The sequence below is a fragment of the Ptychodera flava genome, chromosome 5 (genome assembly GCF_041260155.1).
Source record: "Ptychodera flava strain L36383 chromosome 5, AS_Pfla_20210202, whole genome shotgun sequence".
NCBI lineage: Eukaryota > Metazoa > Hemichordata > Enteropneusta > Ptychoderidae > Ptychodera > Ptychodera flava.
The window spans coordinates 35405532-35477620 of NC_091932.1; the positions used below are offsets into that span (position 1 = coordinate 35405532).

Here is a 72089-nt window from a genome sequence, read left to right on the forward strand (position 1 = left end):
ATCGTGTGATCAATGAGATCAAACGCTCTGCTCAGGTCTAAAAATGCTGAGCCAACGAACGATATTTCCACGATCGATTTCTTTGTATAGGATAAAGCCCGAGTACGAGGGCTCTTCTGGTATATAAAGTTCAACCCAGCGATAAAATGTCGAGGGCCGCAGGCCGAGACAGTTTATCGAAGGGTTGGACTTTATATACAGAAGAGCCGAGTACGAGGGTTTTATCCGACTTAAAAACTATCGCCCCTATTTGATATATTTTTCGTTTTCAATGTGTTTACGTCAACCGTCCCCTTTGTAAGTGTAACATGTTTAGGATATGAATTAAAACTTTTATTTGTGAAATAGCCTTCCAATATAATGGAACATCCTATAAATGCCTAGGGCACATTATATAAATGCCCTAGGGCACAGCAGATTTTGTGTTGCAGCTGGTTTCCGCTGTGTTACCAAATTTTAATATTAAAACGTACCAGATGTCTACAGAATATGACATGTTCACTTTTGATTGGACAGTACTTTACTACGGCGCTGTCATTCGTTTCTGGAATTGGTGACCAAGGCTTTATGAGTAAATAAAACACCCTGAATTGAGCACTCTGATTGGTCAATCAACAGTAGATAGTTTTTAAAGTCCATGAGTTGACCAGACCAACAAGAGTACTTGCACGTGAGTGTCTGGCGCGAAATCAAAATTGGTTAGAATAGAAGAGATTGTGTGTTTCCATGAATTTTACAAGGTGATTGTGAATATGGCGCTCAATAAGTTTGGAAAGTACAGGAAGTACATTTATTGGCCTGTAGTTACCAGGTTCATCTATTGGACCTTTTTATAGATTGGACTAACATGAGCCAATTTCCAAAAAGATGGAAACTGACCTTTGATAATGCAGCAGTTAAATGCATACGTGATTAAGAATTTAGATGGTAATCAATCTGAACCGGGAGATTTCTTACAATTTAGAGATTTGAGTTGGGAGAGAACAAAATAAAAGACATGGGTTGGATGTCGAAAATTGAAAGAGGGTTATTTTGTATACCGACGAAATCATAAAATTTGTCAAGATTGACTGAGCTACTGTTACATTTGGAAGACAGCTTGTTGATGGTGTTGATAAAGTATTCATTGAATGTATTTGAAATTTGTTTAAGACCGGTGAATATTTTACCTGATCTAAGTTTGGTGGGCGTACTTGACAATTTTGATGGAGCAAGTTCGCGAAATGATTTCCAGTACTTCGATACATTCATGTCACGAGATGATAGGAGGTTGCAGTACTGTGATTTGGATTTAAAAATAAGACTTTTTGCTCTGTTTCTTAATTTTCTATAGTCTGAGAAGCAAGATGTCCTTTTGGCTGTTTCACGTAGTTTGATTAATTTTGTAAGTAGTTTATTTCAATACACTAGGCCACCGGCCTTTCGTTACATGTTACAGATCACAAAGTGTAGTTCGAGGTAAAAGGTCACATCTCAAAAGGATTTTTTACACATAAAACTTGTCTCACTCAAGAGGTCTGTCTGCAATCTGTCTCTTTTAATACCATTATGGATGTACTTAGCCAGACTAAAAATCACGTAATTTTGGTTGTTTTTCATAAACTCAATAAATTTAACATAAGAAACATTTTCACGGTAGTATACAGGTAAGTATTCACTTCTTAAATCTTGAGTAAATTTACAAATCAACAGAAAATGGTATTCATCGTCTACAACATCGTCTTCACAATATCTGGACAATCTCATTTGTCTTTCTATGTTGAGCTCCCTTCCTTTTACAATTTCCAGTTTGCTTTCCGCCGCACATCTGATTCTAGCTATCGCTGATATCAGATGTCTTTCTGGTAAGATATCAATGTATCTTTCGGGTTCTAACTCTACTTTGAAATGAACATAATTAAAAAAGTGAATTTTCATTATTTATGTTAATATACCATGTTTGGATACAAACTTCGACCACTCTTGAAATAAATAATTGCAAAAAATATTCAGGATTTCCTATTTCGTGTGCCAGTCATGCATAATTAAAACCAAAATTTTGAAGTACAACACGCACTTGACTTGCCCAGGTTGTTTTCCCGTCTTCATCTAGTCTTTTGAGCATTTGATAAGATCTAAATGGAAGTCGGTGTCTATCCATGTGAATTACTTTCAACCAGTATTTAATAACTTTCTTAACACCTAAAACATACATTGGCAGTCTGCCACATTCACCTAATACTGCATTTCCTGACGTATTTGATCTTACAGCCAGTATGTTTTTGCAAAATCTGGCCTGCACCTGATATCCCTTCGTTCCACCAATCAGGACGACGCAGGTGACGTATGCGTTTTTGTTTTATAGGAGCATGCTTGTCAAGAACAGACATGAATAAGTGAGTCCATATTTCAATGACGTCATCAGGGTCATCAAAACATTCGATAATGTTCCAGGGGACTTGTTGTAAGTCTGAGAAAAGTCATCTAGGATCAATTGTTTCATACAGCGATAAGTGATAGTGTCATGTGCATTCTTTTTGTGCTGTAACGATAATTTACGTGTGACACAAATTGGAAAATGGTCACTGATACTATACTTTGGTACAAAAGCGTGAGTTATATTCTCGGTATGAGACACAAAAATGTGGTCTATCATAGGCTTGATGGTAGGAGTAATTCTAGTTGGTTCATTTACCAGTTGGGTAAAGCCATAGTGGTGTTACACGCTCGACGGCCATATGATAATGTGTCAGTTGCGCGGTCACGATTAGGCAAACTGATAAGTGTGAGCATAGTACGAGCCGGTCTAGATGTTTGAGTCATGTCAAAACGCCATGACGGAGGCTTCGAAGAAAATATGGCTAGTGTTCGAGGACAATGTAAGAATAGAAAACTCCTCTGCAACGTTGATTTTGCGGACTCTGTGGTTTAAAGGGTGGTGTGTTAACACCAGAGAATTCGATCGCATTGGAAAGGGGTGATTGACATTAACGCCTTATCTTGTGTTAGTGGTTTGACGCGCTGTTTGGCTCGGTCCACTACAGAGCGGAGATAAGCCCGAACCGAGAACCAAGTACTTATGGTGTCGAACTGTCAAGCGTACGTGTACCGCGGCCTTGTCGTGTTCTTTGTCACAGAGAATGATCCGACACCTGACATTCTACACTGAGACTTAATGATCTATATTGGCTGGAAGATTTGTGATTGTTGTATGACCTGTATGGAATGGAGACCAGTATACATACGGTAAAAACCGATGCTCAACCAAGAATTGTGAACACCATATGCATGACTACCTTTGCATTTCAGACTGCAACACTGGATCATGGTTTGATGGAAGTATCATTTGCATTTCCTATTTTCTCGGCGCTACTTTCTGTACTTTCAGGTATTAAGTGACATTTTCTTTCTCTGCTTCACCGATTAATGGTTTTCGTCATAGGCGGATCTCTTCTTGCCATTGACGTGTACACTGGATAACATTTACATCGAGTTGTTTATTAAAAGCAATACAATGAAAAATGATTACATTTACATATTACTAAGACTATCCAATGGAAAAAGGGGTCGACAATAGTTGTACGGCAAATAACTTTGTCTGTTAGACATATTACTAAACAGAGAACAAGTACATAAACTGAGCTTGATACTGTTTATTCGCATTATAGTTTCATTTCCGATGTAAATTTCATTGTATCATTTCAGGTATGAACTTTTTCCGATTCATCCAAAGAGCCTCCGTCTACCTGTTGATTGGCACAGAATACCATTTAATGAAACCCAGACACGCAAAACACGCTATGGCGATTCACATAAAATGATCTGATCGCATTCCAAGGGTTTCCTATTCGAAGGTTTAGCATCTTATGTAACCCTCTTTAGAGTTGCCAAGGAACTTGACAGCATGTATATTAAACATTATTCCGCTCTGTTTTGAAAGTTAACAGCTAAACATGTATTTTTCTGGTACATGGTCAAGCACCTTGAAGTCGATGACCTCATATGTGAAAGGCAATGGCTGTAAATAGACAAATATTAAATAAGAAAAGTGACTGAAGGAAAATACATGAAACAACTTACATGTACGTTACTATCAAGATTAAAACTTTAAAATAATAATCAATATTCTTGAAATGAAAAAAAATACATTAAGCCACCATCGATCTGTTTTCAATCCGTCTAATAATGCATCACTGCCGTTTAACTGTACATCTTCATTCAAAATGACAAAAAACCGGCCTAAGTATCAACATAATTTACCGTAATGTAATGACTTCTCTTCTACAGGAGATTTAACCCTGGCGCTATCCTGAATATTAGTGGTCGCTGATCACTTGCTATATTTCGGGTCTCCGTATTGTGATATACATGTCCTGAGGTATTTAATTATGTATGACAAAATAAAACAAACAATTTTATAGAAGACTGCGTAAATGCAGGGTTCATATTAAATGCCTTAATCATAACACTCATGTCAAAAAAAGTTACGTTTTTGATAACTCAGTGACATATTTTTAAGGTCACTGGGTGGATAATTTTTGAGGTAAATTTCCATTGTTATAAAATGATATTTCTACCAAGTCCAGTTCGGCAAAATAATGTTGTTCGAGTAGACATATTGAACTCTGGCTGTGGAAGACATGAAAGATAATTCATGCTCAAATGGTTTAATTTCTCTTTAGCTTTTCATAGTCGTGTGTTCTGAGTTAAGTATCGTCAGTGAGCTCAGTGTGACCATGATCAGATGCCTGTTCTAAGGCCTGTTCTAATCTAAGGCTTTGGTATGGTGCAACAGGTATATCTCTTAATTCTGTGTATGAGTCCTCTGATTGGTGATTGTCGTCATGAGGCCCATAGCCCCCTTGAGTGAGACTCTGGTAGGCATGCTCAGGAAGGCGATTACCTTGTGACAGATCTGTATACCCAGACTGGTCTACTGAAATATCTACTGAAGAAACACTTCCCGTCTCAGTTTGGTATTGCCTTACCGGTAAGGGGGTGGCGTATTCATGCCCTAGTTTTTTCCTGTAAATGAACGCAATAAAGACAGTCAATAGCAGCGAAATTTGTTGAAATTGCTCTAAATGTTGCGTAATGTGACTTTAACATTTGTCCTTTCCTCATGCATCGCGTTTCTGACATCAACATGATGAGGTCACTCCTTCTGTTTGAACCATCGTCATCATCCTTCCATACTTAAGCTGTAAAAGTATACAGGTGCTCATTGTAAGAAACCGATGTCTTGTTTCGTCAGAACGAAACGCAAGGCTTGTAGATACAAAGTAAATGGTTTCCGCTGGCTTGCCATTGTCATGAAAAGTAAGGCATTTCTTTCAAGTTGCCGTTTGTGTTCGATTTGAAAATTGATCTCTTGTTTATCTTGCCCGATCTTATATAATCTTGTTCTCTTGTTTATCTCGGACATTCTTATATCAGTGAAGAACGAAATAAGGCAGTCAGTCTGAAAGAGAGAAAGAAAATGTAAATGCTTTTTAATTTTTAAGCGTTTGTTGAATTTGACGATTGATCTATAATATCTTAGAGACACGACTACTACGGCAGGACAAAGATCGATGTATTCCACTGAGACAAGTTCTTACGAAAACAAAGGTTGAAAGCTGGCTGTCATACCTTGCTCTTCGTGACGTTAATTACAAATTATCGTTGAAGGCTCTATGATGAGAGATAGATACTTTTTACTCTTAAGGTAGAATGCGCCTCGGCGGCAGATTGTTTGACTCTCAAACCTTAAATCCTATTCTGGTAAATTTTATTTTTCTTCATAGAGTTATTACTAGGGATGGCGGCCATTTTGAATTTCAAATATCCTATGTTATTTGTTACTTAGGTACTAAAATTTGCACGGTGACACCCACTTTTATACTTAATTTTAATAGAGAATGGTTAAACGATTTCTCAAGAACAGTTTGAGCAAAAGTTTCATTCTTCCACGTTCGAGGAGCATATTCTTGGATTGCATTGGGAAGGGGATGATTCCTCAACAATAATGTGAGCTCACTCGTCAAATAATTATGGTTTATGTTTGTGACCGAATTTCTACGTAGCATCTTAAGTATAATTTATGTAATCTGTATTTGTAGTAGCCAATCACGATGTTTGCTTAAGTAGCCAAGCAAAGGGGTGCGCTGCCGATTGCGGAGTGAATTCCTTTCGCGTAAAGTGTTGCTGACACATATACACATTGCGATTGAGTTACGAATTCTGATATTTATTTTGTGGCATATCATTTGGCGGTAAATCGAGATCGGTATAAATCTGTATCGTCGAAGAATTCATAGCCTTGATTAATATTCAACGATTCTTACCTCCTGCACCAAAGAAAAACCACTGATGCAATTAAGGCCACTATCAATAAAGCCAGTCCACCAACCACAGACATAACGACTAGGAAGATAAAATAAATGTAATGTAAAACTATCATTGATCTATTTCTCGAATTTCGTTTTAGGGTCATGTTTTGCCATTATTAACCTTTTCACCTTCGCTTTGAATATTTTCTGGTTTCTCCGCAAGCAAAATACCTAAATCTTTCTTTTAAAATTTGTTGTCTCATCGTCTTGTCGTTATCGAAACTCGCAAAATGTACATTTTGAATTATGTCCTACAGTTATAAAACAAAGAAGACTTGCTTATCATGTGACTAGTTTTATTTCATCTAACATGAAGAAATATTTGCACATTCACAGTACAAGAGAAATTGTCGAACATTAATGGCGTGAAAAGTGTATGCTCACCTATGCTGTGCCCAGTCGAACTTTGTTCGGTTACTGCTGGTGTTTCTAACTTCTTCGAAGTGAGAATGAAAGTCGTTGACGTCGACAATGTTAATTGTGTAGCTCCGTGTTTTGACACATCAGTCTTCAATGTGCTGACACTTGTAGTTCTATTGACCTCCAGTAAACTACTGGTGGAGGATTGAAGTATCGAAGCCGTTGTTGATGGGTGAGGTTGTTGCGTTGTCGAGGGATTTTTCTTTTTTACTATTATAGAAAATAAAGGCAAAAATAAGCATTTTTCTATGACATAATATTTGTGCATTGACAAAACTTTGACATATGCTAACGATGCTTTATATTAGATGTCTTATTTACAATTTGCAAGTTCTGATGAAAATTCTTCAGTGGAATTTACATTAAGACCACTGTGCTTAATGGCGCCGTGCAAAGATTTACAAAAGCTAATTGTGAAGCAGCATGGCATTTGTATTTTAAGAAATATTTTTCCAGGATTGTGTTACTTATTATGTTAAATGGTAATTGATATTAACAGATGTAGGAGGCATAAGTGCAAATGAAATCCTTTGTGCGAACTATACAAAAATACTTTGACAACAGGTAGCAGATTTTGCTCCTTTCCACAATAGTATTACCCTGGTACGTCGAACTAGGTTTTGCTAAGTATAGTCCTACGGAAGATCGAACACGAAACTAACGGCAACATAGTTATATCAATAATATAGATATTTTAAGAATATGACCGTTTTGTCACACTGGATACTTCATTTTTTCAACAATCCTTAACCTTCAAATTAATGTTGGTCTGATTAATCCTGTCCGAAACAAAAGTATGGGGCAGTTGAAGTGGTAGACTGTTCATGTTCATGATCCTTTGTGTCTGTCGGTCTATGACGGGATTTAATTTCATAACCAAAGTTTGTATTAAGAAAACATTGCATACTTGCCTGCTCAGCATGTAAAACATTTAGTCTCTATTGTATTTGGTATTGATTATGTGTAAAGAAAACTAATTCTACAAATATACAAAACAATGGACTGTATCAATAACAAACCAATCTTTTAGTGCAAGAAAATGATTCGGGATGATCAAGAAATAACAGTGGGGATTTCTTGTGTCTTTTAACAGAAATGTAAATTTAATGTCTATACTCAAGTTTTGTTTTCCTTGTTTTATTTTCCCCATGTCGTCTCTACGTAAATTTTGGCAATCTCTTGATAAAGACAATATTGCACAAACAAAGTTTTGATACAAAAAAGTAACCACTTTTAACAAAACAACAAACGTGAACTTTATTAAACTAGGGAAAAGCTGCAAGTAGGTGCAACTACCAGCAATACTGATTATGAAACAGTAATTAGTGGCGACGGGAATGGTAGTTGTTTATGTACTCAGCGACTAATGTGACTGTTGTTATGAAAATGGACTGTCTCAATAACAATCTTTTAGTGCAAGAAACAGTCATTTCAAACAATTATGACCACAGATGAAAGAGAGCTTTGTCATTTTGAAATGCTTTCATCAGGTACTATTATGAGTGCACAGGACTCTAGGACAAAATTTAACTGTTGTGATTCATTCTTTATTATTATTGATTGACTCAAGTTCAATAACTATTTTGACATTTAACCATACCATTACATAATATCAATTAAAATTAAATAATACGATATGGTTGGGTAGAGGTTATACGGTAAGCTTTGATATCTTTTGGGGGGTCATGAACAAATTTCAAGTTTTGGTTTTCAACAGTCATGAGATAACTGGTGATAATCTAGCAGGGTTAACCGGGATTTGAAAGGTCTTTACTATTCCTGTATTTTTGTAAATTTAACAAATATATGTATTAATATTTAACTTACTAAGTTGGTGGGGAGGGGTCAACAAATTTTTTCTGTTAGAGAGGACGTTACTCAAATACATTATGGTTTACAGAGGGGTTACTTGCAAATTTTGGTGTTTCTAATGTTATTTCTTCGACCTTGGGCCGTATATAATGACGACTTCCTTACCACACAGTTTTCTGATATTTAATTTGCATATTCCTCCATGTAAGGCACACCCCGATGGATCGTGCCCTAATGTAGTTCTTTTCCTCCAAGGTTTTGGAACGACTGGTGCCGTTTGAATATTAGGTGGTGACAACCGTACAGGAAGTGTACAGCTACAATTGAGGATCATTCTCGACGTCGGTTTGAGTGTTGAGCTACATAGATCTGTCACTCTAACCTGTGGGTGGAAAAATAATTTCAGTTTTATTGAATCTTTGACACTAAAGGACACTTTAACCTGTCAATCATGATTAATTGTCGCATTTTAGGGGCCAAAACCTATTGGTTTTACCGGGGTCCAACTTTCAGTTTCTCCTCTTCTTCTTCCGTAACTCTTTTTCATGAGAAAAACCCAAAAACCCTTAGCACAAACTCTGATGCTAAATACTCATTACAATGACAATACAGAATATGACATTAAACTGGTCCAATAATCATTAGCAGTGTAGACAATATTTTCTATTGAATAAACACACCGTGTTTGTAAATAAACAAGCGTGTTTACAAACTTACACAGAGGGAGTGGTAACAGCCAGAGTAACTTTACGATGATAATAAGAGTGCACTTAATCAGGTGTGAAATTGTCGGTCTGGCTACTGTTGCAGTGTTGGTACACATGCCCCCTGACTTTTATGGAAGTTTCGTTGAAGAGGTTTATTTCCTAGGTCAAGAAATCACTCGAATTTGCTATAATTTTATCTCTTATGGGGCTATTTCTTACTTATATGATATATATATATATATATATATATATATATATATATATATATATATATATATATATATATATATATATATATATATATATATATATATATATATATATATATATATATATATATATATATATATATATATATATATATATATATATATATATATATATATATATATATATATATATATATACCCACCCGCCAACTATCATTACATACATACCTGACACAATAAGCAAACGCATCTCAATGATAGCCAGTGATAAGGAAATCTTTGATAAACAAAAAGGTCAATACGATGCAGCGTTAAAGTCAAGCGGGTACACAGAATTGAATATGTCAAGACCAACTAATAAGCGAGGAGAAACAATAACAGGAAGAGATGAGATGAGGGACAATGGCGGACACCCACTTATCTGGTAGGGTCCGCCATTGTAGACTGTGGAGGCACCAAGGAAACGATTGTTGACCGTGTATTACAGTCTTGAAGTCCCGTTGTAAGCAATAGGCACAGGGAAGTTATATCGGGTGTGGCAAAACAGAAAAAGTATAGCTAACTATCATACTCAGAAAATAAGACAGAATTCAACATACCTAATTTATTGTGGCTGAGTCGGCAAATTCCGTCCTTTGGCTGGTAGTGAGTAGTTCAAATGTGTCGAGAGATGTCCATGCAGCGTTCACTTTTCTAGGTGAAAGAACAAGTCGTCACAGAGGAATGAATTGTAAGAGGCAGCAACTTGTCATCAAGTAAGGGCAAAGGTCAGAGGGTATCAACCATTTTATTGCAGGGAATCCCAGTGAGAACAAAATAATGTATCTCGGCAAAGAGTCTCTGTTAGAATGTTATAACTGTTATTAACTAAAACATAGTGCTATTGTGCTGATTTTCAGTTGTGTTGTTTTTTTAAATATACAATGCCTTTTTAGACATAAAACTCATTGTCTTTGATTCATCTACCCTAATTGTGAAGTACTACTGGACGTAAGTGTTCAACGAAAGTTCATATAAGGTCATTTCGCAAGCATTGTGCCTGAGTTTTACGTGTTGCACCAAAACATCTTTACAAATGTTAAACATTAGAAAAGCCACCAAGTTCAGGAATAGTATCATCCAAGTGGAAGTAAAACTATGGAAACACATCAACTGATTTCATAATCTTGAAGTTTATGAGGAATTTTCACCTAAGAGCCCATACACAATTTTGATCCAAATCTTTTTCCACTCGTTGCGTTTAAGTCTAATTCATATGCAAAATGTGACACAGATGTTTTATAAACAGGTCTTCTCTGTCTGACCAGATACAAAGTATTCAATTGGTACTATATCAAATGATTGCATTGCGGATCGGTGAAACACCTTCCTTTCGTACCCGGGCCCGACCATACAACTTAGTACCAACTTGGGGTCGTTTTGTTTGGTCAGGGATCATGGTTGGGGATAGTTGTGGAAACGCAGCTATCTGTTGGCCGTGAGTTGCTATGCGTGTCATCAAAAGGTCAACCTTGCCACTATACTGTATAACGAGGGAATCGCTGGCCGCCGGCGCACCAAGGGGAACATGAGTGTTAGGCGGCCCTGTACTATGCAGCAATGGGACTGTCGACGCGCCACAACGGGAATACATGGAGCCTCGCTATGAGCTGGGCCCACTGGCGGTTAGGGTTAGGGTTATAAGGATTAGCTTTCAAAAGCTAAAACGGTTAGCTTTAACGGGTTACATGAGAGGAAATGCCAAGAGGATTTGACCGGTTAAGAAGGGCTTGACAACGCGATTTCTGCGTAGTAAAGATTCATTACGTATTCATAGTAACCCTTGGCCAGCTGTCAATATCTTTGGGGGCTTTTGTCTTTTGGCTTGGTTTGCATATGACGTCGTTGGACACGACCTGCTAATCACCCAGCCAGGTAGTCAATTAAACTAGTAATTGACTGTTTACCGACCCAGTTAACACTATCCAGCAGTATCAGTCATATTTTAACCACGTGGCCCGCGTGGGCACAACGTAGGAACGCGTGTATTTCTATGTGTACGTTTCACTTGCGGTGTTGTTTGTACCATCGTGCGTTTGAAGTCCTCGTTTAAAGTACAGTATTACCTTCGAGGTGACAGGCTTACTATTAATGTTCAGTATCATGGCACCGAGTTCTGCCCACACGTGCACCGTGAAAACTACCAGTTTTGCCCACTAATTACTGCCCGTCGCTGCCCGTCCTCAATATAGCCTATCTATAGCTACAGTAATCAGTGTCAATCTATAATACCCGCGCCTTATAGTTTTTATATAAACTTGTAAAATCATAGTCCGAGCTGCAAAATTGTTGACTTTCGATCCGATATACAGGCTGATCGTTGAATCGCAACGGCGCATCCATGTTTACTTGCCCCATAAGCTAGCGCTTACTACTCTGCAAAGGGTGGGTAGATGGAATTCCTGGGTCAAAAATGAACACCGGGGCGAAACTTTTTGTGAATCCATGTGAAAACATATATCATTTCTCAGTTTTGATATATACTCCTAAATTGTAAGTTTGATCAAAATCGAGACCACATTCGAGGGCTATGCAGACTGTCCATGTACGCACACACAGGCAACCACCGGTGAATATCAGCGTCAGCGGCATAACTATCGGGTCATTAATCAGAGGTTTTGGGGGCCTGGACTGTGATTTTATAAGTTTATATCACAAGTAAATGTTGTGGAATATTAAGATATCGACCTATTACTGTATTGAATAGGCCAATTTCTTGACGGGCACTGCTAGAAGAATGACAGGCAGGGACAGGCAGTAATTAGTAATTAGTTTCTTTGAATACTGTTCGATATTAAGTGATTGTCAAACTTTTGGATGGTGCGCGTGACCGGCGGCACTGACACAAAATGGGTTGACAAGTAGATAATTTAGGTTTTCGTTCAGTATTGTTACCATTTATCCATTGTGGAAAACATTGACTGAAAATCAGAGAAAACGGCCCCGCTCTGAGAACAGCCCCGAGACGGTGACGGCCACACTTGTGGTGTTGTTTGTACCATCGTGCGTTTGAAGTCCTCGTGTCACTTACACTATTACCTTCAAGGTGACAGGCTTACTATTAAAGTTCATTATCATGGCACCGAGTGTGTTACATTTCATGATGTAAACCACGCAATGTTTTTTTATATCGCAAGGATTAATTTTCGCTTTTTGGGCCCTCGCGAAGTTTGCGAAAATTTCTCGCTAGGTGAGATGACGTTACCTAGGCGACGGTAATCCGCACACTTATCACCATCGGGAAGGTACTCTTCCCCTATACCACAGGTGATCCCGCCCTCAAGCCACTGCGTCATTCGACCAAGCATTGTTATTGTAATTTCCTGCATAAAATTAACAGCGAGGTTAACCGGTCAAATCCTCTTGGCATTTCCTGGCATGTAGCTTTAAAAAAGTTAAAAACGGCATTTGCAAGATTCTTATGTCGATCGTATCAGGAGAGATTTTATATAATCTTTGTTGTGATTTTCAGAGGGTTTTAGTCCGTTTTATTTTATCTTTCGGAAGTGCTTGTTTTACTCTCTGTGGTCGGTTTTCTTGCAATGTACTAGTATTTTTTCATTCTTTTGTTGGTCTTTTGTCAATATGGACCACGGTGGAAATAAGTCTTTAGACTTTTGTGTGTAATCCATACACAATTTTGTTCATTTTATGGTTTTTTTATGTATCATTTTGTGCAAAATAATTAAATTAATAAATGAATAAAAAACTGGCGGTCAGGGTTATAGCGCCTACTAACCACCACGAGTGTTTTGTCAGCTTGTAAAGGACTGTTTAATGTAGAATGGGAAGTTTCGTTAATTTTGACGTCCATGAGATGATGTAGAAGACAAGAAGCTTAGAGTTATCGCCGCAATACTCCAAGTATCTCGTCCAACATCGGAGTACGATTATATAATTCCCAGGTATTATGTTGTAAGAAATTCATCAATTGAAGAAGTATGTATGTGAACCATGAGAACCGTTGAGAATTATTTAATTTTGCAAGTTGGGCTTTCAGTTTCTTGTACAGTGCTTTCTTTTCGTAGTTCATTTTTTTCTTTTTTCCGTTTTTTTTTTTAGTTCAGGTCGCGTGTTTAAGTAGAGGATGCCTATTGGCACTTTTATCTAGCACCATCACAGTCGAATTTTCAATTCTAATTTTCTCTCTTTTCACACTGAAACTGGACATTGTTTCACTTTTAAATGGTTTGTGATATATATTTTCGAGTAGTAGTATTGTTTTTTTTTGTATTTAATTATGCTTTATAGTGTTTTTTGTGCATGCACTGTTGTGTTTGATTATTATTTTCTCTTTTGTGAAATCAGAACTCATTAAATTTTTGTGAAAAAACGTACATACGAATTTTCAAATAAGTATGTGTGTATGATTTTCTAAGTTGTCGAAACTTAGGCTTAATTCTGTTATGCCTTTCTATTTAATTCCTTAATGAATCTAATTGTACTAAATTACACCATTTTCTGTATTTTAATTAGATATTTTTTGCACGCAATCTTTATATATACACCAATACATTATACTCTCCATAGATATTAAGATAAATGCTATTTTTATGAAATGTTACATAAATGAAATGAGATCTTATGTACAAGAAATATTTCTTGTATTATACGCATTTAAGAATTAATTTAGAAAAAAAATTGAGGCTTTATATTTTTGAAACATTTGGCGCGCCGAAGATGTACCAAAGGAAACAAACATATTACTGCATGAACATGCTTGAGCCAGATGTGGTGTTTGTATAGTTACTTCATTATTAGATATCGGCATATATGGTTTTTGATAATCAGGCAGCTTTAAAGCATTGAATACCAGGAGAGGTCAGGAGAGATTGTCTATAATCATAGCAGTAGGTGTAGCTTGTAACTGGTTTTTACGCTAAGAGCAACAAGCAACAGCTGCTTAAAACATTAAAGGCCCACCAGATCACTAATACTGAACAGTGAAGCTACATCTCTACGCAATTACTACTTTATGTCATCGGTTAAAGTGTGCTTACCGTGACATGTAACATTTGCGGCTATGATTCAATAAAGAGGACTGAGGGGCACAGGGAACATTTACTAGCTGCATGCCTCTGTACGTGTTAATATTTGCTACGGTCTAAAATATGGAGTAATGATTCAACACCAAATTCCGCTACCACTGTCAGCATAGTCTCTGCTATAATCTATTCTGTTTGAATATTACATACCTACTCCATTGTTTTCATCCCCAGAAAAAATAGTACATCTCTGAACGATGTGGTTCTTTTCCTAGATTGGATTTATTATCTCACTTCTACAGTGCTCATGTTGACCCTGAGTTTGAGAGTAAAATGGCTTGATGAACTCGGTCATGATCTTTTGATGCTTGATTGTTGATTCGGCATGTGCTATATACAACTGTTTGTACTTCAAATGAGGGCAAGACGTGTACGCTTTTCTTAACCGTATGTGTATATCGTCACGGTCGAAAAGCAACACAAACAATCAATCTAGACAACGAATATTCGTACAGGGTTTCTGGAACATTAAAATACTTCCTTTGATTAGAAATCATGATATTAGTGTTTGTTTGCTGCTTACAATAATTCATTTCAATGTGTCGTCTATCGTCTCCATGTTTGGCAGAGTCATGCTAGCAGCATGAGGCCAAGGCGGAGCGTTATTTCTCAGTAGTCTGGTCATGATCCCAAACGGGGCAATGCGTGATAAGTCGAAGACTAACCAATCATCATTTACAGTTAACGTTCGTTGATAGATTTTAAAGATTTCATTCTAAAGGTTAGGACTCTGTGATACAACTGTTACTCGCTTTGCTGAGTGTGACAGTTTCACAGCAAGGGGTTACAGACAGAGTGCGGCTGGCTTCTATTCAGCTTGCATTTATGGTAAACCTGAAGTTGCCTCCATTTTGATTGCTACTGTTGCGTGCTGCAAAGATAAAACTATATAACTTTATTAATCTATGTCGAGAATGGGAAGTCAATGGAACATAACAACTACATTATAGTGTACGTGAATGTAGAATGCTATTCGGTGACAAGTATATGGATATTTTTTGTGAAAATAAAATAATCTGAAGAGTTAGCACAAGCATGGTGATCATCTTAAATTTCCGATGTAGTTACGGTATTTTGCCTCTGTGATATCAACATTTGCACAGTGAACTCTGACTTCTATCCTCTGGTTCTGAAAGAGAATGGTCGGAGATTACCATGAGGGAAGTATTGCGACCTGATATAAAACGCGTCTAGTTGCGTCATCGTCAATCGGTACTTTCAACACGAAATAGTCAGCTACTACACAGAATTATACTAACCTTTATTTTTTATGAAACATGCAGATGCATTGCCAAGGTTAAAAGGACAATGACATATTTGTTTTTGCACAAATTGTGACGCGGTATTAAAAAGCCAAGCTTAGATGCCATTGATAATTAAACTGGTGTCGCCCATAAAGCTGCATGGGTAAATTAACCCAAGAGATATGATAGGGACATGACTTTCTGGCAAATAAAGACAGTATCAACATAATACAATTCGTTCGTTTGTTCGTTCGTTCGTACAGTTTAGTACAGATGTCACAATGGACGACAAACACCAAGTTCTGTGGCCGGTACATAAGTCCGTGGACATAAATCGTGGTCATTTTGAAACAAGACTATTAAAACTTTATACACTTCACATGTCACTCGGAAGTTTTGCTGTTTGGCCAGGTACCAGGCAAGATACCAGTGGTGGTAGTGTGATGCAAGGCAGGACTTTAAGGACCCTACTTTATATTAAAGTTGAGATAGCGGACCGGTCTCTCAATCCCTGGTTCTCGCATTAGCGCAGATGTAAAGTGTTCGACTACACTGTGTCAATAAATCGATAGATTTTTTCTATCTATTCTGTATATTTCCTGTTAATCGTGAGGGACGTTTCAAAAATAGTCATTTTCCTTGTCAGTTTACTTTACAATCACTCTCACTATATGGATCTTTTGGATGAAAGAGGCATTTTGTACTCAATGTCAGTCAATATTTTCAGACTCTGACTCTTGAGATATCTTCTTCAAAAGAGAAATTCATTCAGCTTTAACATTCATAAACATGTCTTGAAATCATGAACTATGGAAAATATAATGTACCCCAAACGTACCTTTCAAAATGTAGGTAGCAAACCGACCTTCATCTTCATCTTTTAACTCAACACATTAGAAAAGGAAGAAGTGTGGAAAAACATACCATAAATTCGGCGGCCGCTGTGTCCTGCCCCGAATGAAATTAGGGCCGAAAAAACAAACATAAACTGCTTTTTCTGGTATAAAATGTCGGTCAATACAATAGACTTCTGAATCCCTACCATCATGCACATCACAAGATGAATCTTTGAAAGAAAAAAGTGACAATATTATATTTCAGTATGCAAACAACCTTGAGACAAAAGCACTCGGGTCCGATGTAATTCGTCTACAGTTCAAAAATGGACACGGCAAGACTTAAACATTTAAGACAGCATGCTGTCAATCATTAGCTGATTACCTGGCAAAGGGCTAAAGAAACACAGCTGTTGAATCTAGAATCAGGAACTTTCTGAAGATCACATTAAAACTCAATCATTACATGATGGCGAAGTGCCAACAGTATCACGATAGACCGTCAAGCGAGATATTGTGACAAAACAGCAACACCCAAATGTTTCGCGCCTAATTTTGATACATTTATGGAAAGTTTCTCTTTATTTAATATTTATTTTTTCAACGAGAAAATTGCAGACCAGTGCCCGATTTTCCCTTGCTACACGGCCCCTCCACAAACTGCTTGCCACCTTTTCGCTCCTGGACATTGACTCAAACATATGTAGGCACGATGCAAGACGTTCGGTGACCGTTGTACCATAGACGCGCGAACAAATAAGACATTCAAAGTGCAGTTATTTACCCTGAATTACAGTTAGAATCGGGTGTATTCAGTCATTGACACATTGTCCATCGCTGGCCGTGTACCCGTACACTTTGGCTGACGTTACGACGAATTACCACTTTTCGTTTGCCGGTGTCGAAGTTGCTTTGCTAGCTGAAATCCAGAAATTTCGATTGACTACATACGTGTGAGAAAATGATCATTGCATAAAGCACTGTATGGTTTTGGCATAGAGAGTAGAAGAGAGTCTCGCTTCTACTGTATGTGGTTTTGGCCACCTGCAATTTGACCGTGTCAGAGGGGTGGCTTTTGACCCTATGCACTTACAGTGCTGAGTTTTGGACGAATATATGTTCAATGTTGCTACCTAAGTATGTCTGAGCAAAACGCCGAGCATGCAACGCCTGTCCTCTATATTTTAACTACTGACTATTGTTTTGCGGAAAGAGTGGCTATTATAAATACTACCTGAAGCTCGGTACTTTCATATTGATGCTATAAAGGGATTTTGTAAATGTGTACAGTACTCAAAGATTCGGTGATCTTTGCAAGAGGCGAAAAAATGTCGACATCAGACTTTAAAAAGTACACGTCTCGCATATTTACCTGTCGAGTTTCTCACTGAAGCAGTCAATAAGTGAATGCTGCAATTGTTCCGTTATGTTTCCTCTTGAAGATAGTGAGGTCGCCCTTGTACGGAGACTGACGACCTTAACGTAGAATGCGCATCGGGGACAGAGATTTGGACTCCCAAACTTGTACAATATTACTTTAGCCTACGACTTGCGGGGACTCATTTTGAAGCTCCTGAATGAAGTAAATTAAGTTTTAAGTTTTAGGAAAATAAAATAAAACGCAAAATAAAAATAAACAACAAAATCCGTTTACATGTGAGCGATGACTGTTTTATTTTTAAAGTCTTTGTCACTCGACGACCAGACAAGTAGAATCTTCCAAAAATATATTTTCGTTGGTACTCTTTTTTTGAGCACGGAAGTACATGTGTTAGCTTAGATTTTTAAAGATTGTTATTTTTGGAATGCCAAACAAAAATACTAAGTTTCTCTGGGCCTCTTACGGTTTTCAGTAACTTTATGAAAATGAACGTATTTGTGACACAGAAATTTCTGAATTTGAACTCCCCCTAGAATTTTCCAGGGAAAGTTTTCAACACGGCACAACATCGCTGATGATGTTAAGGTACTTTTAATGCCAAACTTAATTAGAGGTTATAAACGGCAAGCGAGGGTATTTGGTTGCGGATATAAGACCTCTGGGGTGAAAATTAGCATATTTGGCGGGAAATAATCACCGAGCGAAGCGAGGTGATTATTTCACCCAAATATGCTAATTTTCACCCCAGAGGTCTTATATCCGCAACTAAATACCCGAGCGCACCGTTTATAACCTCATTATAATATGCTAAAGTTAAAAACAAGGGGACAATTTCGTTATTTAGGGCCGAAGTTGGAACGAGAGTTCAGGATCGCGGAGCGCCCAGCCTCATACAAACTCGAAAAAAGAACGTTTCAGAACGCGCGCGCGTGCACATTTGAATTCATAAAATACGGTTACGCGACGCATCGATATCGCGATTAGACATCGAACTTGAATAATTTTACTCCAAAACCGCTCATAAAACTTTAAAAAATTATGTTGTTGTTACATAGCCTCCGCTGCTTACAGAAACTCTTCATATGTTGGTTCGTCAAGCTGCACTAGGCTAAATTTTAACAATCAAAATCAATCTGAAGCCATAGACTTGTTCGACATTATGGCGCGTTGAGATCTCAAGTTGGCGTTCGAAATTTGCGCGAGCTCAAAAATGTTACGCGGTGCGCAGGTCTTCTTGTTGAGAATATAAACCCCGGCTCTAGCCAATCAGATTGCCGGATTCCAGACAAGCATATTATAATGATGAGTCTTTCATTTTGTTTCTACTTCTTGAGAAAAATCAGCTTTCTTGACATAGGCAGGCAAGCAAATATCTAGAACACATTCCAAGGAAGTGCATTACCTCATTAACGTCTTGTTTGACCCAAAGATGATAATGATCGAGGCCGTACAAATATGGTGGTGACGGTCAAAAATAGTGAAATCGAATTCGACCGTAAAACCAGGGAACCGAATTAAATTTTTCAAGGAAAGTTCACACATATTGAAATGATTGACTTTTTATGTTGATTTACGTGACATTACGTTTTCTCGGGCAGTCTCGGCAGTGATTAAACCTAAAAGGACTGGAATTATTTTATTACGTCACCTTCCATGACTGTGACAGAGATCAACACTTGATCTTTTAACGGTTGTTCTACTTAGGGCAGGGTAACCGTGATCTTGTGATGCACTAAAGTTTTGTTAAAACTCAGACAACTACCACAAGTTGTCTCAAGTTATATTAAAAGTAAAATGTGTTATACTTTATTATTATACTAGCCTCTCCATAGGGCGCCGTGTATGACCTTCGGGCCACAAGTGGGCGCGTTCAACACGTCTCTCAAAATCCACTTTGAACGACCAATGACGTTGCCAAAATGGCGTTCGATGTAGGGGAAGGTATATGATTCGTCGACTGCATTCCGGTTCTGAAATCACTACGGCAGCGGATTCAGAGGGTGATCTTGATGGCGGAGATAGAGCAAGCAGAATTTACGGCGATAGGATGTTTCACGCAAGGTCACTCTTTATTTTGATGAAGTTTACATCGGTGCAGGAAACTTATTGACATGATGGACGCAGTCATTGAGCATTTAATGGATATAATACGATTTACGGTAAGTTGAATGTTTGTTGTTACCGAACGATAGCAAACACCCGCCAAATAATATTCCCAAACGATAGCAAAAACCCGCCATAAATATTTGTTTGATCATGACCGTCGGCGGAACGTCTTTTGTAGTTTGCAGTGAGTTTGTAAGGCAACTTTTTCGACCCACCCTCTCAGTAACTAAAAGTATGGATTTCCAGGACGCATTACAGAAATCAATACACTGCTTTTCCCCATCATCGAAGCTACGGGAAAAAACAGGTGGAGGCCTTAAAAAGCATTTATGATGGTCGTGATGCTATGGTTGTGTTGCCGACGGGTTACGGGTAATCTGTAATATACCAGCTCTTGCCATATCTCTTGTCATGCAAGCAATTTGGTCACTGTGACACTTTGAGAACAGTGTTGGTGATTTCACCACTAAATGCTCTGATTTTGGAGCAAGTGCAAAAATTGCGAGCAACTGGTATGAAAGCAGCTTCCCTTGACGTGAAGACCAAAGCGTGTAGCGAAGATAGTTCAGAAGTTGAGTTAGAAGAAACAGATGATCTGAAGCTAATCGAAACAGGAGATATCCATGTTTTATTTGCCCACCCTGAAGCAATTGTGTCTAACAAAGATGGGAGAAGTTTATTGATCTCAAGAAAATACCGGGAAAATCTAGTTGCTGTAGCTGTGGATGAAGCTCATTGTTGTATTGACTGGTGAGTAAAATCATGCTCCTTGTGTAAAAATAATACTAGGTATATGAGAGAACCTTGCCCCACAGTGAACTGGGCCAGAGGAGGCGTACATTTTAGATACTAAATTACTATTTTTGTTTACAACTGGTCAGTGCACACTGTAATTGTTCGTCCATTGTGTACAATGTCTTTTAAAGTACCAAGCAGACAGCTGTGTAATAGTTTCCTCATCAGTGCCTCTAGAATTAATCTGAGAAAACATTCCCCCATTTTCAGATGTTACCACTGTTGACGGTCTTAACTAAAAACCGATTTGTTTATTTCTGTTTTCCACCTTTCAGCATGTGCTGTAGGATGTGTGCTTATACTAGTTTTCCTGCATTGTCATTTGATTGTGGTGTCACTTTTATCTGCTGTTGCTTTGTATAGTCACAACAGTCTCTCCACACAAATGTAGGAAAATATAAATGACAAACAACAAAGATAAAAAGTGTACTATAGCACATAGTATATCTCATTTGTTCATCTAATAAATAAATAAATAAATAAATAAATAAATAAATAAGTAAATAAATTGAACCTGACCACTCAGCTTGAAGAACAGAACAGAGAAAAGCAAAGCAACAATTTTTATATTGTCACATGAACATGTCTTAAGGGACAGTGTCAATACTTCAATGTCTGATAAAAAAAACCAAATTCTTTAAGTTCCCCCCCCCCATGAAACTTAATTGTTGAATATTGATCAGCGCTTCCCATTATTTCCTTACTGTGACAACTCCATTCATACCTAAAACACAACGAAGATAGAAATGTACAACACTATCACACTTGTAAGATATCGATATATAATGTATCAACAATATTTCAATAAAAACACATTTATTTCTGTTTATTTCTGAGTTTATTTCAGGTCTCGATCGATTTTTTCTGCAAATGAAAAAAAAATATGCAATTTAAAGAATTCTCAACCAACTCAAAATCATATCATTTTTGACGTGGTTCTTAATTTTGGGTTAATACATTGAATAAATTTCAGATTTATGCTGAGTCATGAATTGTGTACCAGTAGATAATTGCTGCAGGTTTATTTGCACTATTAATTCATAACATTTATTTTTATTTTTTTATTACAGGGGATATGACTTTCGCCCAGATTACTCTCGCCTCTGTGTTCTTGCGTCTTTGTTTCCAAATATTCCCCACCTGGCACTGACAGCTACTGCAACAAAAAAGTATGAAGAGGCCATAGTGTCATCCTTGTGTCTTCAAAATCCTGTGAGGATAAGGGAAAACCCAAACCGCCCCAATATCATCTACGAAAAGTACCTGCGTCTACCAAGCCAAAGCGGAAAAGAAAGTTATAGTACAATTTTAGAACCCCTAGCTGAAGATTTGAAGAAGAGAAAGTTAGATTTCCGTTGACATTTATCTATCTCCCATTAGAATGGTGCGGATATGCATATATCTTGTTTGAACACATTCTTGGCAATGATCAGTTTCAGCCTGCCAATGCTCCATGTCTTCCTAAATACAGACTATTCAACCAATATCACGCCCCACAAACAGCAGCAATGAAATCAGAAATTCTTTCTTCTCTCATGAATTCTTCTCTTCTCTGCGAGTCGTTTTTGCCACTGTAGCTCTTGGGATGGGTCTTGATTGTCAGCGGGTGAGGCAAGTGATCCATATTGGGGTACCAAAGACCATTGAGTTTTACTTTCAAGAAACAGGTAGGGCAGGGAGGGATGGTAGTTTAGCTAGGGCAATCTTATATTATAATAAATCAGACATAGCTTTAATCAGAAATGTATCTACATCAATGCGTAAATATTGCCTAAGTTCAGTTGAATGTTTGCGGGAAATTCTCTTAAACCATTTTGATTTGCAAAGCCTTTAGATGATTCACCAAAACATTTATATTGTTCAGTATGTAAAATTTCATGTACATGCATATCATGTTCCCCAGGTGAAGATATTGAAATGGAAGTGGTCTAACCCTTTCACCCGCACTTCCCTGTGTACAGGATTTACCTTAGAAAACAATGGATTTGGGACAAATCATGGTAGTGAAAGGGTTAGAGGGACAAAGTCTCTCATTTCCCGCCAAAGTATAAGCTATATCTTAGTAAACTTATCATATGTTACATAGACTTTGATTCAGCCACTGCCACTTCAACTTCAACTTGACTGGCGTTCATGCACCCTACTAGCCTTGAGATTGATTCAGAGCACACCGCTCATCTCTCTACAAATCTCTCCACTTTCACTCACTGGTGACCTTCTTTACTGTAGCAATAGTTTAAGTAGTTGTAGTAATAAATGTATAGAAACAAAACTGACGTCACCGGGTCATAGTAGATTAAGTTTCCGTATACGCCCCAAACAATATCACACGTTTCTTTTGAATATTGATGTTGTTCTCTTCACAGAATTATACTTAATCACCAGTTGTTACAGTTCAATTCTTACTCTGTGCATGGTTTTAACACGCAAGTTCTTCTATTAACAATTTTTGGTACATGTCAAAAATTAAATGATGGAAGTAATCATGCATTATGCTCAGGTACAGGGTTTGAGTTGAGCTGTTAATGTTGTAACCAGTGATTGAGCTCATTTCAATGAGTAGAACAATACAAATAATATTTCACGAGAAACTTAAGGCCAAACAAAATTTAGCATATCTTATGAATACTGAACAGTACATCTTTTAAAGGGTATCCAGACTGAATATTTACGAGAAGTTTTCAACTTGCAGATTTAGTATTTACTCATAGATCAAATGTGTGTGAATAGTGTGTCATTGATTTTGTTTTTTTATGTCTTTTTCTACAATTTAAAATATGTTCACAACCATGTAAATATTGTCTATATAATACTTCATGTGTCACTGAACCTTATGTAAATAATTTAACCCTGAAATAAAAAAACACCTGTAGTCCTTGATCTTGAAATAAATGAAATTTATTCTTTTGAATTTGGACACCAGCAAAACTCATCATACATCACAAGTTTAAATACTACATTGCCTTGACAAAATTATATACTTGACAAAACCTTTTTAAAGATTTAGTAAAAAAGTGGCAACCAATAGATACATCTGTGACAATTTCATATAAACACACTGAGCATTCTAGATCTGTATTGTTGAAATGGCCAGTATTCATATTGTCACCGTAGTGTGTACTGCATAAATTTAACGTTGTTTTTGATAGTTTGGTCTCATATCAGTGCAGTACTAGGCTGTTACATCACATCAGATAACAAAAGGCTTTCAAATGGGCGCCATGGCGCTATCAGTAAGTGAAAGTTAGTAACAAAGATGGATTTTACACCAGTTTTTCATAGATTTCATAGACCTTCCCTTTAACAATTAAGTGAACTTCTTGAAATAAAAAGATTTGTCATAAGCATTCCCAATTTATAGCAAAAATGAAGTGGATCACTGATACACAACCAAAGATTACATCTGTAATTTTCTTGAGTCAAGTAAACATATACCTTGGAATCTGCTTTACCAGCACTCAAAATCACAGTATTAATCCTCTGAAGTAAACTCAGTTCTCGATGTCTTTGCTGCATTAGAATACCATAGACTGTACTGATCGGGTACATTCGCGCATCTCCACACCGGCTTGAGTTAGTAGCCTCTCTATGCACAGGGACTGCAACACCAACCAAAATATCCAACAAGTATGGGACTTCATCCTTCATTTCTCTCAGGATGCCATGCCATTTAAATTCCTTCATATCAGAAGGTGTCTTGCTTCTGTGTGACAAGAAAAATGTGTAGGATTCTGGTCAGTAATCCTGTCTAAGGTAAACAGTTATCTATGAAAATTTAGCCACTGTTACCATGGAAAGTTGAGATCTAGCCAATCAAACATTTTTGCAAGGTGGCCACGTAAATGAATATGTGCTACCAAATGGTCATTCAACAACTTAGATACACCCTCTTAGCCATACTATACTTTTAAGCAATTAATTCTCGCTCAGAATTTCCAGAATAAGGTGCCCCTCCTGAGAAAACCGTTGATAATTTGTTTTGGCACAGTATACAAATGGTCTTTATGTTTTTCAAAATATGTTTGGGTTTGCTTTATCTGACTTTTTATTGTGTGCAAAAGATATAATAACATTTAATCCACATTTAATTTAAATACTAGTAATAGCAAACAGTACTGAGACATGGCTCTATGATGTTTATTGTGTACTACAAGCATCAAAAGAAACTCTTAAAAAAGGAGTTCCCTGTTGTCAACTTGAGATAAAGAGTGATACTAGTTACAGGAAAGTTGGTTTGCAGATAATCATTAAAGGGACAAAGTCGCTCAATTTTGACATTATTTCAGTTGTTTAAGTTTATTGTGAAATATCATTTGTATTGTTGTGCTAATTGAAATGGGCTCAATCTCTGGTTGTCACAGCTCAACTCGCACGCTTTACATGGGCATAATGAATGGTTACTTCCACCATTTAATTTTTGGTATGTACCAAAAACTGTTTTATAACAGAATTCACACATTATAACCATGCAAAACGTGAGAGTTGAACTTTAACAACTGGTGATTGAGTATATTTAAGTGAGGAGAACAAAAATAATAATAATTCAAAAGAAACTTAAATAACTGAAATAATGTCAGAAATGAGCAACTTTGTACCTTTAGAAATAGCTATTTATGAGTGTTCCCTTATAACATTTACATCAGTTATTAAAATTAAAAAATTAAGGTAGGTCGTGGGTATTCCATGCAGGATAGTGCAGCTCCATTGTTGAAAAGGTGTAGGCGTTTGACTTGGAACTTTACATCAGTTATTAAAATTAAAAAATTAAGGTAGGTTGTGGGTATTCTATGCAGGATAGTGCAGCTCCATTGTTGAAAAGGTGTAGGAGTTTGACTTGGAATTTTCACTACCAAAGCTTGTGTGCGTGAATAACAACAAAAATAGCAAAAACTTATGCCTCTCACCACATTAACTTTATTTGAAAAGTTTGATACATCAAATTAATAAGAATTGTTTTTGCCAGGGAAATATTGACATTGATGAGTGGTGAAAAACAAGTCACTGGGGTGTGTCGAAAATTAGTGAGCTAGGGGGTCAAAATCTCAACCCAGCAAAATACTACCATTTTCACCACATTTATTGCATTTTTTAAGAAAACTGCCATGACCCCATTTATTTTTGCTTCAAAATGAAAGAACACCAACTTTTGGTTAGATATTGCAACATGTAAAAAATCAATTTAAACCTTTTTACATTTTCCTAATAATTTATTCTTTGAAAAATCAGCATTTTCAAATAAATTGTGATTTTAGAAATTTATGTAAAATGTTTGACAATACTTATTGCAGATTGAAGTTGACAGACTTTCAGCCGACATGTCAGTTGAAAATACTATGTCAGTACTGGGATCCAACATTCTTTTTGTGTTCAGAGAAGACCTTTTGTGAAGTTTTAATATTTCTTAAAGATGGGGAATTTCCTATTTTTTGTCATTTTTATCATTTTTTTCAAAATTTTGCATGGATACCCCATTTTTTTTACTTCTTTACAAAGTACTCATTGAAATTGTGCTTAAAAGTAAACTTCACCAATTTGTGAGTATTTACTTGAATACCACGACCAACCTTAAATAACAATGACCTTTTACTGTTTCAAAGGAAATCACATGAAAATTCTCATTATGTTTGAAAAGGAATTTTACCTCAAAATTGAACTTTCACTGGCATCTTTCTTGGACAGCCTTTCACAGTCACTGTTCAGCTGAATCAACAGGTTCTTTTTGATTGCAAAATTCAGTGATCTGATTTTTAAAACTTTAGAAGCAATCAACTGTGGTAAACCCGTCTGAACAGCCAAGTGAAGATCCTTTGTTTCATTCTGTTAAAAAGGAAAGGAAATACCTCTTAAAATGGTTAGGTAGATTTCAAATGTCTGACTATGTAATGCTGCACATCATAAAGTTTCAAACAAGTCAGTGGTATTTTGTTGCAAGTACACAAAGGTTGATTTTAGCATACATGTATTCAGATATAGTAAAGGCCAGGAAGAAAAAAAATATATTACTCCTTGAATTTTTCTTTCATAGCCATAAGAAAGGCCAGGAGCGAAACATTTAATCTTCAAAAATCAAATTCCACACTAATTCTATTACACAGCACTCAAAATTACTGAAATAAAAATAGTAACAATGTCTGTCAGTGTCATTGTTGCTCCAATACAATTATCAAATCAAGCTAAAAAAATGATTTTTACATAATATGGGTATGTTGCAATGAGGATATCTATTAGATCATAAGAATTAAATTTCACAGCATTTTGATCAGTAGTTTTTGAGATATAAATCACTTTTTATTTCATAATCAATAAAAAGAAGATACACAATAAAACCCAGGTCCTCAGCCGAATATGAGAAAGGCAAAATGTTCCTCGAACTGGCAAGAGGCAGGGCAAACAAAACAATACAATAACAATGAAGAACATGACGTATAACATCTTGCCAAAAAAAAAAAAAACAAGCATAAAACATTTGACAAGGAAAAACCTGCGCAAAACATAAGCAAATCTGTGTAATACAGATGAACATATAGATTGGTTGGTAAATGTACATATACAATGCTATTTAGTAGTTGCACTTTTGGAAGAAGACAATATTGAAGCCTCACACCATGATGGTTCATCTTTGGCATGAAATAGGCAATAGCTTGAGATAAGGCATAGTTTACTGATATCACGTATCACTGTTTTATGCTGTTTACTTAATTTCAGTGCCTTAAGAGTTGTAGAAGTCTGAGTTTATTGTCTGTCGTTATTTGTCCTCTCGACCCGACTTCAAAACAAATGAGTTCAGTCGAATAACCTTGAGCTTGTAAAGAGTTAACAAGATGGGAATATTTCATGCATTTGTCATTATGACGTCTCTCGATATTAAATTCAAATGGTACTGTCAGTTCAAAAATGATCATTCTTTTTACATTACTGAACAGAATAACAAGATCAGGACGGTCAGGTGTACATAAAACATTGTGCGGGATGGTACCTTTTGTATGACCTGGTAAATCGGCGTTAATAGATAATGTGTCCATAACTGATGAAGCACAAATTTCAAAAATATAATTCAGAATATTATTATGTCGCCACGTGTATCTATTCTGTTCAAGCATGATTTTGCAGCCATTCAGAACATGATGAAGGGTTTGGGTATTAACGCAAAGTTTACACTTTGAGGAAATTTTCTTACCCCATCTATGTAGATTATTGAACGTTGGAAGACAGTCAATAGCTGCTCTGACTGCGAAGCTGAGGATTTTTTTTGGCATGTTATAGATAATGCTTCTCCATGTAATGTCTGACTTTTCTTCTGCAAGAAGCGCCAGGAATTTCCCTGAACAACCAGAGATTTTATTTTATCCATCCAATGACACTGATATTTTGTTGTAACAATTTGTTTGATGTTTTCCTTCACATGGTCCCACTTACTACCTGTTGCTGCATTAACAGCATCTGTTGCTATGGCAGCAGCTTCAACGTTGCCATATGATTTCCTACTATAAGATTCCTCCCGTGCTATTGTGGCATTCATGGCTGCCATAACCCGGTCATCTGTCCTGATATGACAGTGTGCTACAGTATGTGCATGACATTCACTGTACACCTGGAGATGAGCGGAATGGCAAGCCCTGTTGACTGTAAATAATTGCCGAAGTGGCACCATGAGAAGGAATATTTAACCACTTTTTGATATATTTAGTTGTAATACTATCTAGAAAGCTTCTTTGTGATTTTGTCAGATCATGTACAGTTAACATAAACCTAATTGAAGAAAGGATATACTTGGAATATACATGCAACTTATATTCAGGTCTTACTAATGAAGAATCAATATTTGATAACATACTGGTAATTTTGTTTTTTACTAAGGCGAAAGCCGCTTGTGATGTACCTGAATAAGTAATCCATGAACCAAGAAATGTTCGGGAGCGTCTTTAACCAGAGCTACTTGACTATCGTCAATATAATATGGCACAGCTTTAGCTGACCACTGCAAATGAAAGGGTCTTACATTTAGATGGATTCAAATGTAGATTCATTGTTTTCGTAATCCTCTGAACCTCATCCATCAATTTCTGATGCTTACGCTTGTTATTTGCTACTTAAATGAAGTCATCGGCGTATGGAAGGGTTATGATTTTTTGATCATAAAGAACATAACCATGGGATTTTTCAAATTGTTTGAGATACTGTATTATTGGGTTGAACACGAGAATGAAAAGAACAGGTGAAAATGGATCACCTTGAAACGTGCCCTTTCTAAATGCAAAGTGGTCAGACTTCCAACCTGGACCTTGAACATAACCAGAAAGTCTACTGTATAATCTATCAACATATTGTACAACAGCTGGCGGGAATCCATTCCTCTCAAGAGTGTGTTTGATTAACTGATGACTAACTGAACCAAATGCAATATGGGTATGTTGCAATGAGGATATCTATTAGATCATAAGAATTAAATTTCACAGCATTTTGATCAGTAGTTTTTGAGAAAGAATTTTTTGACCAATATCCACAAATTGTCCCCAAAGTCAAATACTGCTAAGGCCAGAAAGAAAAAATGAATTGTTCATTGGAATCGCCGCTTCTACTTCGGCCGATTTGGAAATTTTTTGGTTTTTGGGAAATTCATACTTCTGCATTGCAAATATTTTGTACTGCCGCTAGTGGCACCCTACACTTTGTCGGGTTTTCATGGGCATGGGATTTTGAATTCGACTTCTGACGTGTCTTCCCTGAGTTGACTGTCAATATGTTGTTGCAACATCTGAATTTTGCAAAGCATAACACAAACTTGATTGGTTTTTGGCAGAAATTTCTCCGTCTTGTTAAGTTTAGTACATCGTTACCCTTGGATTAAAATAAAAATAAAAATAAAAATTTTCGCTCGCCGCTCCTGAACCTTGTCCAAAAAATCTGATGAACAATAATTTTTTTCTTTCTGGCCTAATTGTGTTATAATTTGAACAAAGTTGAAAGATAAGACACCGTTGCATGCGTCTAAACAAATGACGGCAATCATCAAATAGTTCCAGAGAAGATGAATTTTTACCAAAAATGTAGAACATCAAAAAATCAGTAAAAATAGAAAACTCAAGATTTCTACACAAAATCATTAATCATTGTTTGACATACTTGTTTCAATGGTATTGACAACTTTGAGTCTGCCATCTCTGGATTCTGTAATCCTGATGTATCTAACACTGATGCATCATTAAGACTAATATTACTGGTACTGTTGTTGTTATTGCAGTTGTAAAGTGGTTTCGGTTTGATGAGCTGATAGGCAACTCTATCAGACTTAGATCCTACATTCTCTACCCCTGTAACAGATGATTCTGAATATAAAATGAAAATTTGTAAAAATTGTGTGAGAAGATTGGACATACAACTTAAAGATTATCATGCAATAATACTGAGCCCCGGGACTCAGTCTGGCAACTATGGACACATTCATTGTAATATACATAACAGACAATCAGCAAATATAACTTTACAAATATTGCTCCCTTTTCTGATGCCATAGAGTTGAGAATGATAAAAAAAAAATGCTTTTTGAGGGTGTGGACAGAATTAGGGTGGGGGTGCTTTTATGAAAATGGGTACACTGCAAGACGGTTATTATTATTATTATTAGAGGAGATTCCGCTCCTTCATATGCTGAGGATTTTTAAAGAATAGAAATGAAATAGTGTGATTTAGTAGCACTTTTATTATTTAAAATCTTTGGAGAGCTTTGATGAAAATTGGTGCCAACATGATGTAAGCAGCTTGGGAGGTGAATTCTCATGTCTGAAGTAGACGATTTTGAAATGCATGATTTTGCATGATTTTTGTAACACTATTATGATTTAAATTATATTTTTTATAAGTCAGAAATGTTTTAACAACCTGAACTGTCCCTTGAAAAGATTTGATGTACAAACTTTGACAGCAAAACAATAGAATTATTGTCCTTGGCTAAGAGAATGTTCACTTTGCATTTTTGTGTGGAAATTAATAATGCCAAAAATGATTTGTCTTTTTAATATATTTCTATGTTTGTGCAATTAGACAAAGAGCCTAGAGTGAAGTTTGTGTTCTCTAGTAACACTCTATTTATAAAGACATGCAAGTAAGTCAAAATCTTGACAGGGTTTTAGATTTGCACAATGATGGTTTCAGAAAATCAGTATTTTTTAATTCTATGTGGCCGTAAGATATAATTTTATCACTTTTTAGTTATGTTTAGTCCTTAAGTTGAAATTTTGTCTAGGTCATTTACATATTTTGGTCATATTGTATAAAAATTTCCTAACCTTGTATGAAAAATACTGGTCCTCCCTCAAACGCTTTCACAAAATTTAGTGACCTCGCCTAAACACTTGCATGAAAAATGGTGACACCAGCCATGGAGGTAGGACCGAGCCATGCACCAGCCCTCCCCTCAGGCCTCCCTGTTAATTCTATCCGAGCCGGGCCCTAAGTATGGAGAATCCGTATGACAGTTTGAGACAATTTATGGTATACGTATCAGACCCTGTATTTTGCGCAATACATCGATCTGCCGGCCTAACGCATCATCAATTGTTCACTTGTACATTTTGAAAATTTCATGGCATTGATATCGTCGCTACGCGTAGCCGGCCTGTACTTCCGGGTACAGGCTTTGTGTAGTGACGGTTTACGTGCATCAGCATGTGGCATCGATGATACAGTAACTTACCTTCAGCATGACAAATGCATGCAAATTCTGCTATCTTTTCTTCAATAATTAAAATTCTTCGATAGCACCTTTGACAGATAACCTGCCCCTGATTGCCTGACAAAACGACAGCACCCCATTCTCGAAGGCGACCAACGATGTCGATTTCAGTAGAGCACCGCCCAAACACAGAAACATAGTGTTTCTCGTCAACTGTGGTGTTGCAAGCCACACAGACTCTGGCCAAGTATGACATAATGAAAAAAATATTAGACAAGCAAAACTTTCTAAATTTCTCTTGTCCGAAGTTGTCGTCTGCTCCGAGCTACTTCCGTGTTTATATTCTACCGGGCGTAATCAACCAATCAGCTTTAGCCATGAGAACAGCCAATCAGATAAAGCATTCAAGGTGGATTTTGAGAGACGTGTTGAACGCGTCCACTTGTGGCCCGAAGGTCATACACGGCGCCCTCTGGAGAGGCAAGCGTCCAACATGATCGAACGAACCGTCAGCATGATGCATGTGATACGGTACACATTGAACGTTAGGGACGCAGTGCAACGTCATGAAACGGTTGAGTCACCTGTACCCGTATGTGACATACACTTGATACTGGATTGCTTGAACTCAGTGCATATTGCATTACAAGCTATACTTGAAATATGGAGCTCTAGCCGTGCATGTTCTGAAAACATGACCGGTTATGCTGTTTTTAGTTTCACAAGGAGGAATGGTACATCTCGCAATTTGAACTGTGGCCCCCCTGAGACTAATTACACCGGTGAGCCTGGACGTCCACCATATGATATTGATGACCACAAGGTACAATTGTTCATCAAGTATGGTTTTAAGATGAAGGATATTTCAGAAATGCTCCAAATATCCCGTCAAACAGTATGGAGAAGATTGAGGTTGTTTGGCTATAATTTTAAGGAGAAGTACTCTTCCATCAGTGATGCAGATCTTGACATGCACATACGCAGAATAAAAGTGTCGACGTTTAAGAACTGTGGAGAAAGAATTGTGGAAGGTATCCTACGATCTGTGAATGTTTCTGTTCAAAGACACCGGATAAGAGAGAGCCTGAGAAGGATCGAACCTATTGAACGTGCGCTACGTTGGCCACTCCTAAGAATGAAAAGTAAAAAGCATGGTGTGTACAATGTAGCTGCAGCACAAAGTTTGTGGCACATAGGTAAGTGTTCATGCTACTTATTAGGTGCTCTTATAATAGTATCTTGACACACAGTGAAGGGATTGCTTGAAAGGTGACAGCAATCTCGTTTCATTGACATAATTGGACCCAAAAGTCATAGAGCATGTAAATTTAAAATTGAAGAGACGAAATAGATATACATGTCTTTTCTCCAGGGTTGTCTAACAAGGGGAGCCCCCTGTCATGAAAATTTGGGGAGTGGATGGTGGGATTGAGTGGGCCATTATGATAATTAAATGACACATATTATTTTGATAAATTATTATTAGGACTTCCAATGTATTAGCAAATTAGTATTGATCACATATCAAGTTAGGAACAATATGCAATGCTTATGTCCATTTAGTAAATGTTTACTGTGTGCGAAACCTATGCAAATTATTCAAACTTTATTCTTACAAGATAAAACAGAGTTCTGTAATCTGAAGTAAACTCTTGTTGATGATAGTCTTTCAGTCTAAGTTTATTCTTACTCCACATTGGAAGCTACTTTTGTCATGGCAAGGCAGATGTACCTAGTTAAATCAACTGTGTGATGTAATATTGTAGGCAGTATCAGGGTGCAGAATGTCACTATCATAAAATATCAATACAATTATATTCTCAAGATCTCATTGTCGAGCGAGAAATTTTGCAAGGAATGGTGTTAAGGGGCATTTTGTTTGAATAGGGATTCATGCAATATCTCATTCATGAAAAAAACGCTGTTTACATGTATGTGCTGTACACAATATTGAAAACATCAATCATAGAGAGAGATACGATGTGAGCTTCAGATAAACTGATTACAAAATTGAACTAAGCCAAGGAGATTGTCATGAACATTGGTAGGTAAGCGACCCTTTAAAGGTGGGGAATCAATCCCAGAGATTGAGTTTGTTCTACTCTGTAAGGGCATTATGAAGGTGTCATAGCCTTTTTCCATTGAAATTATAATCTAGTAAGTAAACTTCCTGGCAAGACAATCTGACACCTGAACCATGCCTATAAGCAGCATTAATGTATGCAAGTATGCAAAAACATATGCATATTAGAAATAAAAATTAAAGAAACAAAAATAAAATAATAAATTGAACTACAAATGAAGGGAATACACAGATAGAAAAAAAGGATTGTATGTCACAACTCAAGTTGCCATGAAGCATTTCAAAGCCATGTGAGACTAGTGGTTCATGTACACTCATCACTACATGTCAGTTTACATCGTTTACTTGATGAATATATTAGAAAACATATTTTATAGTGTATATGATTATTAATCACCCATGGAGATTTGAAATGCTTCAAGACTGATTGAGTTGTATTTAACATAGATATTTTTGTGTTTAATTCATGTGGTGCAGTGCACTCAATTACTTTTGTTTGTGTGTGAGTTTGCTGTTTGGGAAATTATTTTGTTTAAGATATGATACAAATTGCTGCTTATAACCATGGAAGAGAACCTAGCCATAAGCTTATTGCCACTTATAGGGAAAACATGATTCAATTTTATTGTCAAAAAACATGCCCTTACTTTACCCAAAAACAGTGAAAGTACTTTTTTGTGAGGCTGCTCCATGTAAAGCCATCAGTGTGAATGCAGGCAGAAAAAGTAAAATTTAAACTTTGTTCATAATGTTCAAACAGTGCAGTCTTGAATTTGTCTTCATTGTGCTGATGTTCTTGTATTTTGCAAATAAGTACCGGTATGTTGCATTGTTTGTGAGTGGCTATTAACTACCCTGAGTGAATATTGTACTACCAAAATTGTTACAAGCAAGTATATTTTTGCACCATTGCCATCACAAAGAGTCTTCATAATAAATTTCACACACATGATCAAATGATAATTATTTTTTACAATTTCCTAATTACAGATGGCTTGGAAAAATTACAACGGTGGCGGCTGTATATTCATGGGGGAATAGATGGATATTCTAGGGTGATCGTCTATCTCCTTGCTGCAAACAACAAGTTGGCAGCAACTGTTCTGGATGGCTTCCTTAGTGGTGTACAAGAATATGGCATTCCGTCCCGTGTCAGATCAGATTTTGGGAAGGAAAATACAATGGTGGCAGCTTTTATGCTACAATGTAGCACACCGTGGGGACAAAAGGGGTTCACACATCGTTGGGTCGTCAATCTACAATCAAAGGATTGAACGATTGCACCAAGATACATTTAAATGCTGTGTGGAATACTATCGTGATGTATTTATGCAGATGGAATGTCAGGTCTGTTAAATCCTGACAATCCCATAGATATATTTTGTCTTCACTATGTTTACCTTCCTCGTATCAATTATTCTCTCACAGTCTTTCGACAAGGTTGGAATGAACACAGATTGCAAACAGAACGTAACTTAAGTCCTAATCAGCTTTGGTTGCAAAGTGTTACAGCAATAAAAAATGCTGATAAGACGGCTATCAGAGAACTTTTAGATCCAGTGAACATAGATTAGTCCACATATGGAGTTGAAACTGACATCACACTCAGCAATTCTGATTCTGAATCCAATAATGAGGAGATACCACCACCAGTATTTCACGCATCAAATTATGAGCACTGTCTTCAGACTCTACAGGATAGGATTGATCCACTGGCAGAAAGTGATGACCAAGGTGTTGATATTTACACCAGAACATATTCCTGTGTAAAACAGATGTTACCAAGAGTAGATTTATAAATTCACCGATGTACTAAAGACAACAAATATTGATAGACTGCAATTTCAATGGTCCGTAAGAATAAATAAAAATGTCTGTGACATATTTTATACACCTTGTGACAGTACTGCTTATTATGTTAGCTGTGTGACTACTTACTTAATCATCTTTCTACCAGGATCCATGCACAAACCATAAAAATAAATACTTGGGAGAAAGAGGATTAACTGGAAATGGAACACCCAACTGGAAATATAGAACAAAAGCACACACTTCCTTACTCCATGAATTGAAACAACAAAGACATTGCTCATTTACAATAATTTATTTAAGTCTAAACTACTTTAATGTTCAAAAGCAACATTTGTGATGGATCAATTCCATCTCAACAAAATCCAAACAACTCTCATTAATATGTAAACAATCACCATGATGATTGGTTTGGTGGCTCTGAACTGGAATAATTTATACAAACAAATGCCCTCACACATGTATACTCATGGACAGCATATGTGTACCGGTAGCTCAGTCATGCTTCAATCCATGCATTTTAATCACCTACTACCATGTGACTTAAATGTCCCTTACTCTTCAAAAACAAATCGTACAAAAGAGTTAACTATAATTTGCCAAAAATGCAAAACTAATGCTCAGATTCACTTAATCTTCACAAAATTAAACCCTGTATGCAAATAAGTGACTTTTGCTAGATAAATCTACATCTATCCAGTGGTGTTTTTCTTTACACACTTCAATGTCCTATATTTGGCCCCTATGACAGTATGACTGGCCTCTGCCATGTTATCAAAATGTTAACAGAACCCACACAGGGTACCAAATTCTGTCCATCTCACAGTGTTTGACAACTATAATTTGGATGATGACACTTGCAGCCATGGCCCTAATCCATGATATCTTATATCTGTTCTAGCTGACACCTGATAAGTGCACAATAAGATACAGGAGATTCATTAAAGTCAACATAGTCTATCTCACTGTTGATCTCAGCTGAACATGATAAGTCTGTGTCTCCTGATTCTTGCAGTCAATGGGAACTCTCTGATCTTCTACGTTAAAATGCTGGTCAGTCTGTATTTAAAGATTCATGAGTGACACTCTCCATATATACACTCAGCTTTTCTTTAACATTACAAATATCTACTTTCTTTACTAAAAACAATTCTGTTATGTCTGATGGATCACACACCCTTTCATCAATGCTATCCTTTATGTAGTCGACAATTCGACCACAAAGTCCAGCATTTAACTGGCTTCGTACCCTGGAAGGAACACTATCAATCACTGAAATTATATCACTATCAAGATCACTTTCAAAGTGAAAGCCCTGCTTGAGGAGCTTTTTTGACACTATTTGTTTCAGGGTTTGGGAGGTGTACGGTTTAAAGATCCAAGGTTCCCTAAACCTTCTTAGCAGACCCTCGTTTGCAGACAGCAGCTTTTCCATTTCTGCCTTGTATCCAGCAAGAACAAACACTGGTGTGTCCCTCATGCTGTCACCATTGAGATAGTGCATGAGTGTGTTTATAATATCAACTCCAAAGTCCTTTGTTGACTTTCCTTTAAAAAGTGAATATGCCTCATCGATGAACATCATTCCGCCCGCAGCATCTTCAATGCGTTTCTTCATTTTTTTTTCAGATTCACCAACATACTGTGCGACCACATTGTCTCTCTGTATTTCAACAACTTTCTCTTCCTTTAATATGCCTACATCATATAAGCATCCTGAAAATTGTAAGCAAACAGTACAGATCATGACACTGGTGTGAGGGATGTGTCTTTGTGTGTGATGTGTGTGTACACTGTTGTGGGCTTGATGTCTAAAGTAGAACTGATTACTTTATTGTCTAAGAGTAAAGACCGTAACATATCACGTCATGGATGCTAAATCTGTGGAATGTGATTGTCAAGTCAGTATATTGACTCAAGGATGGAAGCGGACAGATGTTAGATAGTGTTGAAACACTACAAATGGCATGATGTTTAACTTGTTAGAACTATGCTTTTAGATCCAGACTTGTAATTGCATGTGTGTTATTATTTCACAATTAAAAAGTGGAAAGGCAGATTACTAAAAGAAGAACATATTCAGGTGTAGAATGTATGACATATCGTTTTATGCAGTTGTGACAGAATATTTCTGGTTTTACTGCAATTCAGAAATATAAGTGAAATTTGTTTTCACACAGGTCTTTTCTCACATAAGGATTACTGAAGTGACTCTCTTTGAAATGATGACTGGGTGTTTATTTTGAAACTTATGATACACTTGTAATGATCAGTTGATATAAAAATCTAATATAGGTGTATCATTCATTTATTAACATTCATAGACTGTGTGAAATCTGAAATTAACACAAGAAAATACATACCTGCCAACAACCTAGCAAACATAGTTTTGCCTGTGCCTGGTGGCCCATAAAATAACAAATTTAGGGGCTCCTCTACTTGTTTCTTTATCTTGCTTCGCGCTCTGTTATTGATTGCTCTTACAGCTAGCTTCTCCACTTTTATCTTTAAATCTTCCATACCAACAACACATCCAAGTCTTCTACCCAAGCGTCTTCTGACAAATTCTCTACTCATGTCTTTTGTTATAGAAAACAAATAAACATAAAATGTACATATATTTAAGATGGGCTTTAAGACCGCCAATATACAACATTGCCAATACACCAGTAAAATCTCAACTGAACATTTCGCTGACACACATTTTTTTATGAGTCACAAATGACACACATGAGAGCAATGCATAGCAGAGAATAACACTGTTGATCAATGAAATATTCTGTTATCATACATGTACATTCAGGAATTATATTTACATGTACCTGATCCACTATTCCTATTACTGAGGTCAATAGAGTCTTGAAGTCTGTTGTGGCACAAAAGAAGGAAAAAAATTGTCAGTAATTGCTAGCCTAGTGTACTGGTATGTGCTTATATTGTACATCTAACTTGCTTTAACTACTTCAGAATGAAAGTTACGAATTAATTTTGCTGACACTAATTTTTAATATTCAGTGACAACCAATAGAGTCATGTAGAAAAAACAAGCATGTTGATAATCTATTTCAACAGCTCACCTAGGCAGATCTATACAAGTTACCAGAATAAGGGGCTTTGATTATTACTGACTTACATGTCAATTACACCCTACCATGTCTGAATGAAGAACACCGTATTAGAACATTGAGGTTACTTCTATACATACTAGATTTACATGTATGTAAATGTTTTGGAAACACTGAACAAAATCTAGGTACTGTAGTTTTCATAATTCTCGCACTTTAGATGTTACATTTACAGTGTCATAACATGGAACAAGTTGGAAATAAAGAGTTTTTGTGTTCCATTGAATACAAATTAGCTTATTGTGCTCAGTAAACCCAATAATCATGGAAATACATGTACCTTTCTTTCGCTGATTCTTAGCAGCATCACTGAGCTTCAAAGGATGAGGACTAAAAATTCCAGCCTTTGAGTATATTGCTATTAGTAAGTAAATTAAGGAAGGAAAGTGATCCTCAAGGTAAAATATTAATCAAACTTATTCAACTGAGCAACTCTGATGATCAGATTTGGATATGATTTCACAAGTAAACAAGTACCAGTCTTCATTACTTTCAAAGTTACTGTATAATTCGGTTTTGACCAGTTCACTTCATATGCACCCATCATCGCTTGTGCATATATGTCATGAAAAGGTGAAAATCGTGTGGTATGCCATTGCTGGGTGAACTTTATTGTTTTAAGTATTGACCACTTTATAAAACCATTTCTCAATCACATTTTTATCATGTCCAACATAGTGACAGCCATTTGTGAAACAAGTATATGTCGGTGTAGCATGGGAAAAAGGATATCAACATTATCTTGTCGGTTACCTCCCTGTATGTACCTCAGAATACCAGGTGTCATGACAAATTGAGTGACACAATCATCATCATGCATGACCCTATGGAAAAAAAAGATAAAAGTAAACAATACTGGAAATCTTACATGTTTTAATTACATGTCAACGATAATGAGGATTAAAAAAATAAATATCATGAATTAGTTTTTTTCTCCAAACAGCAACTGAATTAAATGATCACACAGAAATCTAATTAATTTATTAATTATTGGCCAACGTAAATGATACTAAATTCAATAACCTGTACATCAAACTTATAATAAATATAATGTGTTTGTTTTTTGAAACTCACACTGTGCATGCATGGTCAGTTGCAGTTGCATAGAAATTGTAAAGTACCTCCAGGTTATCATTCTGATTTTTCTGGAATCACTCATTTGAAACATGTTAATATAATATTCAAGACAATTTCAATGGATATCCTAACAATGCTGCACAGTGTAAGGTGAGGCCAATTTTTCACAATGTTGAATTTCATTTGGCATATAACAATATACAACATCTTTATTGTTATTTTTAAGGCTAAAGTCTATACTTGAGTAAGCTATAAAAAAGCATTATTTTCCCAATATTGTTTTGAATAATTTTATTTGTCTGGCAGATGGCTGAATGTGGACATTCATGACTGTTCAAACAATTTCCATAAAATTCAACTGAAAATGAATAGATCACTTAAAATTGTTTAAGAGTACATATACATAACCTTCAATTTAGACACTTGTACTTCGTGAATTTATATGGCACTATCTTACACTGTCATCATTTATGTACTTCAAGGGATACTGTAGTCGGAGCTGTGCTCAAAGGTCATATGGGACCCATAGGTGTACCACCAATGTAAACACTGTTCCACGGTACGATAGTGATTGATGAAGGTTAATACATGTCTTACATATTTATCTACATCATATAATTTTAAATGTTGTAGCTATGATTATGAGGAGCATCTAGATATTGTCCACAAAATACATTGTCTGTAAACAAGAAACTTACACAGCTCAGCGGTTCCGACAACAGTTTCCCTTTAATCTATAAACACAAAATAAAACATAAAAGAAAGACCCCACATACCAGATATCAGACTCCAATCTTATTAACAACATGACATGGCCCCTTACTTCTGAATGTACCACAATGGCAGTGACTTCCATGACAGAAGATGACCAGTATGCGGGGAAATCTTGTGGAGACAACAATGCCTCAACAGCCATGAACCTTGGAATTTTTATGCTTCTATTATCCTGCCATATCAATAGAACAACACCAAACTTTTTCAATGACTCAGGTTTAACAAGTTTATAGTTTGTTAGTTTGGATATTATACTGCAAAAGAAACCACTCTCCCATTTTGTTTGAAAACAGATGTCCCCATCTAAGAAAATCACACTTTTTTCAAGTGTCAATACTAATCTGCATAGTTGCATCTTGTAAATCTTGAATGTCTGCTCATCACAAAGGCACAGCTTGAAGTTGCAAAACTGCATAGTTCTCACCATATTTTGGTTTAATCAAATACATTCAACCTTCATCTTGATAACACTTTATAATTGCCTTGGCAATCACCTAGTACACAAGCCTACATGTACCTACCTTATTGCCATAACCATCATTTCTGTGTATCCCTAAAGACAATAAACTTGGTTCAGTAGCCCAAAAGTCAACATGCCTGACAGTGTCATCTACAATAAAGAAAGCAAACAAACAGAATCATTTTCTTCATCTCCAAATTTAATTGACTTAAAATCTTTTTCAGTTATCCTAGTTCTTTGAGGTCTGTGGGTGGTTGTCATGTGAAGATATATCTGAAATTACTGAAACAGCATCATTTTCAAACTTTGTCCGAGATAAATACAAACATGACTAATGAAAACAGTTATAATAACACTAACATTTTCAGTTATGGTAAGGATATAGGTAAAGAAAATATTGACCACATTGCTTGTAAACATCTTAATGGTACCCTGTTGCTGGCAACATGCTGCAAAGCTATAACTTACTTGCATTCATCAAATACACACTAAAAGTAATGTGTCTTTGTGAACATTGTTGGCTCAGTTGGTTTTGCTGTATCCTTGAATGCTTTTGGGGTGGAATTTTATCCACCCAAAGTTTCCAAGGCAATGATAACACTGTTAGATCATGCTGTTGTTATTTGAATAAATGGCTAGCTTAAACATACATGTATACAAGTAGTTATTTATATATAGTATTGAATTACATGCAAACATCTACTGAAGAAAAAAGCTGCACCATTAACTTCACAAATTCTTGAAACATTTATCATGGAATATAATTGATATGCAAAAACCATGCATTTACTATCAACATAAATTTTTCATTACTTTGTCACCATTATGATATCTTCCAATATTACAGACAAATTAAGTAATATTGCACATCTTTAAAAACCTGATATCATGCACAATTTGTTCCAAAGCACAGATATATGAGAAATGTACCTATCTCTTTTCAAGAGTAATCTTGAAAATTAATGTGTCTAACAGATATTATTACATGCCTCACACATTTAATATTGCAGGTGCCATAAATGATTCAAAGGTCACTCGATGATGATGTATTGGGCCGGAAAGTCATATCATTTCACTGAAAATGAACCATAACATATTTCTAACTTGACAACTTTGGGAAACAAAATTATCAAATGATCAAATTATATGTTTTACATAGGAAACACTTTATTACAAATTTATGCACAAATTTTTTGAAAGCACACATTATTGATAAAAATATATCAACGCACTGTTCAATGACACAAATCATTCAAGTTTTTCGATGGATTTTCATCATGCATGTTAACAAAATATATATTATTGTCATATGTATGCAAGTCCAAAAAGTTTTGAGGGAAAATGATGTATGAGAGGCATGTAATTAAAAATTCAAAACCCAAAAGAGGGACTACAGTATACATGTACATGTATGTACCCCAAAAAGGAGGAGATTACTTGGCCTTTTTACGTCACGCAAATGGTCACCTACTGTTGGGAACATATAGTACTATGTTTGGGCTATAACATATATTATATCTTTTCATTTATGCTGTAACACTGATTAGTCCATCTAACTGCACTATTTCATGCAAAAATGTTTCATAAGAATAATATAACCATATTAATTAAAATAATACCGGCAGAAAGCTCTGAAATGCCCATGGTCTCTGTTATTTCAACTTTGGTATTTGTGGGTACATCTCTCCATGTGTAAATGGTCCTATCTTTCAGGAACTTATTGAACATGCTGTCCAGAGAATCTCCACAAGATGGGTTTAAATTAACAATATACCAGGGATGTATCAATATATGTATAGGAAAACTATTACAACTAAGAGTCCCATGGCAACAAACATGAATGTCTGTTAGATGTCACCTTTTTCCTGTACATGGTATTGCCTCTTCTTGTATTTTTCAATATCGTATTATAAATGCACATATACCGTATATGCTGAGCTACCCTTTCTTTAAACGGCAGATGAACTGCATGAATTGCATGAACTGTCCTTTAATTTTCCATGTACAGTGGTATATGTCCCAATGCATTTCACAAAAAGGCAATATCATGAGCACACATTCTGAACCATCATCCTATACATTATACAATAAAAGGCACTGTTCGCGATCCCTGGGACCACCTTTGTTCTAGTCTGTAAGAGGATTATGGAGGTGTGATAGCCTTTTGCCTTCTATTGAAATTGTAATCTTGTGGGTAAATTTTCTGATGAGACAATCTGATGCAAACACAGCTGCCTTTAAAAAGAATCAATTGTACCTAGTTATAACTGAACTTCTCGAGAATAAATCAGATAAGATCATGAAGACTAACTAACCATCCTTTAATATTGTATCTAATTTCTTTACATACTAGTTGTGCTCAATGTGCATCAATAAAGACATCAGCAGAATAGAAATTAAAAGCCTTAAGGCAACCTTATGGCCAAAACGACTCTGCTGTGTTACCGTTATGTAGAGAATAACTTTTTATGACACATGTATTGATGAATGTGGAAATCTTTGATAGCTCATTTCAGGATGGCCTCACAAAAAATGGCAAAAATAGCTGAACAAATACACAGGTGACGATGTCATCACTATTTCAACATATCAGATCATCTCAGAGAACATGTCAAGCAAAGCTATGGCTGAGACAAGTACATGTAGTTTTTTGAGAAACCAATTTTGTGACTAAAAGGGCCAAAATTGCCTCAAAATTACAAATTGCAGATTTCATCACATAGTTCAATATATTTTTGGACCAAGAAATTTCAAAAATTGCCCAAAAATACAAATTTGCACATTTCATCACAATTTGATATAAATCATATGAATAAAGTTACTGATTCTTATGGACCTGTATACCACATATTAAAGCAGTCAGACTAGCCTTTAAGGATATTTTTCCCCCAAATAGCAAAATGAGCCTCAAACTACAAATTTGCATACTTAAGGTCATATTAAATGGGAGTTAACATTTTGAAGAGCATTTTTGAATGTCAAAAGTTGATGAACACCGTACATCTGATGATGCCACACATCCACCTATTACAAAAGCTCGGTATCGCTGACAGCCAAGCTAAAACCAGGATAGTGGGTATACATTTTTAACATACGTCCTTTCATTAAATGTCACCATATGTCCATATTATATATGTGTTTATAAGTAGCTACCCATACTGCAGTCCTGATGCATGTAAGTAAAGCTTACACATATTAATTGTCAGTTCACTAGCATCTCGGACAGTCAACCCACAAAATCAAGCAAAGGATATGGCGACAAGTACAATCTTCAAACTCTTCATCATCTACTATCCACACTCGTCTCCTTGTGCCTGCCACTGTATTGTGTATTACCTCTGCTAAATGCTATAAACATGCAGATGAGTAAATGCGATCCATTCATGGGAAAAAGAAAACAAACAAGACTGAATCATTGCCATAACACTAAAACAAGTTGAGTTCAAAAAAGACGGTGAATCTTCAATTGCAACATTCAGTGTACAACAGAAACCTTCATTTCTGGTATAATTGTATCATGGGTAATTTGGCCCAAAATAGCATTCTCCAGTGAACAGGAGCAAACAAGTTGAAGGGTACTATAACCCCACTGAACTTGCTGAGCAAACACATAAACTTACATCGCTCTGTGCACGGTTCCTTCATGCATCAATAGAGGGACCGTTCTCTGTGATCCATATTTTACACAGAGTATTGTCTATACTTGGAAGAGTATGTCTAAAGTAAATCAAGATATAATTGTAGACATGTATTGGCATGATCACTTTTTTATATATTGTAAAGTAATAAGTTCAAAAACGTGTACTTTTTGTCCAAAAGTAGAAATGCCAAGATAAGTCTTTGATTACCATCTACGGCTTTCCGACTATCAATTAGAGGGTCAGCTTGGTCACTGACCCAGTCTACTGGCTATCTATAACAAATATTGTCTGTGTAGGCAAGGAAGTATTGTCAATCCGGAATTAGACGTAAGGTAGGACACTGAGTTAAAATAGCAATACATCATTACATGTATGGTTAGCGAGACAAAATTCTTATTAGCACATCATCAGGACACAATATTGCTGCTGGATCAACAGACATTCACATAAGATAAAAGTGAAAGTATTAAACTGCACCTCATTTTCAGCAGACAAAGCTCTCAAGGTTTCTTCAAATAGTTCAGAGCAGTCAAAGCCATCTTGTCCAGCCATATCCAATGGCAAACACCTGATGAAGTTGGTCACAGCTGCCTGGTATTCATCCTCGCATTCATTGTCTCCAATCAATGAGAGAATCTACAAGCACATGAAAAAGACAGATATTGATACAAGACACACATAGATGTGATAAATTTGGAATTATGAGAATGTACATATTACCTTGACCAAGGAGAAAGTATATTTGTTGCTTTTAATAGATGATCCTCATTGTTCACAGAAAGTTGGATACATTAGGAATGAAGGCCCTGTAAAAATGCATGCAGTTTCTTGAGGTCACTCACTTTTTATTCTTTTAAAACTGAAGTATAGTTGCGCGACTTGATTTCTTTCAGATTATATTAAATTTGAGTTGATTATTACCATGTTCTTCATCTATTTCAGTTATCTAGTATGTACATGTACCAAACAGGTGATGTCTCATGTAAATAAGAGTGATATTTACAAGTTATATTTTTAGTATTACTAAACAAAGTATGTTAAGTTTGAATTTTTGGTATTATATACAATCTAGTATCATTAAAATCATGTACATGTATGAAATATTTCTTGACTGTAGTTTAGTAAAGTGAATGTTGTACAATGTCATGTAAAATGTACCTGGCACAACTGATAACACATAATTTGAATCAGCATGAAAATCAAACTGGCTACATGGCACAGAAAAGTCCTTAAACAGGATTAATAACAATAGTATTATATAACACTGAGAAACAATTCAGCATGATTACATGACATAGAAGTTAATCATACAATATGTCTGTCTTCGAATAATGTGAAATAACTTTAAGAAAACTTATCCTGCAATAAAGATTACAATACTCACTTCTATCACAGCTTGGATAAATGTACTGCCAACAACCACCTCAGATAAATATTCCATTATGGGTTTTATGCATGCAATTAGCTTTATGACCACATTGACCGCGCAGTAATTGCCAGGATTTGGTAGACCTTTTGTGGTGAAACACAGACATATATATATTGTTATGATTTGAAGAGACAAATGACATATAAAACACATGCATGAACAATATGTCACATATTGATAGAATGTACACTTCAGGTATACAATTACACTATGGGTGTCATCAAACATTATTGGCTAGTGCTGTATGTACCTCATATGTAAGGGTAAAAGTTCAAAGTTATGATGTTGATGCTTGTGCAGAATTTCTTATAATTAAATTAAAATGCAAGTATTTGAATGGTCTTGTTTGCTATAAGACAATAATTACATGTAAAATATTGAAGTGATATTCATTACTTCTAAGGAAATACACTCTGAGCAAAAGTCAGTATCATTTTTCACATTACAGTAAGTTTGGCCCAATAAGCTTGGCAGAACAGAAAAATTTTACCTAATACAAAAGCAATAAACACAGTGATGTTGAGGAAATTAATTACAAGTAATGCAATGCAGATATAAACACTCAGACAGGCATATCCTCACACCTGCATTACTATACCACAAATTGAACATTTTAGTTCAGTTGTTGTCATGAAAAAAGACACATACCGGTATAGCTTTTCCTATCAACACTTACAGTTTGTGGTCTTACAAACTGTAACCCTTTATTAAAAAGTAACTGAGTTACATTTGCTGAATCAGGTATGTAACCTACATTGTAAATACATGGCCTGTTCAGATTGACAACTTTGCGTCGGCCTTAGGTCCGGACCTGGGCCGACGTAAAAAAACAATGTGGACACGCTGAGTCGGCCCTGGGCCGACACAGTTTGGTCCCGGGAGAAGGGGGGGGAGGGGGGGGGGAGGGGCCGACGCAAAATTTGGTCTGATGCAAATCGCCAGTGTGGACATGTTGCATCGGCCCTGGTCCCAGTTGACCAGGCCTCCGCCATGGATCAAAGTTGAACTAGTCACCCTATTCGCACAAAACAAACGACGTTTGAAACTAAAGTTAACACCTATCGAAAGTTTTCAATCCAGTCTTACATTTTAATATCATCCCATGTACACAGAACTTCCCACCAACCTTTGTTCCGCAAATGAGACCATGTCATTCGATTCCACACTGCACGTAATAGACTAGAGAGGCATGTCAAAAATGCCGCGCACTGGTTATTTCTCCACCGCGGTCTTATATATACCATATGCTCATCCAATAAATAGTGAAGATCTCTCCGATGATTAAAAGGGTGAGTGGTAGTCATATTTGCCCTTCTTGTGCGTAAAAACGCAGGAAAATCATGAACAGTAGAAACAGCGTGCCATTATTCAAATGCACCATTTTGAACTTTGACAGGTCAGAGGTCACAAAGGAAGGTAAAGTTACGTCGGCCCTAATTCTGGTACCGGTAAGTGTGGACACGGACCAAATTTAATCCCAAAAGGACAATTATTTTGCGTCGGCCCAAATTTCAGTTGGGTTGCCAATGTGAACAAGATAACTGTGTAGTACTTAACTAGGTTTTAATCACTTACCATAATCTTGAATCTTCTCTGCATTGTCAGCTCTAGTTATAATGTCTCGTAGAGTGACATCCTAAAAGTAAGAAAACATATAAGTTATTTGTGGTCCCACTGTTTTGCTATTGTAATCACCCTGTAAATGATAAGTGCAGATATGGAAATTAAAGGTGCATCAAAGTTAGAATAGGGCCCCAGAGTTTGAAGATCACTGCCTTGTATAAACTTAATTCAGTGCATCAATATACGTCAACATATTGACTTTAGGAAAAATATAAACCTAGCACTGACATGCTGCCTCCTACTGGTATAATACTTCAACACAAAGAGGTAGTGTAAAATTAATGCTGATCCCTACTGCGACTGTAGGGAATTCTAACCCAAGCCAAATGATATACTATATCCGGTGATGTTTAACTACTCAAATTAACCTTGGTGTGCCAAAATAGTAAGATTTGTAAGTATAATTAACTGGGTAAACATTACTTCAAGTCATTTTTGTTGACCAAAAACACTTGACATACTGGTAATATAAGAATGTCATATGAATTCAAAGATGATTCCCACAATAAAATATTAAAAATAATGTAATGTGTAATGTGAGAAAAATAAACCAACATTTCTGTGCTGTTCGTCTCACACTCTCGTTTTGGTCTTGAGTGAAACACACATTTGCCAACTCATGTAAGACATACAGTAACATCTCAGTAAATCAGAGTGTCATGTAATTTTTTACTGCATTAAGGAAACATTTGTGCACACAATAACTTTTGAGTTTAATGGAAAACAGTTGTATGTATACCGGTACTGATGAAATGGTGAGGCAGCCTAATAGACATATGGCCTTACCAAAATGAGCTACATCTGTTATTCTGCACAAAATGCAAACTACTGATGTACAATACTTACATCCTGTTGGTTGCCCTTGTGTTTCTTTACATTTGTCAAAGCTTCAGGTTCTTGAAGAATGCTATCAGGACTGGGGGACCTTGACCTGCGCCTTGATGTAGTGGTAGATACATTATCTCGGGTGTTGGACGTGGTCGCTGATCTCATTGGTTCATTAGATTGTCTTTCTTCTCTGGACTGAGTAGTTTGACCAGCGATTACAGACAATGGGCATCGACCTTCTTCTCTGACCTGGGCAGTTTGACCAACCATTACAGGCAACAGGGGTTGTCCTTCTTCTCTGACCTGGGCAGTTTGACCAACCATTACAGGCAACAGGGGTTGTCCTTCTTCTCTGACCTGGGCAGTTTGACCAACCATTACAGGCAACAGGGGTTGTCCTTCTTCCCTAGCCCGAGTCTGCACATCATGATCTTCAACAGAAGACAATGGATGATGGGCAGCAATGGTGCTTTCATCTTGGTTGAGCTGTGAAGGATTGTTTTCTGTCTCAGTAATATCAACAAAATCAATACTGCTGTTCACAGTGGACTGGATGGACTGGACTGATGTGTCTACTTCTTCAGTCACTTCACTAGTACCGGTATGTGTACCTTCAATGGTTGAAGATCTAAAGGCGGCAGATGGATGGTTGATACTTACTACCGGTAATGGTCCTTCGCTTTCATTTGAGGGGTCATCATGCTCCGTGTCAAGCATTACATAGACCGTTTTGGCGTAGGTCTTGGTGTCCCATAGTGCTTTTGCACTGAATTTAAATGAGGGTGAGGCTATTCTTAATTGGACAGCGCCCCCGCGGTGTGGCACATTACAAATTTAAATTTACCAATGTAGTCTGGATATGACAGATTTATCAGGTTCTGAATTTCTTGCTCTGTCTTTTTTTCATTCCATTTACTTTCCAAGGAGATATCACCTCTCACCAGGTAGCTTCCATCCCAGCAATGCATACTCCCTGCACTGTCTGTGATGACCTCTTCATTATACTTAAGCACACACAGTTTCATATTATAAGTTTTTGACTTGGGAATATACTGAAAGTGTGCAGATCGAGGAAATACCGGTACACTGCTTTGTTTTCTCGAAATTGATGGTGGATTTCGTGACATGGTATTTTGTGATGGTGCTGGACTTCGTTGCATTCTTCCTCGGAAGAGACTGTTTACAGCAGTTCTGATTTCCTGTGAATCCATTTCATCCAATATGCTTGGTATATCCATGATCTGCTGAAAAGTTTTGCCATAGATAAATAAATAAATAAATAAATATAAAATAATTTAAACAATATTTGCCAAATTATTCATCAACAAGTAATATTTCATAACACAATTTAACTTTATTATTGGCTTGGAGGTCTTTGGTTGTGTTCCTGTAGAAATCATTACCAACATGTAAAACTCTTACTTGCATTCAATTGAGCAAGTGTACACTTCCGCTGTTCATTAGCATATTTTTGGTAAATAATTGTAACCCTGGTTATATGATCGTAAGTCATGTGATAAGTTTACCGCGTGTTGCAGAGTGTGACGACACACGTATGGAATTTCAGAATTATCAGTTTTTACTGACAAGAAAAAATAAAAGACAACGTGGTTCAGATTTTGTGACTGTCACGCTTATAGATGAGATCCAGTAAATGAATGACTAGTATTTTAAACTCTTGTGTTTCCATTTGTGTTGCCGAATTGTATGGAGGACCAGGGAGTTGACATGTTCGTGTCACTGAGTGTGATGTTTCTGGGTAGCTCTATAAGTGTAGTTTATTCTACGTTCCGACGTTCTCTTCCATAGCCTAATCACTAAGGTAATAACAGAATTATCAGGCCTGCAAAGAAAACTTCCTTTTCTAGTCGAAAAATAAACACAAATCCTACAGTCAGTTACCTCGGTCGACGTGGAAGGCTCATGACATGCATGCAGTGCAGTGGCGCACCTACATTACTAAATGGCTATGGCCGTCTACGGTTAAACGACAACAGCGTACAACAGCGTACTTACCTTCAATGTGTATAGATATTCGATGCCATACTAAAACCTCTTGGCTCAGCCTGGCTTTCGTAGTGTTTTGTAAAATAAGAGCCAGGGCGTGACACTCTCAACGCCCACCAGCGCCTCATGCCATCAATACAGAGAAGGAATGGGTAAAAACGCGCATGGTCGCACGAAATTCACGTGAACTATACTTTGACGTCACCAGCTTCCCAAGGTGCAGTGGTTTGTTTTTTTGCTGTATTCGGTTTTTTTTTTTCTCGGGACACTCTTTTTCAGGATAAGGCCAGATTTTATCTAGTGCGTCAACAACTGTCTTTTTAATTCCAGTTTTCCCTTTTTTTTATATAATTTTAATTTTTGTTTCTGTGTTTTTTTGTTTTTTTTTTTTGTGTTATATACTTTTTATCGAAAAGATCTGCTATTATTTCTTGAGTGGTGTTGTCTTCATTTTGTTTTTGTTTTAATATTTTTGTTTCGAAAACTCATCGCACTCTTTTTGCGCTCAACACAAACGCACGTAATTGACGTAAATAGGTACGGGATGACTTTTTCTAACATCGTCGATAACATAATTCCGTTACTTAGGCCTATATATGATTGCTTCCTCACGACGTTTGAAAAAGTCACTAACAATTTATAATTTTACGCAATTTTAAATTTTTAATCACATTTTCTTTTCTTTTTTTTGTTTCTTTACTTTTTATTCAAAAGCATTATTTCAATTGAGAAAGACATGTTTTTTATATTTTTTCTCCGTCTTTTTCTGCTTATCTCACTCATATTTTAAATTAAAGGACATTCTAATGAAAATTTCCACTTTTAATGTATTTTAAATGCCATTTTGCCAGTGTGTACTTGTTTTTTAACATGCAAATTTTCACAGCATATAATTTACGATATTTTTAAGCAACAGCCTGAGCGATAAATTATTTTGAAACATTTGGCGCGCCGTATAAAAGTATAAAACGTGTATGAATGATAAAGAAAAAATTTCTTTCGTCCATATCATTGTATTTTATTTATGTACTTTTTCACAAAAATAACATTCATTTGAAAATATGTGTCATTAAATATTTGAATGTGTCTGTACAGATAAAGATGACGTGCAACCGTCGTTCTCGATTGAAATAAAAATTCGATGGAATTACGGGAAAAATAAACGAGAAAAGTATTATTGCAAAAAAGGGACAAATATTATGTAATACTTAATTGTAAAATACTCTTTAAACCGTAATGAGATGATGAACTGTTTGCAAAAAATTTGAAAATACCACAATCCCATACTTATTGACGTACATCCATGTGTATTTGATATAAAGGTGCAATGAATGCTGATTATAAGGGGAAAAAATCAAAAAAAAAATCAAGCACACATAAAAAATATTGAAATGCTTAAAACAAAACCAAAAATAGTACTTTCACTACTACAAAAAACAAAGCGAACCACCATCAGGTCTGACTAAAAAAAGAAAGAGAATCACAACTGAAAAGTCGACCGAGATCGCGCTGGCATGGCGTTGAGGCTGAAAAGAAACCAAAACGAGGTCAGCTTGAAAAAAAAACCAAAACGAGGTTACAAAAAAAAAAAAAAAACCGAAACGAGGTTACAAAAAAAAAAAAAACAGTAGAAAAAAAAGAGGCCCGTTCGAGAAAAGAAAACAGAGTGGGACACCCCGCAGAAAAAGCCCAACATGTAAATTGAATAATTTTCAACGTGATTGTTAGAGTTTAGTGTCAGAGGGTTTTGGATCATCACACTCGGATGTTGGACAAGATATTTTGGGTATTTCAGCGATAACTCTCAGCTTCTAGTCTTCAATATCATCTCATGGACGTCCAAGTTACCGACACGTCCCATTCTATGTTAAATAGTAACAAGTGGACAAAACATTCGTGGTGGTTCGTCGGCTGCCAGCGGTCCCCTTGCTCATGGCGTGCCTCAATGTACTCCCTTGAGGTGGTAAGCCAGCGGCCGGCGGTCCCGTCGCTAGTACAGTACACGCCGGCGACCAGCGATCCCCTCGCTGTACAGTGTAGGGCCGCTTCTCCCAAACCATAGACAGTCTGTGCCCAAACCATGGAGTCCCACCCCAACAAAACGATGGCTAGCCGATAGCCCACGGTTACGTGTGGGTATGCATTGTAAAATTGCATACCACGCAGCGGCAGCTATGTATCGAACCACACGTAACCGTGTTTTTAGCCTCTAAACGGAGTGTGGCAAAGGAAAAATTACTCAGGCTAAAACACTCCGTTTAGATTCGAGGCAACGTTTTCTGTAGTACATGTAGAACGCGAACGCGCCGACTTGACAAACACTGATCAAGCAGCCACTATTTATTTGTATACTGATTAATGTAGCTCTGGGTGGCAGGGCTGTGAGTTACCGGCGTTACACGGCCAGGCCGTATAACGCCGGTAACTCACCGCCCTGCCACCCAGAACTATGTATAGGCTACTGCACAAATATCGTAGCTCCATATATTAGACTGTGTGTAAATAAAGCTTTCTGCAATGGGGATCGACATGTCGTGTATGTGCCGGTCTAGCCCTGCGAGTATAGTGAGAGTGTCCAGCGTTGCAGAGGCCGAACACTCTCGCCATACTCGTAAGGCTTGTGCCGGTCCTGATAGCACGGTTGCATCAGAGTGCGTGTTTATAGTTGCGTCGCTCGTCTTGTATAACACGGATAACGATGGACGTTCTCTCAACGCGGCAGATTTCTTCAAAACTATTCATTTTTAATGATTTGGGTGATCTTTGACGAGGAATTACCAAACAACGAGGTGGTTTATTATCATGGTATTTGAATTCATTCCATCGTAGAAATCCACGGTTACATGTGGTTCGATACATAGCGGCATACCACGCGGCGGCCGCTATGTATCGAACCACACGAAACCGTGTAGAAATCATATAACGGCGATGACAGAGCGGCTCGGTGGAAGGCCTGCAGTGAGCCCCCTGCCGTACCGCACCTAAGGCATCCATATGTTCGCAGTGTTGCTATGAAGGGACATGGGTTGTACGTCTCGCTCGTGATCTGAACTGTGGACTGTCTCAAATTGGCTCAGTTAACTTGACTCTCTGGAACTATTCACTGTTAACCTGGACGTTCTTTAGGTGATATTGCACTTCACTTCATCAAGTACGGTTTCAAGTAGCTCTGCTTGGCAGGGCCCAGCCAAACAGAGCTAGGATTCAAGATGTCAAAGTTATCACTGAAATGCTCAATTAATATTTCGTCAAACATTTGAGTATGTGGTGATCGGATTCCCAGCTGTTGGGGATTCATCAATCGAAGGAAACGTGAACCATGAGTTTTTTGAATAAATTAATTGTAATTTCACGCGTTTGGTTTTTTTTTGTGTGGCGAGTGCTCGTTTTTTTTCCTTTTTTTTTCTTTTTTTTTCCTTTTTTTTCTTTTTTTTTTTTGCTGTGGCGAGTGCTCATTTGTTTTTTCTTTCCACAGGCCCACGCGTTTTTTGTATTTGCTGTGTCCATGGCATTTTTTATTTTTTTTATTTTTATTTTATTTATTTTATTTTTTTAGTAGATGATGTCCACTTTTGTCTAGAGCCATCACTGCCGAATTTTTTCTCTGATTTTCTCTCTTTACTGTTAAAGCGGCTGGTGGTTCATGTTATATTTTTGATTATCTACAATACGCTTTTTTATGAGACGTACTGCTTTTTAATTTTCTTAAGTACATAAATAATTTTATGTATGCATGGCTTTTTTGTCTGATTCTTTTATAATTATGATTTTCTGTATGTGGTTCACATTTTATTTTTTGTAATATTTTTTCCGAGTGGTAGTAGTGGTTTTTAGTGTTTTTCCTGTGATTTTTGTGTACGTACCACTGTAAACATCTTATACTTTTTTTGTAAGTTCAGCACTAATTGCACCTTTTACGCGAACTATTATACGTGTATGTCAGTGTTGGAAACTGGCCAAAATATTTGCCAGACATCAGGACTGCTAACTTTTAAAACTTGCCTGTCCTGCCAGAAAGTTGCCTGTCCTGAATTTTTGACAAATCCATTCATTCAAAAACACAAAACCATTATGTACTTCAAACTGTAAACAACTTTATTTTCAACATGAGTATTAACTGTGATCTTACAAACAAACTGTTCTGAATTCCACTGTTTGAAATGAATTCTAATCCGGACTTGAATACAAAATTTCCACAATCACAATGCTGATAACACTCTGATTAATTTATTAGTTAATTCAAACACACTTTGCCCATATCGCTCAAACAGTTAAAAGGTTTCACGATAGCGGTTTTAACAACGGGGAAACAATTTGTTTTTTAATTTGTCTCCATTTTATGCCACTTTATCGTATAAAACCAAGATGCAATCTGTCATCGAATTGGTACTACAATCAACCAAACTGAAAAGATTGCTGAGCAATACAGAAAACATCATCTGGCAAAGAAAATAAAAAAAAACTGAGAGAGCTGCCATATAAGTAATCAAAGTTGGCGGCATGAATTAAATAAACCAATACTCTCCTCAGACCAAACCGATTTCAAAGGCCGTTTACAGCAAATATTGTTAACGAAACCATGAAACCTGGGAATGGCTAAACACAGAGAAACAAGATTTATTTCTCGAAGCAGCCCTTCACAACATGCTTTTCAAACACCGGAAAGCAGGCACCAATATCGACCCGAAATCTATTACAAAGTCCACGAAAAATTGACACAAAACTAAAAGTTCGGATAATCGATTTAAATGCCTAAAACAAACTAATCGTTGACAGATTAGTACAACATTTACTGTTAACATACCGAGCACTAGCAACGCTCAAAATATGCCCTAAAACAAAAATCCTTATAAGCGTCCAGAAACTCCGGTCGATGCTGGGTCATGTTAATTATAATATGACACCACACACCGGATCGCTCACTATAGAGTCAGTCAATAGTGGCTAACTCTCTCAATAACGAATCTGGCTTCTCCTCCTCGAGGACGAAGATGACTTCATCACACAACCAAGCGGATGGGATACAAAACAAGAGAGCGACTGATGAAGGAACCCCATTTTTGGTTCAGAAACACCGTTAAGACGAATCACTCAATCAACAAACCGGTTTACCGGGGACCCAAATCACATGACTAGGGTCAAAGCACTATCGATTCACCGGTGTCTCGCCATGTATTCCACACAAAATAAATGCAATGATCCTTTTATTCACCATATCGTAATACTAAACAATCTTGGTAGAGCCGATGTGTGGAGTTGCCCTCATTTTCCTTTATATCCTTTATATCTTTCCTTTATATCTTTATATTTATAGCACTGGCTGATATCGCGCAAATCTCGCTTAGTGTGAGATTCCTGTTTACCCGTGTTTACATGTCTCGCTTGCATTGCGTTCCGGCGTCACACAGTTGCACAGTTTCAGTAGCATAAGCGCGTCGAAGTCGGACGTATTGGTATACTACATTTCGTTTATTTTACACAACATCTAGAAGCAGCTGATCGATGAGATTACTGGGTATGCCGTATGCGCTACTATCGAGAGCCCGACACACGGACGTGGAAGTACAATTTTCCTCGCGTCCGACTGAAAAGTTACCCGTCTCGGAAGGGAGGACGGGCGGTAGTTTCCAACGCTGTGTATGTATGTCGATAGTTATGGATGTATGACTTTTTCAAATCGTTGCAAATTGTTTATTTCCTAATTACACTTTAACGAATATTCTCAAGTTAAAATAAAGTATTAAATAACATTTCTGTCTTTTGGATTTTAATTATACTTTTCTTATTTCTTTCCTTAATGACACCTAATATTTATTCAATCGAGAAAGACAGTTTATTTTTGCACTGAATCGATAAATATTTTTGAAACATTTGGCGCGCCGTAACTTAATACTGTTGTTTAGTAAAAAAGCCATAATACCCAGATCATTAAAAGTTACTTTGGATATAATAATATATTTCATATATAAAACACTCGAAATACAGGTCCTAAGAAAAATTCTGAATTCATATTGGCCGCGAAATAGTCATGTGAAACGACGTCATGTGAGGCCATCAGTGCAGTGTGCAGTGTCGATGTCACGAAATGCGTACGACGGTACAGTACAGTGTCTGGTTGGTATCAATGAATCGGAGAGCCCGCGTACATGGTCCAGCTAGGTCCACTATGCAGTGAAGATCGGTGAAGATATACGAATCAACCTGACTCCATTACGAAAATTAGTAATCCTACAATACAAACAAATATGGTCAAGAGAAAATAACTTTCACAGATCGTTTTGTTGGTTTTTCTAATTATCAGCAATATCATCAACAAGGATAGCTGCAATAATTGTAGCCTTGGTTGTTGGTGGGGATTGGGCTTCTGTCGTGCGGCTCGTGGGGCAAGGCGCGAGCCGCACGACAGAAGCCCGATCCCACCAACAACCAAGGTTACAATTATTGCAGCTACAACAAGGAATGAAGACACAAGGTTCACGGAACTTACGCAGCACGAATATCAGTAGTTATTTCCGGAACGCGGTCGAAGGTCGTTTGCTGTGCCAGTACCGCCGGATAACTTTGGAGACGCAGATCAAAATTCGGCGACAATGATGATATTCAGGTACATCACGGACAAAATGGCCCTGAAGCCACTACAGTTGCAAGGGAAGGTGATGATGACTAATTGTACCGGTAAAATTCCGACACAATAATATGTGTATGCACAGTATAGGTTTATTTACGTCCATGACACAGTGGACAACAACAAGTTAAATAAATATTATATTATATCATGCTACCATGCGCCATTCTGATTGGACGAGAGCGATGCTAAAATATTGTTTTAGCACTGATAGCGGTGGTAAAACGGGCCCCTAAACCAGCATTTTTGAAAATTGCCCGGTCGGTGTATATTTGAACGATGTGGCTCTGAACTTAATCCGAAACAGTCCGCTTTGTTTCAAAGACCGAGTTCGAATTTCGATACAGAGATAAAGTATGGTTCTGTAACTCACCTCTTGGTGAAAATAAGCGGTCTATGATGAAAGAAATCTCCGAAGCAACACATTTATTTTGGTATGATGATGTACAAAATTGTATAGTAGGGTAACAGCGCACTGTGTAGTTTGCTTGATCGATTCAGCAGGAGTCGAGACGCGACATACCGCTCTTTAAAACGAAGCTACTACTAGTATTCGTTCATACACAAATAAATTGAAACTTCCTCACAGTAACGGTACGTCAGATATTCCTTCCTAGAGTTTGGGCTGTAACAGACCAGGGTGTTCTAACGATGTAGCCCAAGAACTTGAAGAAGTTCAAAATAACAATGCGATCATTCCTGGCGACTGCGACGAAAATCGCTGTGTCAGCGTCCAGCTCTCGCTGAATCGGGCAACACACTCTGCTCGCATATTACAACTGTTCATACAGTCGCCGTAATCCATGTCTGGATTATTTCAAAACTGCACGTTTTCTGGCACAAATTATCCATTCAAAATATCCTCAAAAATAGAACCTGTAAATCAACTGCACCACCTCCTCTGTCTGAATGTTACGACAGTTGGCGCACACCGGACTGACAGTGAATGAGACAAATCTATTTTTAGTGTACTACGCCAAAAAAAAGCCAGCGCTATTGTTTTTATGTAAATTTACAAAAAAATTGTTACTTTTTCTTTTGCTTTGAACTCTTGACCCATTTCTGTGTCTGAACAGTTCGTGTTGCATGTAAATATTGATGAAATTTTGATGAACGTAATGCGTATGTTATCGTAGGATATAGTGTTCGTGTGTGTGTCAACGTAATCCAAACTTATAAAAAGCTCGGTCTCGGGCGATGATTTTCCGACGTTCGATCTCCAAGATGTCCTTTTTCTGCATTTTGGGCTGAAACTGACGAAATTGCCGGACCAAGACGACAAAGACACACAAGTTGATATAAAATAATAGCTAATAACCCACTTCGCAGTCGGGTATACACTCGATTTTGGTACAATTCTCTCCATATAGCACTCGCCTATCGGCTCGTGCTATATGTCGCGCATTGTACCAAAATCTCGTGTATACCCTCCTGCGGCTGGGGTTATTGCTTAAATCGTGGATAATTATCATTATTATACATCTACCATTGAGAACAATAGAATTTAGCGTGCGCTAAAAAAGCCGTACGGCACGGTTTCAAGGCGTCCCATTCCCTGCAGCTGTATCTGCGCGTTCACTGTAGAACGGTTTCAAGGGACCCCTTGGACGAGTGCCAGAACAAGTCTCGCGCGCGCTCTGTACGTACGTGTGTAGTGCACACACTCCAAAACTTGCAGAAGCGCGTCCGAGGTAGCGTTCCACACTGGCGCGATAAAATCGGAAGAAAAATTGTTGACATTGCACGAAAACGGTCACTACTCCGACATTTTGATGCCCCGATCAGGAATGTAAGATGTATAATAATAAGGTTATTACGAAAATACCGCAAAGGATGCACTCGGACATTGGCGCCGCGCATCGCCCTCCGCTTCGCGTCGGGCGATACGCTGCGCCAATGTCCTCGTGCATCCTTTGCGGTATTTTCGTAATAACCTCATATTCTCCGTAATTTTTGGTTTCATTTTGTTGTTTATTACATAAATGTCAGAAATGATATTCTAAGCGTTTTTAAAAACAAAGGGCATACACAAGACATTTTAGTGCGATAACGAGTTCAACATGGTGCGGTGCCGCGTATACCAGATGCTCTCTCTCTTTACCCCGGGCTCGTTACTCAGACTCGTATGGGCACCTGATGACAGACCGAGTTATGAATTTGAGTTTCACACAGCCACTATCAGAATGTTTCGTTTGGGCATATTTTCCCATAAAATCGAAGCCCGAAATGATACTTATTACTACCTATCTGTATTTCCCACTTGTGTTGGCTCGGGTGAACCTGGATCTGAAGGTATTTCGTCGCTTGGTCTTTCCATAGCCGATTGATCCGCAGGTTGGGGAGATACCTCTAACCTCGCTGGCTCAAAACCTATATGGCCGTGGTCCTTAATTTCCTGAGCAATAGTCATGTACCGTAGAGCCCAAGACTCCCCATCACTATCATCTGAATCATACACTCCGAGTCCAAAAACTATCTTCATTCGCGCTCGCCGAGTTTAAATTTGACTCCATTGATTCTGTATGTACATGAGGCATAGATCGATTTGCACGATGGCCTCACGTGACGTCACAGATGAGGGCGTGATTCAAACAGATATTTTTTTTTTTTCAAGCCGTGAATTTTTAGCAAGATTACATTTATTGACAACAGAAATGAATAAAATGACAACAGCATTTGACACATGACACCAATAAGAGTTTATAGTAAAAAAATAAAAAAAATATGTTTTCATAGATATTAGACGGACTTTAAGGTTAATGGTGCCATATCCGAAAAATTATGATACCAACAAAAATACGTCATAAAAATCAAACAGTGGGGGCATAATATTTGATCCATGGATATTTACGGCGATAAAAAAGTAAAAATCAATGTCAATGCCATTTAAAGTCAGACTCAAAAACTTGTGATTAGGCCTGTGGACCAATTATTTGCGGCTCGGGATAAACCTTCCACCCGCCAGCCCCATCATGTGACACTCTACATTTAAAATCCATTCGAGTGACGACAGGACTTTAACTAGCCATTGTTTTTACAACCTGTTTCTTCTATATACACTGAAAAGGCGGAAATGGACGAGCAAAAGAATTGAGACAATCAATGCAAATCCATACAACAAAAGCACATTCAGACGCGTGGGCCAAATGTTGACAGGCTGACCAGCAATGGGCCTAAACCATCATGGATTTATTCGTCCTGCCCTGGGGAAAGGTATTACCAACTACATCGTTTTTGTAACAAGGGTAAGATTACTTTATAACGCTTCCAGTAATTTTCTGCATTGAAATACATTCCTTTCGAATTCCCTCATATTTTCTGTGTTACTGTACAATAGGTGGGGAGAGAGGAATTTTTAAGCAAAATCCACGAATACTAGATGTGCTGCTGAGGTTTGGAATTTTCACTTTGTTAAGGTACTTTTAATGCCAAACTTAATGATGAGTCTTTCCTGTTTTCTACTGAGAAAAATCAGCTTTCTTGACATGGGCAGGCAAGCAAATCTCCAGGACACATTCCAAGGAAGTGCGTTACCTCGTTAACGTCTTGTTTGACCCCAAAGATGGCCATGATCAAGGCCGTACAAATATGATTGTGACGGTCAAAAATACTGAAATCGACTTCGACCGTAAAAACGGGAAACTGAATTTTTTCAAGATAAGTTCACACATATATTGAAATGATTAACAGCCTATTAACAGTTTGTCATTCTTTGTTTTCCATTGAATATTTCATCAAGTGATAATATTTATATTAGATAAATCTGATAATTGAGCGGGACTTTGATAAAAACATGTCAAGTAACATTGATATTTTATTCTAGTATCGTATCATTTTCATCTCTCTGAAATCATTTTACGTTAATGTACATTCAACAATGAACAATTACGAAAGACAAATGTGACGGTAAGAATGTTGAGAAACGTTAAACCAGAGATAGCTACTTTTAATTCCTTGACAATGAAGACAGATTGTCATCTCTTCAGTTCCTTCCTAATATCCTGCGTTTACACATGGTTTTAATTCTTTTTGACGTGTGACTCATCTCTAACCAATCAAAGTCAAAGACACTTCTTACATTCCCGCCAAAACCGGTTATATCACAGCCTGAATCTTTACTTTAGTATATGTTTATGTACAGTACAGTGTATGTGTATGCGTATACTCACAGCACATCGCTCACCACTGGATCTGGTCGTCACTTATCTACCCACCGATACATTATATTATTGTAGCAGTAGTTCATCGTAGCTGTAGTAATAAAGTTTGAAGAAATAGAGCCACCGCCTTGTAACCTCCACAAATGTAATAATCTCCACCAATGTAACATCAACCACAATTGTAATAAAATCAACCAAAAATGTAATAAAACAGTCAACCATTAATGTAAGAACCCGCAACCACAAATGTAATAAACAAATTAACCATACTGTAATAAACTCAACCATAAATGTAATAAACTTGAACTTGCATATGTGATCATTTGTTTATCGATGCCCTGAGTAAATAATAACTTTAATAAGACTAGTGTAATGTTATTGCATACTTTCCTGAAACTAGCTTTTCTTTCCGAAACACAGAATAGAATTCTTTGAGAACACTATCAGAAAACGGCGAGGTACAGATCAAACCGTTAGATAATGGAAGCGGAACTGCAGTTCAAGACACAATGATTACACAATAAGGAAGCGCCAAAATAAATCGTTAACCAGTGATACCATGCAAAGTTTATGACTCAGAACAAATAACAGAAAATATACAACCTTATAACAGAAACTTACGACACAAAACATGTTGACAAGAACATATTTCTATATTTCAATCTAGTAAAAACAATACCAACACTACCTTGAACAAAGTAGAACAAAATTAGACATCCTAACATCCCCAGTGAAGGAACAAACATCAAGTGGGACAATAAAGGAATACAGAAAATCTATCGATCATTCCACACAATTTATCCACTGAAGATGAATTTGAGGCGACTGATTATGAAAGTGCGGCAAATTTCAAAAAAAACTGCGTTAAAGGAACGTAGTGTTATACAGTCTCCTCTACTCTGGAGTAGAGACTGCACTGACACTCAAATTACAGCCGTGTCTCGCCATGGCCAATCAGTTTTGTACACAAAATAGGGAAACGTAAATGCATTTTGAAATATACAAAACACACTAAACGCAAACAATTAAGATATGAATAATGTGTGGAGTTGCTTTGCTTATTACAGAGATAAATATTGAAGGGCTAATTCCTCAAAATCAATGACAAAATAGATTTATTACATTTATGGTTGACAAGTATTACATTTATTTGTGATTTTTTTATTACATTTATGGTTACCATTTATTACAATTGTGGTTGATGTTTTTATTACATTTATGGTTGATTTTTGTTACATTTATGGGTGATATTACATTTATGGGTGCACTTTATTACAATTATGGTTGATGTTACATTTATGGAGATTATTACATTTATGGAGGTTACACGCCTCTGTCTCCATCACTTGAACTCAAAGGATCCTCCTTCACAAACAATTCCACACTAAGGTTGTTGACAGACTAAACATTAATGAAGTGCGAGATACGCACACGCCGACACAATACTGTCACCACTAACAAGAATGTATCTTGTGCCCAACGCAGTGTAGAAACACTGATGTTTAAGGGACATGAATGGAGTTCGGATAATCAAACGATTTGGATAATCGGCTTTCAGTTTCGTTCTCTATTGTTAATAAGCACTGATATTGGCCTTGTTTTGCTAATTGGAGATTGATAAAAACAATAAAAAGTGAAATTTTCATCATACTTACAAATCGATATGATTTTAGAAAAACCATAAGGATAAACTGACTTTCTTAATGCAAAATATGTTTGGAGTAGTTAAAAATTCTTAAAAAAATATTTCGTTGATCAAAAATGCACCTTAATTATTGTATATATGGTGTACATATTGGTATGACAAATTGACAGAACTAAAACGAAACTTTGGAAAAAAAAATTCATCAAAATTAAATAAAATTTGTTTTAAAGAAACTATAAGATAATATGATTTATATAATTGCAAAGTTTGATTAAAGCAGTTACAATTCTTAAAAAAATGTTTAGTAGATACAAACATGTAGCTTACAGTGTGTACTGTGTACATATTGGTATGACAAATTTACATAACTAAACCCAGTATGTGGGTCATATTACAATGGCTAATACCAGGGAATCAAATTTTGTTTCTCAAAGGAAATCAATTCTCAACAGTGCAACTCTTTCTATTATAAATACTAAAATATATCAAGTGTAATTTAATTATTTGTATTGAATTGACAAGTTTCATGTCAAGTAATATCAACTTGTTGAAAAATCAGTGACCATAAATTAAGTCTTTGTATTGTCTTTGACGGAGAAGTCACAACATTTACAGCTTCCCTTACTGTGCAAACACTTTAATGCAGTCATTGGCATGGTCAACTACAGCCACTCTGCAGGGAACATCATTGGTCAGTGTGATACCAAGTGGCCAATCCAACACATCCTCATCACTGTCAATGCGGGATATGAATTTACCTCTGCTGTCTAACTTTAACACACGTTTGTGTCCCCTGTCACAGATATACACACAACTGTCTTCATCCGTCACAATTCCCAGTTGCCATTTCAGGCTGTCATCACTGCTGATTTTGTGAAACGAGTATAAAAATTTACAATCTGCACTGAACACCTGAACATTTTCATAAGTAGATACAAATACTTCTCCTTGACCATTAATAGCCACATATGTAGGTCCATCAAGGGTACCATACTTTCCAAAGGATTTGATGTGCTGACCATGCTGTGTGAATTTCCTGACACAGTGACTCCCCTCCTTGTCTGTTTCGTCACTACCCTTTCCATCATAGTCTGTGACATACACACTGCCATCTAGAGGACTGATGGCAATTCCATAGGCATATTTCAGTTCATTTTGTCCAAAGTATCTGAGTAACTGTCCATCCTCATCACTCACAACTACCTGATTGTTGCCTGAATCTGACATGAAGTATTCATCATCAGCTGATACTGCTACTCCTTTAGGTTTAAATGGCTTCTCAAATTGTGTAAATGTGAAACTTGATTTGTAATTTCCATCCCTATCAGCTATGTGTATCCTATTGTTACCTGTATCAGCTGTGACAAAGTCTCCATGTTTATTAGTGGTTATCCCTGTCGGCCTGTTAAGCTGACCTTTGCCTATTGTCTTCACCCAACCCTTGACGGAAATCACAAATGGTGATCCTGGTATCGGCTGGTCACCAAGTTCTACTGTAACTTCATGTCTTCCACCAACATCTGCATCAATTCTCAGACTGTGTGTACCATTTCCATTGTCTACTGCAACTATGTCTTCACATGACCCATCTTCTTTCCACATCTTTGCTGTGATTTCTTTGTATGATATGACTGGTTTTCCTCTCCTGTCAGTAATTCTGACCGTGACATTGACAGATTCACCCCTGACAAGTCTCGTTGGCATGTTCTCTACTGTACACATTGATGCACTGACATCCATCTTCAACAATCCCAGCATTCCATGCTCAGGTGGGTCAACTGAAGGTTGGAATTTAATCAACTCAGATTTTATCAGTTGATTCATCTTATGTACAAAGTTATGAATGTTGTGCATTGTTTCCTTCTTTGATGAGAGGAGTCTGGCGGCATTCCCATCATGCAACAATGATTCCAGATAACTGCATGCTTTGGAAATGTTACCGTGTTTGTCCTCCCATTCATCAAATTCGGACACTTTAGTTTCTTTTATCAAATCAAACTCAAATTTCATTGTTCTGATCAGCCTTGATTTCTCAAGTTCAATCTTTTGTATCATGTTTTTAGCTTTCCTATTAATTTTATCTTCTTCCTCCTGGCGACATATGTCAAGTTCATCCTTGGCAGCCTCACCGCTCTCGTGTAGTTTAGCAGTCTGTTCATGTCTTTTCAACTTATCCGTCATCTTTTTTAGCTGTTCTCTGTATTGATCAGCTGCATCTTGTAGATCTCTGTGGACATGGTCAGGGACAGGGTGAGTGGCAATACAGTCAGGGCAGATAGACACTTGACAGGAATCACAGAACAGATGTACTTCATTCTGTGGATGAATGCTACAGTGTACTTTGCTTTGCTTTGACAGTTCTCCTGATAGTTCTTCAAGGTATTTGTCAAGTTTGACTTCACGTTGGCTTTTGCTGGTTTCCATGTCTTCATGGGCAGTGATGCATGAAGAACAGAAATTTGAATCACACTCTATACAGCTGTGTACAGCTTCTCTTTCTTTGCATCCTTCACACTGTCCTATGTCCAGCTCTTCAATTTTCAGTCTTTTCTTGGAGACATCAACCTGTGATTTAATCAATAATTAACAATGTTGTAATGTAGCATCATTCATCGTCACCAAAGTACTAATTCTGACACATTATCTTGAAGACATGTCTTTCATGAAATGAAACGAGAAAAAAAAATCTTCTTGCACGTTGTATAAACATACAAGTCTGACCAATTCTATTTGATACACATGGGAAATTAACAGAAAAAAATCAAAACCCACCCGATTTGTTGACAAGTAACTTTAATTCATATTGTAAACTTAATTCCACTTTCACAGGGTGTTACGCTGGTATGCGTTCTTTAATCTAGTGAGTAATCAGGTATTTTGAAAATCACGGAAAAAATCATATGATATCACAAATATGGTATTAAATTTTATCACTTTATTCGTAATTCATTTATCATAACCATATTCTTCATGAAATATATTTTATTGGAATAATCACATGATCAAGTCAATTACTCCAATCACATGATCAAAACAAAATAATAAGAATATACTATTTTCTCTAATCATATGAATATCAAGATGATTTGTAAAATTATATGATGATATTCACAAAAATATTAACGTAGTATAGTAGGTCAGTTTACTTATAATTATTATCTAGAGATAGAATATCAAGTATAATGCAGGTGAAAACAATGATAAATCTTAAGACATTCAAAAATATCATATGAATTTTGCAGTTTTGGATCATATGTAAGGGGAGTATATAGCAAAATAAAGTAAACACAGTGAATAACAACATACAGACAGGAGAACAGAGTAAATAAATGAATTAGGCTACTAAAAAGTAAATCAAACCTACAAACCAAGAAGCAGGGCAATTTAAAAATATGTGGTCTGCTATGGATGGTCCTTCTCTCTCAAATCTTGACAAGGTAGATTATTTGACATGCATATGTTAGTCCCATGTTTTTAGTGTTTCTGTTTGTTTTGTCTTTGTTTTCTTCAGTATGGTAAATTTTGTTTCCTCTTTTTGACATTTTTCCTCCTTTAATCAACAATGTTTTATCAAATTGTTTGGTTTCTATTACTTATTTGTCTTTCATCCAAACAAAAATCAGAGTTAAAGTTTTGAGAGATCAAGCAGCAGGTAGCATGGCAGACTCTCTCACAGCTCCTCATTCGATGCGAAGGTATGCGCCCTCAACAGTCTTTCTAGCAAACGACGCTCACCGAGCCAGTCATGCTTTATCGTAGCAGGACTTGGGGCTTTTTTCGATTTTTGTTATTTTTCCGAGTGGCCATATCTTTGGCGTCATCGGCGCCTCAGCAATGGCTTTGTTTCCACCCCTATCGTAATTGACAGGCTGCGCTATATCTGAAGTTAATATTTTGAGAAGGACAATAATTCGATGTGGCAGCTCTATACCCAGTAGTTTACGTAATCACTGTCCCGACTGTGGCACTCTTGAAAACGCTGTGCATAGCGGCTGGCATTGATCCTGAAACAGCGGCGAAAGCACAACTATGCAAGCTACTCCTAGGAAACCGTCGAAGTCTCCGGAAACATTATGCATCGTTCGGGCAAAATACGGCACAAAATAATGTCAAGCTAGGTAACTACAGTGATTTCCCGTAGCCCGTCGGGAGTATTACTATGCTAAGCGTATTCTGGTAGTTGGCACATGGCTGGGTTTCTAATTGCTTGCCTCGCAACTTATAGATATGAAATTTATTTTGTCAATGAAATACGCTGGAAGTATTATGGTAAGACATTTAGAACCATTGACTTTCCGCCCCACTGACTATAATTCCAAGACGTCTAAATTTAGTATCTATTTCAGAAATGCCTAATACAAAAAGCAGCTATTTGAGCTGCGGGGTATCAACACTCTCATAAATGACATGTCTGTCTCGATAGCATGGTCCAATGGCAGGCAAAATTGAAAATATGGGTCGACTTTTTCTAACCAATAGAAAAAAATCGAAAAAAGTGGTAACAGCCCTTCGCCGGCTTCGCCAGCTCACTGAGGGCGCTAGTATGGATTGAGGAGTAGCCGGCAAGGGGCTGTGAGAGAGTCTAGTGGCAAGGCTGCAGAATTGTAGCCTTTAGTTTTCCACAGTGTAGTTGTTTGAAGGGTAGAGACAACCCTTTCAGTTACATATATTTTAGAACACTGTTGACTGAATCAGTGCTGCTTGGCAATATATCATCTGAAGATTGAAATCGTTACTTTACCCAAAATAATAATGTTTATTAGTCTGCCTACTCTACAGAGGCACCGTCTATCGATTTTTGTAGATTCTAATAATAGTTTATTTGTATGTAAACTTGTCAAAGTAAAATATCAGAGATTTTACAATGCGTTTCGTTTCATAAATTCAGCTGTCTTTCCTTCATGCCTTCGACCGTCAACTAGTAATCATATCCATAGGGACTGTCAGCTAAATAATCAGGTCATTTGCCATGAAGAAGTCAAATGCCGCCCTTCTGTCTTTTTTTCTGTCGTCAGTGTTATCTTTTTATTTTAGAATAGATAGCCTTGAAACCGGTCAAAGTGGAACTTTGGATTTAATTTAATTGCTGAAGCCAGATTACATTTCCTTCAAATTATAATATCTCCTGATTCGTATTGGACAACAAATATTTACATATTGTCGAAAGAGGGCGCCAGTCATGTCATCCGTTTCATAACAGAATCCCTCCAGCGCACCGTTAATCAAAACAGCTCCGTGTAACGGCATTAATGCAAAACTAATTAATGACTAAGTGTTGTGTTTTGCTAATCATCTGCAGAATAGAGTGTTGGCAAGAAACATGTTTGATGCGCAGTGCCGAAGGTGACATTTGGCCTTCCCGACACACACACACACACACACACACACTCTCTCTCTCTCTCTCTCTCTCTCTCTCTCTCTCTCTCTCTCTCTCTCTCTCTCTCTCTCTCTCTCTTCTCTGGAAATCTATTTAATACAACTGTATTAAATATTCACATATTTGTCAGTCACATAAACTTACTCGGGTAAAAAGTTTGATTCAGACTGTCAGTTGTTTAGCAGATCTCAATCAGATGTCATTGAAAATACCTCATTACTAACGTGAATGGGTCGGTTTAAACATTTATAATATCCTTTTTCAAATAGATTACTCTCTTTTAAATTCTATTAGCAAATTTAAGTTGTGAAGTGCAAACACGACTAAAAGTCAGAGCCCAAACGCTTATTCTGTGGCAAGCCAAGTTTTAAATAGACAAAGATTGAAGAGAATCAGTAAAATTTCTGCATTCAGAATATTTCCAATCTCTAAAATGAAGAATTATTTCTATGTAACAAAAATGAAAAATTCTATTCATTAATGCTTGAAAGTCAAAGAACTTTACATGGTTTTGGTGTTCTTGTTTTCAGAGAAATTATAATTGTGGATTATATTATTACTATGCTTCATTCTACCAAAATAACACGGTGACCTCATGCATTATTCTCTTTTTTATTGTCCACATAATTAATGCAGGTAAATATGATAGATATATTTCGCCAGAAATTCCTGAAATTAGTGATGGCACTTATATTTCTTTTCATTTCTGCATGAATTTCGTGTCGGTTACCAACATGACAGCTTTTTCTCATACAAATTCTTGCGAGAGCTTTTGCCAGCTTAATGAGTTAGTGGGTTTGTGTGTCAATATGTACGCACTGATAACAATGGATTTTAAATTTGACGCCTAAACCAAGCATGTCAGTGATTGGTCAGAAAAGCTGTTCCACTTATCATGAACACAGTACCCACTAAGTATAACGTTTTGTTTATCGGATCATCAACGCTAGTTTTAGTTGAACTTCAGACGTGAGCTGAGCACAATCTAAGTTTTCTAGACAAAGCATATAAAATATTTTCACTGGCGCTTTACACAGTGTCGTATGACTATGCTTTCTCAAATAAGCAGGTCTTTAGTCAAGATTTTAAAACTTCAGTACTTGATGCTGAACGAATATGACTAGAAAGTCTATTCCACAAGGAAGCAGCGGCATTAATCTGTGCAGTCGTAGCTCTCGTTGTTTTTGCCCGATGGGCACTGCAAAGGCCTAACCCACTGTCAATCGCGGCATACTGAAGATGGCTGGCAATGTTTAATAATAACCGTGAGTTGCGTGCAGCATCAATGTGTTCCGGCGTTACGGGCTACAGCCGGCATGTGAGCATTTTTTCGTTTGTCTGTGATTTAATATAGTGAATAAGTCAGCATATCAAAATTAGACTGCAATATATCAAAATTGGGTCACATATATATTTTATTTATTTATTTATTTATTCAATCATTTATTTATTTATTTATTTATTTGAAAATCCGGGGATCAAGTCCCCATTTACAGGTTCCTGAAAAGTTCAAAAGAAAACGGTTAAAAAAATGCTGAACCAGCCAGCACCAAACAAAAAGTATTTACAAAACTAAAATAAGTATGGGATACACACAGACAACAAAAACAAAGCAAACAAATCAACAAGAACAGCCATTATATCTTGCATAGATATGCTAGGCCTACTCAGACAAAAATAAAAACAGTTACCGCCGGCTACGTACAAAGCTGGGATCGAGGCCGGGGTACGGGCGGAGCGAATCCTTGACCCTGGGAACACTAGCGCTCACAAAAACTAAGAGGTGAAGTCGGTCAATTTTTGTTTTACTGTTATGTCCCATTGGCCGGAATGTTCTGAGCCTGTGAATGCCGGACTCTTGTCCATAACAACGGAAAAAAACATAAGTTTTGTAGTCATCAAAGTAACTTTAACCGGACCATTGACACATGACGTACCGTCGCACCGATCGACACGATCGCAAGCGTAACACTCGTCGCTGACGTGAAATGACGTGGTGCATACAATGTCAGCTTAGAGCCTATGGACATACGTGAACGCGTTCATCTATGGCCGTGGTTTGAGGGACTGTGGATCGTTAGTGTCGCCGTTCTCAAACTACCGAATATTAGTCGTTGTGGAATGACCTGGTGGGAGTGCAGAGAAATAAGTGTAGAATGTGGGATTAAGTAGAGATAATTTGTTTGCGTTTCTGCCAGCCTGATCCGACGCATTCTTTGAAGTTTTATCGCCTTCGTTCATGCTGAATATTCATAGTCGTGGTTAATCGGTTCTCAGGGCCTGAACCGGATGGCCACCACATCAAAATTTGTATCGGCAAAAGTTGGAATGAATGCCTCAAAATAAATATTTTATCGTCATTTACGCAAAATTCATGTATCATCGGTATACAGACAACATTCAGAGAACATGGCGAAGAAGATTCTCCAATGCAGAACGTCCAACTTTGACTGATTTATTTGACTTCAGTTCCAAATTAAACATGCAGGGTGCACAGCATTGGGCCGGAGTAGCGTGACCTTTGGGATATATTCAAAACAACCACTTTTGTGTCAAGTATAAGTGTTTGGCGTTGTTTTCTGTGCGACTGTTTAATTATGACTTGAAGATAATAAATAACTTTCTCACTTGTATGGATGTTCATTTGATATCAAGTCACTAATAGCATTCATGACAGTTTTTCCCCACACAGATTTAGACGTAGTGGGAATGGCCATGGAGCTACTTTGTTAGCTACTTTGGTAGCTCCATGGTATGGTCTATTTGGGGCAAATCGGCCATACCCACCACGTCTGTTAAAATTCATGGTTACTTTTCTTGTTTACGCATACACTCATAATTATCTATTGGAAATCTGGGAAATTGCTATTACATCAGGGTGACAACCCCGAACTAAGATTATTCTTTGTAAGGGAGCATTCGTTATTTACGGGGAGGGGGGGCGGTGGAAATCAGGGGGGGGTTGACTTTTACAAAACCGCTTTAGAGGGGGGGGGGTCAAATTTTACAATCAATGATTGAAGGGGGGTCAAATTTTACAAAGGTTTGTATTGAGTTATGGAAAACAAACTTGACTTTGGAATTTCACCGAAATGTTGCTTGTGTAACCGATGTTTCGAGACGGCAGAATAATAACCGACCGAAGCTCAGCCAAATTTATTTCTCTAGCAGGGCCAACAAGTCCGAGACTGGCGTTAACCTCTATAGAGCAGCAACAGAGCATGTAGCCCTGAGTACAGGTCTGTGTGTTCCTGGCGTATACGGCCTCCACCACAGCCCTGCAACGGTCTGTGGAGATAACTGGGGTCTCTGCAGCGAGATTCAAAATGGGGATCTCCATGGGTAAATAACTTGTCGAGTATGTTATGTTTCAGAAAATGAGCGGTTTTGGACGTTAGGAGAAGTCAATCGCATCTTTTCTGGGATTGGTTAGGAGGTAAAGGTAGGCAGGGAAAGGATTTTGCCCCAATAGAGCTGAATTTCGGCCAAAAAGACTGTTTAGTCTTCATTGCGGTCCAGATCCAGGCCGCAGAGACCTCAAGTCTGTTCAAAGACCATTGCAGGGCTGTGGTAGAGGCCATATAATGCTGGGAACACACATGCACACACCTGTACGCAGGGCTAAACAGCATGGGGCATGAAATGAGGAACCAACACACCAGTCATATAATGTAACAAACAACTTCTGTATATTACTATATTGTGTCAAATATCGGGGTCTACATATAAAATAGTAAAACCGTACTTCAAAACTATAAATATTACTCCATGGTAACAATAACCGTACCGATCGACCTCCCGACGGCAGGA

The 72089-nt window shown here is 37.1% G+C and overlaps 4 protein-coding genes and 1 long non-coding RNA gene across 5 annotated transcripts; all 5 read right to left on the reverse strand.

Annotated features, from left to right (window-relative positions):
• Positions 1–3458: 3458 nt before the first annotated feature.
• LOC139133794 (uncharacterized) lies at positions 3459–10242 on the reverse strand. Its single transcript, XM_070700563.1, has 5 exons — positions 10098–10242; positions 8748–8964; positions 6735–6980; positions 6306–6384; positions 3459–5004 (listed from the first exon to the last, which is right to left on the reverse strand). The coding sequence occupies exons 2-5, from the start codon at positions 8914–8916 to the stop codon at positions 4686–4688; spliced, it is 813 nt and encodes a 270-aa protein (XP_070556664.1). The 5' UTR covers positions 8917–8964; positions 10098–10242; the 3' UTR covers positions 3459–4685.
• A 14029-nt stretch (positions 10243–24271) lies between these two features.
• Positions 24272–30153, reverse strand: LOC139133795 (uncharacterized). Its single transcript, XR_011552641.1, has 3 exons — positions 30068–30153; positions 26586–26761; positions 24272–24647 (listed from the first exon to the last, which is right to left on the reverse strand). It is a non-coding gene; the product is annotated as an uncharacterized lncRNA (long non-coding RNA).
• Positions 30154–36562: 6409 nt separating this feature from the next.
• Positions 36563–38920, reverse strand: LOC139133671 (uncharacterized). The gene is made up of 4 exons (XM_070700424.1): positions 38914–38920; positions 38331–38374; positions 37872–38087; positions 36563–37224 (listed from the first exon to the last, which is right to left on the reverse strand). The coding sequence occupies exons 3-4, from the start codon at positions 38083–38085 to the stop codon at positions 36563–36565; spliced, it is 876 nt and encodes a 291-aa protein (XP_070556525.1). The 5' UTR covers positions 38086–38087; positions 38331–38374; positions 38914–38920.
• Positions 38921–39365: 445 nt separating this feature from the next.
• On the reverse strand, positions 39366–49267 carry LOC139133796 (uncharacterized). The gene is made up of 7 exons (XM_070700564.1): positions 48484–49267; positions 47590–47650; positions 45970–46097; positions 45063–45221; positions 41006–41094; positions 40487–40656; positions 39366–39457 (listed from the first exon to the last, which is right to left on the reverse strand). Exons 1-5 carry the CDS (start codon positions 49180–49182, stop codon positions 41038–41040), a joined length of 1104 nt encoding a protein of 367 aa, XP_070556665.1. The 5' UTR covers positions 49183–49267; the 3' UTR covers positions 39366–39457; positions 40487–40656; positions 41006–41037.
• A 14256-nt stretch (positions 49268–63523) lies between these two features.
• Positions 63524–66649, reverse strand: LOC139133672 (E3 ubiquitin-protein ligase TRIM71-like). The gene is made up of 2 exons (XM_070700425.1): positions 66638–66649; positions 63524–65467 (listed from the first exon to the last, which is right to left on the reverse strand). The coding sequence occupies exons 1-2, from the start codon at positions 66647–66649 to the stop codon at positions 63524–63526; spliced, it is 1956 nt and encodes a 651-aa protein (XP_070556526.1).
• Between the last annotated feature and the right edge of the window lie 5440 nt (positions 66650–72089).

Excerpts from the sequence above, each read along its gene's own strand:
- LOC139133796 (XM_070700564.1), bottom strand. The coding sequence starts at position 49,182 with ATGCTTGACACGGAGCATGATGACCCCTCAAATGAAAGCGAAGGACCA. Across the intron at positions 47,651-48,483 it reads ACAAGGGCAACCAACAGGAT|GATGTCACTCTACGAGACAT; the intron begins GTAAGTATTGTA and ends TCTTACTTTTAG. Across the intron at positions 46,098-47,589 it reads AGAGAAGATTCAAGATTATG|GTCTACCAAATCCTGGCAAT; the intron begins GTAAGTGATTAA and ends TCACCACAAAAG.
- LOC139133671 (XM_070700424.1), bottom strand. The coding sequence starts at position 38,085 with ATGAGTAGAGAATTTGTCAGAAGACGCTTGGGTAGAAGACTTGGATGT. Across the intron at positions 37,225-37,871 it reads GTTTGCTAGGTTGTTGGCAG|GATGCTTATATGATGTAGGC; the intron begins GTATGTATTTTC and ends TACAATTTTCAG.
- LOC139133794 (XM_070700563.1), bottom strand. The coding sequence starts at position 8,916 with ATGATCCTCAATTGTAGCTGTACACTTCCTGTACGGTTGTCACCACCT. Across the intron at positions 6,981-8,747 it reads AAATATCAGAAAACTGTGTG|TAAAAAAGAAAAATCCCTCG; the intron begins GTAAGGAAGTCG and ends TTTCTATAATAG. Across the intron at positions 5,005-6,305 it reads GTTTTTCTTTGGTGCAGGAG|GAAAAAACTAGGGCATGAAT; the intron begins GTAAGAATCGTT and ends GTTCATTTACAG.